Raw genomic sequence first — 71,785 nt, 5'->3', positions numbered from 1 at the left:
AGGCGGGGGAGCAGTAAGCAGAGGGAGAAGGAGAAGCAGGCTCCCAAGGAGCAGGGAGACCAACATGGGGCTCAATCCCAGGACCCCAGAATCATGACCCAAGCCGAAGGCAGACGCTCAACTTACTGAGCCACCCAGGCACCACGGCACCATTTTCCCAACAGCATTTGCTCACTTGGTCTCTCTGTCACATTTGGTAATTCTCACAATATTTCAAAAATTTTCATCATTATTATATTTGTTATGGTGATCTAAGATTAGTCTTTGTAACATCTTTGATGTTACTATGATGATTGTTTTGGAGTGGCCCAAACTGTGCCCATTTAAAATGGTGAACTTAATGGATAAATGTTGTGTGTGTCCTGACTGCTCCACTGATAAGCCGTGCCCCCCGACTCTTTGCCTCCCCTTGAGCCTCCCTATTCCCTGAGATACAAACAATATTGAGATTAGGCTACTCAATAGCCCTATGATAGTCTCTAAGTGTTCACCTGAAAGGAAGACTTGTTAGTCTCTCACTTTAAATCAAAGCTAGAAATGATTAAGCTTAGTGAGGAAGGCATGTTGAAAGCCAAGATAGGTCTCTTGCACCAAACAATTAGCCAAGTGGTAAATACAAAGGAAAAGCTGAAGGAAGTGAAAAGTGTTATTCTAGTGAACACAGGCATGATAAGGAAATGCAACAGCTTCATTGCTGATATGGAAAAAGTTTTAGTGATCTGGATAGAAGATCAAACCAGCCACAACATTCCCTTGAGCCAAAGCCTAATCCAGAGCAGGGTCCTAAATCTCCTCAATTCTAGGGAGGCTGAGAGAGGTGAGGAAACTGCAGAAGATGTCTGAAGCTAGCAGAGGTTGTTCATGGGGTTCAAGGAAAGAAGCTGTCTCCATAACATGAAAGTGCAAGGTGAAGCAGCAAGTGCTGATGTAGAAGCTGCAGCAAGCTATCCAGAAGATCTAGGTAAGATCATTAATAAAGGTGGCCACACTAAACATTTTCAGTGTAGACAGACAGCCTTCTATTGAAAGAAGATGCTATCTATGACTTTCATAGCTAGTGAGAAGTTAGGCCTGGCTTCAGAGCTTCAAAGAACTGGCTAATGTTAGCAGATAATGCCACTGGTGACTTTAAGCTGAAGCCAATATTCATTCACCATTCTGAAAATTCTAGGGCCCTTAAGAATTATGCTAAATGTACTCTGCTTATGCTCTATAAATGGAACAGCCTGCATGACAGCACGTCTGTTTACAACATGGTCTACTGAATATTTTAAGCCCACTGTTGAGTCCTACTGCTCAAAAGAAAAGATTTTCTTTCAAATATGACTGCTCATTGACAATATACCTGGTCACTCAAGAGCTCTGATGGAGATGTCCAATGAGATTCATGTTGTTTCATGGCTGCTAATATAACATCCATTCTGCAGCCTATGAATCAAAGAATAAGTCTACTTCAAGTCTCACTATTATTATTATTTTTAAATATATATATATTTATTTATTTGAGAGAGCAGGGGGAAGGGCTGAGGGAGATGAAAAGAGAGAATCTCAAGCAGACTCCCTGCTGAGCACAGAGCCTGATGTGGGACTTGATCCCAAGATCTTGAGATCATGACCTAAGCCAAATTCAAGATTCAGATGCTGAACCAACCGAGCCACCATGTGCCCCTCAAGTCTTATTGTTTAAGAAATGCGTTTTGTGAGGCTAACATAGCTATAGTTAACATAGATAGTGATTTCTCTGATGGATCTGGGCAAAGCAAATTGCAAACCTTCTGGAAGGGACTTATCATTTTAAGATTTAATTATTTTTTTTTTTAAGATTTAATTATTTTGAGAGAGGAAAAAAAAAGACGGAGAGAGAAAGAGACTGTGTGTGCATGTGAGTAGAGGGAGAGAAGAATCCTTAAGTAGACCCCTCACTGAGCCTAGAGTCTGATGTGGGGCTGGATCCCAGGACCCTGAGATCGTGACCTGAGCCAAAAGCAAGAGTTGGATGCTTGACTGACTGAGCCATCCAGGTGCCCCAGGGATTCACCATTTTGGATGCCATTAAGAACATTTATGATTCAGGGGTCCTGAGTGTTTTGGTTGGTTGAGCGTCTGACCTTTGGCTCGGGTCATGATCCCAAGGTACTGGGTTTGAGGCCCACATCAGGCTCCCTGCTCAGCAGAGAGCCTGCTTCTCCCTCTCCCTCTGCTGCACCCCTTTCCTCCTGTTGAAGATGTTGTGAAGATGGATGAAATGATAACAAAGGATTTAGAATATTACATAATCTTAGCTGAAAAAGCAGCAGCAGGGTTTGAGAAGATTGACTCTAATTTTGAAAGAAGTTCTACTATGAGTGAAATGCTATCAAACAGCATTGCACACTACAGAGAAATCATTTGTGAATGGAAGAGTCCAACAATGGGGGGTAGACTTCACAGTTTTATTATTTTAAGAAATTGCCACGGGGTACCTGGCTGGCACAGTTGGTAGGGCATGTGACTCTTGATCTGGGGTCTTAGGTTCAGGCCCCATGTTGGGCCTAGAGGAAAGAAAGAAAAAGAAAAAGAAAAAGAAAAAGAAAAAGAAAAGAAAAGAAAAGAAAAGAAAAGAAAAGAAAAGAAAAGAAAAGAAAAGAAAAGAAAAAAGAAAAGAAAAGAAAAGAGAGAAGAGAAAAGAAAGAAAAGAAAAGAAAAGAAAAGAAAAAAGAAAAGAAAAGAAAAGAAAAGAGAGAAGAGAAAAGAAAGAAAAGAAAAGAAAAGAAAAGAAAAAAAGGAAAAGAAAAGGAAAAGAAAAGAAAAGGAAGGAGGGAAGGAAAGAAGGAAGGAAAAGAAAAAAAGACGGTGCTTGGGTGGCTCAGTAGGTTAAGCCTTTGCCTTTGGCTCAGGTCCTGATCCCAGGGTCCTGGGATTGAGTCCTGTGTCAGGCTCCCTGCTTAACGGGGAGTCTGCTTCTCCCTCTCCACTACCCATCTCCCCTGCTTGTGTTCTCACTCTCAAAGAAATAAATTCTCTTAAAAAAAGAAAGAAATTTCCACAAACACTCCAGTCTTCAGCAACCACCACCCTGATCAAGTCATCAGTTATCAAAATCAAGGCAAGACCTTCTACCAGGAAAAAGATTACCCCTCGTTAAAAGCTCAGATGATGGTTAGTGTTTTTAAGCAATAAAGTATTTTTTTTGCAATAAAGTATTTCTTAATTAAGATATGTACATTGTTCTTTTAGCATAATGCTAGTATACACTTAATAGACTATGGTACAGTGTACACAAAACTTTTATATGCACTGGGAAGCCATAAAATTCATTTGACTTGCTTTGTTGTGATATATGTTTTATTGTGCTGATCTAGAAGTGAACCTGCAATATCGAGATATGTCTGTATTAGCTAGGCAATTTGTTTAAGCAGTGCTATTTGTTTTGAAGAAAAGTAATTCATTCTCAACATGAGGGATGAAACAGGTGGAGTTGTCAGATTTAGCAAAAAACAGAATGCCATTAAAATTGAATTTCAAATGAATACTTTTTATAATATTAATACATTCATGCAATATTTGAGACATACTGATACGAAAAAACTATTTTATCTGGAACCCTAACCAGGTGGCCAAAGTTCCACCTCATAGGTTGTCAGGAGGATTAAGTCAGATAAAGTGGCAAAGTACCTAATACAATATCAATAAATAAAAGTTCTTGCCTCTCTGTAGGCTGAGGAATATGATACTAATAATTTTCAATTATTCATGTGTAGATTGTCTCAGTCACCCAGCATACTTCTGGTTCATTTCTGTCTCCTCCAACCCCATCTATCTATCTCACCTACAGAAATGAAACATATTAAAAAATACTTATTATTGAGTGAAACACAATTATAAAAGGAAATCTGGACTGAACCAGCCCAATGCTGGGTTTGATCTTAGGACCCCAGGATTATGACCTGAGCCACCCAGGTGCCCCTCAGATTTCCTGATTTAAGATAATTATGTCAGTTGTAGTTGCATGCCAGTTGCAGTTCCTATTTATTTTCTGATGACAAGGCTTTTGGGTTTTTGTTTGAAGATTCATTATCAACATCCCTCACTAGAATGTTACATTTAGGTTTACATTTGATGAACCTACACTGGCACATCATTATCACTCAACACCCATAGTTCACATTAGGGTTTACCCCTGGTGTACATTATATGTGTCTGGACAAATATATAATGACTTGTATCTCCCATTACAGAATCATGCAGTGTAGTTTCACTGCCTTAAAAATCCTCTATGGTCCACCTACTCATCCGTTCCTTCCCCTCCAACGCACTTTTAATGAAATAATTTTCTAGATCTTCACCTTCAAGGTGATTCATACGAAAAATATATTTCCTTTTCACATGTCCCACAGTTTTTTGCTTGAATGGGACTCCCACGATTGGAGGCCACCAGCTTTGACAATGTTCCATGCTATTTTCAAAGATGATTAAGGGAAGTGTGGGGAAAGGTCACAATGCCCACCAATGCATTCTTAGCAGTAGATCTGGCCAGGCCAGTTGCAGGTCATACTAGAAAGAACATTTCAAAACCTTCACGTGTTTCCATTCATAAAACAGCTTTTCTTAAGAATGTGCCTGGTTTTCTCTTTTTTTCTTTCCCACTTTTCACTGCTTTCTCCTGCTTTGCAAAAGAAAAGCATATCTCTAACCCATCTTAAATTTTTACTGTGGTGCAATAGGCAAAAACGGAGAGTGCACAGCTCCTGAGGGACAGAGCTATGGCATTCATTATGGCACTGAAGGGAAATATTAAAGCAGACAATGCCTTATTTCATCCAGTGTTATTCAAAGTGTGATCAGCCATGGATGGACAATATCAGCATCTCCTGGGAGCTCAATAGATGAGCAAATTTTCAGCTCCACCCTAGACCTGTAGAGTCAGAACACCTGCAGGGTAGGACCAAGAAATCTGTATTAACAAGCCTTCCAAGGGAATCTTAATGTGATAGTTTTAGAATCATCAACAGGTAAGGAAATCCTATGCAAAGTTCCATAGCCCTTGTCTGTCTTAGAATTAAGAAGGAAGGGCCACCAGGGTGGCTCAGTTGGTTAAGTGTCTGCCTTCAGCTCAGGTCATGATGGGGGTCCTGAGGTGCAGCTCTGAGATCCAGCCCTGTGGCAGGCTCCCTGCTGAGTGGGAAGCATGCTTCTCCCTTTCTCTGCCCCTCCCTCTGCTCTCTCTCTCTCAAATAAAATCTTTTTTAAAAAAAGAACTAAGAAGGACAATGGTTGATACAGGGATATAAATTAAAATTTTTATTTGAAATAAAAAACTTAAAAACTTTTTCTGACAGAAAATATGAGTGGGCTTACTGGTTTGCCATTTAGTTTGTATTTCTACAAACTCAAGGAACTATGTCTCTATCCAAAGGTTTACACACACACAAATTTAAAAGGCCTGTGTGCATGGCTATGCAGTTGAGGGAGGGAATGGAGTCTGAAACCTGATTGTGCAGCTTCTTTGGGTAAGTAGAGCTGAAATATAGTCTGGAGTCCACTGGCCAGGCCCTGCTCTTCTGCTAAAAGGAGAGGGATCTTTTCTATGCACAAGAGCACCATCCCTAGAAAATCTGTCCATTCTGCTTTTTTTTCCCAGAGGGCTATCTTTTCCAAATGTGCACAAAGGCACTGGAAAGTCTAGCAATAGCCCTCAAAGCACATATTTAACATACTAGATTGCAGAAAATTAATCCCTAGAAGCTATTTAAACATTAAAAAATTTTATTTTGGGACGCTAGGGTGGCTCAGCAGTTTAGCGCCTGCCTTTGGCCCAGTGCATGATCCTGGGGTTTCAGGAATGAGTCCTGCATCAGGCTCCCTGCGTGGAGTCTGCTTCTCCCTTTGCCTGTGTCTCTGCCTTTTCTCTCTCTTTCTCTGTCTCTCATGAATAAATAAAATCTTAAAAAAAATTTAACTGTTAATTTAAAAATGTGTGAGGAGGGTATAGAGTTTTTCATAATTAATGAGTAATTGTGAGTAAACAAGTTAAAAAAAAAAAAAAGAAAGGAGAGGATCACTGCTTTTGCCTTTCTTTAGTATTGCTCTGGTGCCCACTTCCCACTGTATTACCGTAGGTTTGCAAGTCTCTTCCTTTCTCTGTGCTTCCTTTTTTTGGCTTTTACTTCTTCTTTCTTTTTAGATGACATACAATGTTGCATTAGTTTTAGGTGTACAACATAGTGATTCCACAAGTCTGTATGGCAGGCTATGCTCACCACGGTAAGTGTAGTTACCACCTGTCATCATACAACCTATTATAATATCATTAACTATATTCCCTACGCTGTGCCTTTCATCCCCGTGACTTATTCATTCCACACCTGGAAGCCTATACCTCCTACTCTCCTTCATCCATTTTTCCCATCCTTATACTCTCCTCCCTTTGGCAACCAAAAGCGGGATTTCTTTATTTATGGATCCATTCTGCCTTTCTTTGGTTTGTCTGTTTGTTCATTTGTGTGTTAGATTCCACATATAAGTGAAATCATTATGGTATTTGTCTTTCTCTGACTTATTTCACTTGGTATAATACCCTCTGGTTCCATCCATGTTGTCACAAATGGCAAGATTTTATTCTTTTCTATGGCTAATATTTCATTATATATATTATACACATATAATATATATGCCATCTTCATTTGCAAATATATTTTCCCATTCAACAGGCTGATGCAAAGGCTGATGTCAAAGAGATTACTGCCTATGTTGTCCTCCAAGAGTTTTCTGGCTGCAAGTCTTACATTTAGATCTTTAATCCATTGAGTTTATTTCTGTGTAAGGGGTAAGAAAGCATGGCCTTTACTGTTTACACATCATACTCTTATCTTGAGACCACTTCCTTTCATCTTCTTCCTGTCTTTTGCCTAAGTGTTCTCTTGAAGGCTTTGCCACTTCATTGCTAGGACCATGAGAACACTTCCAAGCCTTCCTAAATACACCAATCCCACACATTACTTGCCCCACCTCATTTATTCTTGTGCTAAATTTTCTTTTTTTTTAAGATTTTATTTATTTATTGAGACAGAGAGAGAGAGAGAGAGGCAGAGACACAGGCAGAGGGAGAAGCAGGCTCCAGGCAGGGAACCCGATGTGGGACTCGATGTGGGACTCGATGTGGGACTCGATCCCAGGTCTCCAGGATCACACCTCCGGCTGCAGGCGGCGCTAAACTGCTGCACCACCCACCCGGGCTGCCCCTAGTGCTAAATTTTTATTTCCAGGCCTTACAAATCGCAGTACTAGGGGAGGGTGCCACCTGGTGGCCAACGATTAAAGAGACCTGGCAACAACAGGGTGCTATTCACAACCTAGCAACAGGGCTTCATCAGGCGGATCCGCAAAAGCACCAAGTCGTGGGCGGCAAAGACAGCATGAAATCTCTCTTCTTTCGTAATAGCATTTTCTCTAACTGGAAATATCTTTCCAAAAATTTCTCCCCAAATTCTCTCACCTTTCAAAGTTTGGCATAAATGCCACTTTTTCCATGATCCCCTTTCTGAACTTCCAAGTTAGAGCATCTCACTCCTGTTAAAGTACTACAGACTGATTCCACATTTCACTTATAATTCTTATGGAGCTCCACATTGCATATTCCAAACTATTTCTCAAAAACTCAGATCCTGGGATCCCTGGGTGGCGCAGCGGTTTGGCGCCTGCCTTTGGCCCAGGGCGCGATCCTGGAGACCCAGGATCGAATCCCACATCAAGCTCCCGGTGCATGGAGCCTGCTTCTCCCTCCGCCTGTGTCTCTGCCTCTCTCTCTCTCTCTGTGGCTATCATAAATAAATTTAAAAAAAACAAAACAAAACAAAACAAAAAAAAAACTCAGATCCTTTGAGGTACATGCCATCAGGATACTGTAATCATCTGCTGATATCCTGAGTTACTTCTCTTTCCTTGGAAATTTTAAAACCTGATTCATTCTCTTGGTTACACCATTCCTATCATCATTCCTGGTGACTTTGTCATCCTTGGAAACAATGTGCTGGCCTCTCAGTTCCCTGTCCACTCATTTCCAGTCATCTTGTTTTCCAGCCTACCTCACTTACTCCCATGGTGACACCCCAGTCCAGGTCATTAATAATAAATGCATTCCTTCCAAAACCTCCATTTCTTGCATCTCACATTGACCATCGCCTCCTCTACAACAATTTCTTAATAGATACAGGATGTCTAAGCCATCAACCATAACAAGTTTTCAGTGCTGATCACTCTTCTATTTTTACTTCCCGCATCACCCAACTTAAATTATTTCATCACTCTACACACTCCTTTGCACAAACTTGCAATTCCTTGGCACTTCTTCCCCTCCTGTTATATTCTTTGGAAAATCCCAAACCTTGGTTTATTCCCAATCTATTTACTCTGCTTGTTTGCACTCACTAAGCAAACATAGATGGGAGAAAATCTACAACTGTGCTAACTGGTCTCACATTAAATTTGGATGAAAATCTCAAGTGGGCACTCAACACAGCTCTGCAAAGCTTTATTTTCCAAAATCAATTACCTCTCTATTCTCCAAAAAACCAATTTCACATCTTTTCCTTGCTCTTGCAATTTCTAAGATCTCCTCTTCCTTTTTCACTCTCAAATGATAATCTCGTTTCTAATTTCATTGAAAACCTAGAGAAGAGAAATTCCTCATCTTCTTACTGCATTACCAAATCTACTAGTTTGACTGAATTAGCATCTACACATTCAGCTTCCCTCCTGTTAAAATAGATGTGTGCCCTGTTCCCATCTGTTAAGGTCAGCCCCTCCACTAGAGAACTGGATCCCTTTCCTTCTTGTCTTACTTAAAATTTTTTTAAGATTTTTAATTTATTCATGAGAGAGAGAAAAAGAGAGTGAGTGCGTGTGCATGCACATGCAAGCGAGAGCACGAACAGGAGGAAGTGTCGAAGGGAGAGGGAGAAGCAGACCTCCACTGAGTATGGAGCCCAATGCAGGCTGATCCCAGGGCCCTGAGATCATGACCCGAGCTGAAGGCAGATGCGTAACTGACTGAGCCACCCAGACGCCCCTTACTCAGGAATTCTGATCTCACAGTATTTCTCTTGTATCACCAAATTTTCCCTTTCTACTATATCCATGCCATAATATTTCTTAATAAGACTTTTCCTTAAAGACAGAATTCAGAAAAGTGAAGACTTCAGGTATGGTAAGAGAGGAGAATCTTATACTACCTATAAGATTCTATTTCTTAAGCAGGGAGATTGGTGGTAAGATATTCATTTAAAAAATTCTCACCTTTTTTATGAAGATGATCCTGAAAGTGAAAAGGAAGCCCCTGACCTCCCAAAGCTAAAGCTAAAAACAAAGGTTTTAAAGGCCAAAAAATCAGTGCTAAAAGGTGTCCACATACTATGGCTTCCAAAGGCAGCCCAAAGATTCTCAGAAGAGCACCTCCAGGATAAACAAACTTGACTACTAAGCCATCATCAATTTCCCCTGACCATTGCCTCAGACATGAAGAAGAAAGAAGATGACGACATTTTTTTTTTTTAAGATTTTTATTGGGCAGCCCAGGTGTCTCAGTGGTTTAGCGCCACCTTCAGCCCAGGGTGTGATCCTGGAGATCTGGGATTGAGTCCCGTCTGGCTCCTTGCATGGAGCGTGCTTCCCCCTCTGCCTGTGTCTCTGCCTCTCTCTCTCTCTCTCTCTGTCTCTCATGAATAAATAAATAAAAACTTAAAAAAAATTTATTTATTTGAGAGAAAGAGAATGAGAGCACAAACGGAGAAGGGGTGGAGGGGGAGGGAGAAGCAAACTCTCCGATGAGCAGGGAGCCCAATGCAGGGCTCCATCCCAGTACCCTGAGATCAGGTCAGGATCATGACCTGAGCCAAAGGCAGAGTCACCCAGGCTCCCTGACAACATTCTTGTATTCATTGTGGATGACAAGACCAACAAGCACCAGATCAAACAGGCTCTGAGGAAGCTCTGTGACATTGACATATCCAAACCCTGATCAGACCTGATGGAGAGAAGATACATGTTCAACTGGCTCCTAAATATGATGCTTTGGATATTGCCAACAAAACTGGGATCATCTGAACTGAGTCCAACTGGCTAATTCTAATTTTTTTCCATAAAAAATATTTACTTACTTACTTACTTACTTACTTACTTAATTAATTAATTTATGATAGACAGAGAGAGAGAGAGAGAGAGAGAGAGAGAGAGAGGCAGAGACACAGGAGGAGGGAGAAGCAGGCTCCATGCCGGGAGCCTGATGCGGGACTCGATCCCAGTACTCCAGGATCACGCCCTGTGCCAAAGGCAGGCGCTAAACCGCTGAGCCACCCAGGGATCCTCTCCATAAAAAATTCTTAAAACACTGATTTTCCTTTATAAAAAAGACATAATTCTTCTTTCTCTGAGGAAGGAAGGAAGTCCCTCTCAAGATGAGCACCGCACATCTGGGCTCCCTTTAAAGTAAAATTTCTCCAATTCCTTATGTCACTCTCTATTAAACCTCCTCCAGTAGGCTTTTTATCCCTCCTGCTCTAATGGAACTACTTTGTCAAGGTCATCAACAAATTCCATCTTATCAAATCCAATAGCTAATTCTCTTTCTTAGTCAACCACTCAAAAGCCTCTGACAAAACTGATCACTCCCTCCTTGTTCAGAACAAAGTAAGTTTCTTCCTTGGCTTTTGATACACCAGCCTGTCCTGGTTTCTAGTTACTGCCTTTTCTCACCATTTCTTTTAAGATTTTTATTTATTTATTAATGAGAGACACACAGAGAGAGAGGCAGAGACATATGCAGAGGGAGAAGCAGACTCACTGTAAGGAGCCCAATGTGGGACTCGATCCTGGACCCCAGGATCACACTCTGAGCTGAAGGCAGATGCTCAACCACTGAGCCACCCAGGCGTCCCCCTCACCATTTCTAAATGCTGGACTGTCCTCAGTGTTCAATCCTCAAAACTCCCTGGCTTGTCACCTCTAGACCCATGGCTTTAAATACCATTTATATCCAATCTCAGTCTCCAGTTTGGACTTGGTCCCTAAGCTACAAAACCAAATGTCTCCACAAGGAGGATTAATGGGAATCTCAAACCCAGGAGTGCTTCAGGCTCCTGCTCACTCCTCCACTAACTTGTGCTTCCTCCAACTTTCCTACCTCAATTGGTTAACCTAAAAACAAAGGAACTGGGCAGCCCCGGTGGCGCAGCGGTTTAGCGCTGCCTGCAGCCCAGGGTGTGATCCTGGAGACCCTGGATTGAGTCCCACGTCGGGCTCTCTGTATGATGCCTGCTTCTCCCTCTGCCTGTGTCTCTGCCTCTCTCTCTCTCTCTATGAATGGATAAGTAAAAATCTTAAAAAAAAAGAAAGAAAATTATTAAAAAAAATAAAAACAAAGGAACTAGTATTGAGCTCAGTATTACATTCATACCCTCTGCCCAATTCATTAGCCAAGTCTTGCCTGCTGAACCTGAATGCATTTACTACCCATTATGACCACTGTTGCCCAAGTCAACATGATCTCTACCAATATGCCAATAACTGATATATCTGCTTCTATATTCACCCTCATACAGCCTATTCTCCAACCAACATGTTTAGTGACCTCTCAGAAACATAAATCTGCTCTTATTTCTTCCCTGGTCAAAACCCTTCCAGTAGCCTTATATCATATTTAAAAAACAAACAAAAAAAATCAAACATCTCACCATAGTCTGCTAGGCCTTCAGTGATCTGGCCCTGGGGTGCCTTCCCACTCTCATTTCTTACTCTTCTCCTTCATGTAACTATACTCTTTCCTTACTATTCTTATAATGGTCTGTGGGCCATTATAATACAGCCTACCATCTGCTCTCTGTTGTTTTTGCAATTTGTTTTCTTAACTTTTTTTTTAAGATTTTATTTATTTACTCATAAGACACACAGAGAGACATAGAGACACAGGCAGAGGGAGAAGCAGGCTCCTCGCAAGGAGCCCAACATGGGACTCCATCCCAGACCCCAGGATCACGCCCTGAACTGAAGGCAGACGCTCAACTGCTGAGACACCCAGGCGTCCATTTTCTTAACTTTTTGAGGTAATTATAGATTCACATCTAGTTGTAGGAAACAATACACAGATCCCATATACTCTTTACTCAGGTCCCCCTTAATGACAACATCTTACAACATAGTCCAATATTACAAACAGGGACTTGATACTGATAAATCTCACTCTATAGCCAGTAATCTTCTCCCCATCCCAACCAGTAGCAACCATTAATCTGTTCTTCATCTCTATATTTTTGTCATTTAAAAAATGTTGTGTAAATGGGACTTGTTTTGGTTTGGGCTGCTACAATAGAGTACTACAGACTGGGTGCCTCAAACAATAGTTTCTCAATTCTGAATGCTGGAAGTCCAAGATTAGGGTGCCAGCATGGTCGGGTTCTGGTGAAAGTCTTCTTCCTGGTTTACACATCGCCACCTTCTCATTGTATCCTCACATGGCAGGAAGAAAGTACACAAGATAGCTCTCTGGCTTCTTATAAAGGCACTAATCAGATTTGTGAAGCCTCCACCCTTATAACCTAATAGCCTTTTACACACCTCCAAGTACCATCACACTGGGGATTAGGTTTCAACATGAGTTGGGGGGAGGGGTGGTGTACAAACATTCAGTCCATAACAAGATCATATTATATGTAACCTTTTGAAATTGCCTTTTTTCACTCAGAAAAATTCCCTCAAGATCCATCCGTTATTCCTTTTCTTTTTTTTTTTTTTAAGTAATCTCTAGGTCCCACATGGGGCTCAAACTCATGACCCCATCAAGTGTTGCATGCTGTATAGACTGAGCCAGCCAGGTACCTCTTTTGCCCATTCTTTAAAAAACTGTTGAGGTTTTTTAGATAACAGTTTTAATGAGGTAAATCTCACATACTATACAATTCACCATTAAAGTATACAACTCAGTGGTTTCTAGTATATTCAGAATTGTGCAACCACCACCACATCAATTCTGGAACATTTCCATCAATCAAAAAGAAACTCCACACCTATTTGAAGTCAATTTCCCCTAAATTCCCCTACATTTTGCCTTCATAGATTCACCTATTCTAGACATTTCATATAAATGGAATTATATATAATGTGGACTTTTGCCACTGGCTGCAAATACTCAGTACAATGTTTTTCAAGGTCCATCCATATTGTAGCATCTATCAGCACTGTTTCCTTTTATTGTTAAATAATATTCTACTATATGGATATATCACATTTTATTTATCCAGTTATCAGTTGATGGACAACTGGATTGTTTCCACTATCATGAATAATGCTACAATGAGCACTCAAGTATGTATCTTTGTGTAAATATGTTTTCAATTATCTTAGGTATATATCTAGAACTAGCATTTCTGGATCATATGGTAATTCTACGTTTAATGTTTTGAGGAACTCCTAGCCCATTTTCCAAAGCAGCCATACCATTTTATTTATAAAGGGTTTCAATTTCTTCATATCATTGCCAACACTTTAAAAAAATATTTTATTTATTTATTCATGAGAGACAGAGAGAGAGAGAGGGAGAGACAGAGACACAGGCAGAGGGAGAAGCAGGCTCCATGCAGGTAGCCTGATGTGGTACTCGATCCTGGGACTCCAGGATCACACCCCGGGCTGAAGGCAGGTGCTAAACTGCTGAGCCACCCAGGGATCCCAGCCAACACTTTTCAGTGTCTGTATTTTCAATTATAGACAACCTGACAACTGTGAAATAATATCTTACTTTAGTTGTGATTTGCATTTCCCTAGAGGCTAATAATATTGAACATATTTTCTTCTTTTTTTTTAGATTTTATTTATTTATTCATGAGAGACACAGAGAGAGAGGCAGAGACACAGGCAGAGGGAGAGGCAGGCTCCATGCAGGGAGCCCCCACGGGACTCAATCCCGAGACTCCAGGATCATGCTCTGAGCCAAAGGCAGGCGCTAAACTCCTGAGCCACCCAGGGATCCCCATTGAACATATTTTCATGTACTTATTGGTCATTTGTTTATCCTCTGAGAAACTTTCACACATATCATTGGCCATTTATTAATTGGGTTGTCTTTTTACTATTGAGTTTTAATTAGTCTTTATATATTCTAGATACAAGTCCCTTATCATATATGTGATTTGCAAATATTATCTCCCATTCTGGATAGTTTGTCCTTTGAAGCACAAATGTTTAAACTTGATTATGTCCAATATATCTATTTTTTTAATTTGTTATTCATGATTTTGTTATCTTATATAAAAAACCATTGCCTAATGCAAGATCACAAAACTTACATATATGTTTTCTTCTAAAAATTTTATGGTTTTAGGGACACCTGATTGGTTCAGTCTGTTAGGTGGCCAACTCTTGATTTCGGCTCAGGTCATGACCTCAGGGTCCTGGGATCAAACCCTGTGTTGGGTTCTGCGCTTATTAGGGAGTCTGCTTGAGAATTCCTCTCTCACTCTCCTTCCACTCCTCCCTCACCTCTCCCTCTCTCAAATAAATACATTTTTAAAAAGCTTTATAGTTTTAGGTCTTACAATTAGGTCTGTGATCCATTTCCAGTTAATTTTTGTAAATGGTGTGAGGCAAGGATTTAATTTCACTATTTTGCTTATGGCTATCCAGTTGTCCCTGCACCATTTGTTGAAAAGGCTATTATTTCCTCACTGAATGGTGCAGGCAGGCATCCTTATTAAAAGTTGAACATTGGGCACCTCCAGTGGCTCAGCGGTTTGGCGCCACCTTCAGCCCATGGTGGGATCCTGGAGACCAGGGATGGAGTCCCATGTCAGGCTCCCTGCATGGAGCCTGCTTCTCCCTCTGACTGTGTCTCTGCCTTTCTCTATGTCTCTCATGCATAAATAAATATTTTAAAAAATAAAAAAAATAAAAGTTGAATATGGGCAAATGGGAGTTTATTTCAGGACTCTCAATTCTAGTTTATCGATCTATATGTCTAGCTTTATGCTAATACTACACTATTTTGATTACAGTTACTGTTGAGTTATGAGAGGGCTTTTTTGTCAATATGTGGTTTGAAAATATTTTCGCTGTAGCCTATCTCTTCACCATCTTCACTGGGTTTTTTGCAGAGCAAAAGCTTTTAGTTTTAGTGACACCCAATTTACCTTTTTTGTTTGTTTGTCTTATGCTTTTGATCTCAAGCCTCTTCCTATGTTTATATATAAAGTTTCATTTTAACACACCTATGCCCATTTATCAACATATGGTCCTTAACTAATTTATTTTTTAAAGGTTTACTTATTCATGAGAAACACAGAGAGAAGGCAGAGACATGGGCAGAGGGAGAAGCAGGCTTCTGATACAGGACTCCCAGTACCCTGGGATCATGATCTGAGCCAAAAGCAGATACTCAACTGCTGAGCCACCCAGGTACCCCTCTGTAGCTGCCTTAACACACGATAGCAGAGTGGAAAAGTTGTTAACAGAAACAGAAGGCCTACAAAGCCTAAAATATTTACTATCTGGTTCTTTACAGAAAACTTTGTGGATCTCCTGCTCTAATCTGCTAAGCTTTTCTACTCTAGGACCTTTACATCTGCTCTTCCCTCTATCTGAGACACTTTCTTCAGATCTTCTCATGGCGGGCTCCATAAGTCATTCAAGTTTCTGCTCAACGTCATGTTGGACAGAACCTCTCTGACCAAATTATTTAGGTCAGAATTTAGAATTTAGAATATTTAGAATATGCAACTCTACTCTCCCATGCCGACATCTATGCCTTTACCTTGCTTTATTTTTCTTCATAGAATGTATCACTTCCTTTGCCAGAATATAAGCTACATGAGGGTAGTCCTTGGCACCAACAGTACCTACCATAGATACTATTTGAAATATTTGAATGAATAAATGAATCATAGAGAACTATCATATTTTTAGGGAAAACAATCCTACTTACTCTGTAAATTATTAGGGGAGCAATACTTGAATAAAAGAAATAAGTATCTGATTCCTACCATCATTTATATAACTGATGTTTATGTGTCATTTTATCTCCATGGTATTCCCTAACATAGCAAGCTGAGAAGTTACATAGAGCTAGAGGGCAAGGAAGCTTGGATGTCTTTAGATTTAGTTTCTAATTCTATATTACTTCCTGATCTCTTTTTTTTTTTAAGATTTTATTTATTTATTTATGAGAGACACAGGGGGAGGGGGGAGAGAGAGAGAGAGAGAGAGAGAGAGAGAGATGCAGAGATACAGGCAGAGGGAGAAGCAGGCTCCATGCAGGGAGCCCAATATGGGACTCCATCCCGGGTCTGTAGGATCATGCCCTGGGCTGAAGGCGGCACTAAACCACTGAGCCACCTGGGCTGCCCTTCTGATCTCCTCTTGAACCTAAACTAAAATCCAATGGGTGAATAATAATGTAGGCTATCTTTTTCACACTGGGATTGATTTCTCGTGATTGCTTTTGAAATTCTGGACCTCTTGATCTGTCTACTAGAAGAACAATGTAAAACAAAAGAGGTCTTTGGTATAGACATTGATCACAGGTCAGCGCTAGCATACTTTAGTTGTGTGACCTTGAAAACTTATCTCAAGATCTTAAACTTTTTTTTTAAAGATTTTATTTATTGGGGATCCCTGGGTGGCGCAGCGGTTTGGCGCCTGCCTTTGGCCTTTCGCCTTTGGCGATCCTGGAGACCCGGGATCGAGTCCCATATCGGGCTCCCGGTGCATGGAGCCTGCTTCTCCCTCCGCCTGTGTCTCTGCCTCTCTCTCTCTCTGTGACTATCATGAATAAATAAAAATTAAAAAAATTAAAAAAAAAAGATTTTATTTATTTATTCATGAAAGACACACACACAGAGGCAGAGACATAGGCAGAGGGAGAAGCAGGCTCCCTGTGGGGAATCTGATGCAGGACTTAATCCCAGGACCCCAGGATCACCACCTGAGCCAAAGGCAGACACTCAACCACTGAGCCACCCAGGTGCCCCAAGGTCCTAAACTTTCAATTCAGATAATAACATCTGTCTCACAAATCAATGTATGTAAATAATCTTAAATTCCCAATTATTTAATATTTTCTATATGCCTAGCTCCTGACACAGAGCTCCTAAAAACCCTTGTAATTTCCTAAGTGATAAGAATACTAAGGAGCATCTTGTTCTAATATTTGTCTTTGACTCCATCCCATGGTTAGAAGCCTGGAATTTCAGCCCTATCCCCTCATCCTCTAGAGCAGGGAGAGGGGCTAGAAATGGAGAAATTGGTCATACCTCCATGAGGAAGCTCCATAAATTCCAATAGTAAGGATTTCACAGAGCTTTCAGGCTGGTGAATACCCCAGCTCCAGAGGAACAGAAGTTCCTGCACTTGGGAACTCCCCAGACTTTCCCTAAGTGTCTCTTCATCTGACAATTCATCTGTATCCTTTATCATGTTCTTTAATAAACTGGTAAACATAAGTGTTTTCCTGAGTTCTGTAAGCCATTCCAGCAAATTAGTCAAACCCAACGAGGGGTCATTAGAACCTCTCATCTATAACCAGTTGGTCAGAAGTACAGGTATAACCAGGGCTTGCAACTGGTGTCTGACATGTATGTGTTGGAGGGAGGTTCAGTCTAGTAGGACCTGGTACCTGTGGAATCTGATACTATCTCTAGAGAGACAGTAGCTGAATTGAATTAAATTGTATGACAACCAAGCGGTGTCACAGGTGAAGGAAAAACCTCCACACATTTGGTGAGCAGAACTGAAGTGTTTTGTGTGAGTAAGAAACAAGACCCAAAGGAGAGAATCACAGTAGGAAAGAATTGGATTTTTCCCCGCATAGCTGAATACCTTGCCAAGTGCTTAGAATATATGATCGAACTTAATTGTCACAATAATTGGCAAAGAGAGATGTCATGCAAAAAGCTATTATAGTGTGCCTAATAGACATGAAAGAGGACAAACTTTCACAGCTGTTTGTATCTGGCTATGTCAAAATGACCTTGTGAAAAGTAAAGTCACTGCTTTTAATGCCAGTAAGAATAGCAACAACCATCTGAAACCTTTATTTACCCTTTATTACCACCAAAGTCAGAAAACTTTGTTTTTTAAACTCTGTATTATTGGGATGTTTCATAAATATGTTTTTTTAATAATAAAACAACAGAGATATATGGTATCTTAATAATGATAAAGTTGGCATAATTAGACATCCACAAATAACAGAAGTAGACAATTCTGTGATTTTTAAAATGTAAAACAAAGTAAAGAGTCAAGTCTAATTATTAAATTAAATAAGTATGTAGCAGGGGGCTGGGTAGGGGTCTGAGATGGCAGAGGGCACAGTGGCTCCCACCGCTAGTCTTCCCTTAGTATGACTACTAAAAAGTTCAGGGAAAAATATCAGGCAGTCTGAGATGCCAGCCATTCAAAATACCAATGAATTCACAGTCTTATTTAAAGTCTTTCTAGATGTGATCATATGTGGTAAACCACTGACTTCAGGCAATATGCAATTTTAGCCACTAGATGATGTCTACCCTACCCCATTTCATTCCAAAGGGCCAAACATGACTTAATACCTTTTTGGAGAGTCTTACCACAATTCTTCACAAGCAATAGGACTCAGTTACACTCTGGAGCCTGCTCTATAAGAAGAGTTCTTACTATTCTGCATTCATATATTATTACTCTTTGCACCTACACAGCCACGCTTCTTTTCAAAGATGTTCTCCCGAAACCAGTTATGTATAATCTTACCAAGGCCTGTTTGTAATTACAAGCCTGAACATGGATATTTTACCATTTGTATTACTCTTGGTAATATTAAAGTGCAAAACACCACAAGTGGCAAATACTATTTAATTGTGAAGAGAGAGAATATGGGAATGTACCAAGTTTATTGGCTGTAATGGTCTCTCCCACCACCACTTCTACACGTCCTACACAATCAATACAACAAAAGTTTAGGAAGATGACAGGTATTATGATTATTAAACTTTCAATGCATGACAAAACAGTTTGACACCAATCTGACATAAATTCTTAATACTCACATCGTGTTTGTTGCTCTCCATCTCTCTGCTATACTAAGAATTGACTTTCCCTCCAATTCCTCGTCAAGGTACACTGTTTCCTGTAAATTGTAATTGGCTAGTTATTTATTTGCTCTATCTACTTAAACTCCTTGAGAGCTTAAGTATGACTTAGGCCACTGGCCATTGAGCATACCTATAAATACTTGTGGAAGTAGGTGAAACCTCACAGGATTCTAATGATGTCTTAGATTAACTCAATTCTGGGGTCTTCAACAAAGTTCTTTCCACTTGCTCAGTAACCATTGGGAAGAATTTTTATCAAGTTAAGGGTTCTGGGGAGAAAGAGCTGGATATGGCAAAAATGGAACCTCTCTATTTTGAGTCATTGCTCTGTCATCTACTAGTTGTTTCCCCATTAGCAAAATAAGCAGGGATTAAGTAATCTTGCTGTTACAAAATTCTGTAACTTCATGTGGCTTACTTTGCCATATAAAATTTAAAGTATTTGAAATAAGCCACTTTTGGCCTAAACCGCTTTGGGGAGCTACAGTGGAGCCAGAAATCATGATTCTGCTTAACCAGTTATCATGTTCTTGAGTCTGTTCCCCCCCCCTCTCCTGAGGTGGATGCATCGTTGTGGGGATCAACTGGGAGTTTTATGTTGAAGGACCAGTATTATTTCCTGAGTTTGTTAGGAGGCAGAGAATTAGGACAGACCGTTCCTCTATTCCACAGCCTCCTTGTTTACTTCTTTCCATTTCTCTCTTCAAATTTCTCACCCCAGCCTCATCGCTCTCCTTTCCTCTGTCTCTGCTACTCCTTTACTTCTAAGGCATCCTCATTGGGGGGGTATGGGGGGTGGGGGTGGGGGGTAGGAGGACAAATAAGAAACAAAAACAACCCATAACTCTTTAAACTCAAGTAAATATACCTTTCTTAAAAAGGGAGGTGCTACTTGGTTATTTATGGAATTAATTCAGATAAATTCTTCTTGAAAACAAACGGAAATTCTAAACTTAGTCTATATTAAACTGGGACAAAATAACAGTATTTTGCCGAGGGCACCTGGCCATATTTCCTTTCTCTTACAGTTCAGGAACAAAGGACTAAGTGAATGGGTGATCCATAATTTTCTAAGGAAATTTCAGTTTTCATCTTGCAAAAACCTACAAAGCTCATCTCATCTGCATAGCAGTTAAACTCCTGGTAGGCATCTTCCAAGCTCCCTCTGCCTGGACCATTCGTCTGGGCTTCCCTCCTTCCTTCAGGTCTCTGGTCAACAGACACCTCCTCCGGAAGGGACTTCTCGGATTCATCCCTTCTGCCTCACCCAGGTTAATACATCAGCCCTCCTCCCCATCTCTTATTGTGCATTTTTTTTTCATAAGATGTATCACCATCTGGCATTTTATTACGTATCCATGTGTTTTCTTGTCTGTCTCTGCGTTAGAATATAAGCTCCAGGAGGGCAGGGCCCTTGTCTACCCGGTACACGGTGGGATCCCCAGCATTCAGAGGAAGGGCTGAGGCAAAATAGCTGCTCAGGACATAACCAATATTCTCTCCAGTACTCTGAGGCGACTTGCTGGTGTGTCCCGAGCCGCAGGACCCGCTCTCCCTCGGCCCGGCCCAACTCTGGGTCCCCACCCACCTGGCCCCGGTCCCCGCTCGTGGGCTGGTCCTCCCACCTGCCGGCGCCTGGGGCAGCGCAGCGCGCCCACCACCCGGACCGGCAACTGCAGGTGGGCGCTGCGGCTCGGCTCGGGCGCCCAGCTCCGGGGCGGCCCAGGCTTCTCCGCTGATCCCAGGCCGCCGCGCCACCGCGCTCCGCCGGGCTCGCCGAGCGGCCGTTAGGACCCCCCGCTGCGGCGACAGGCCAAGGATTCTTTTTTGGACGGGTCCGTTGATGTGGTAGCAAAGCCAACTCGTTGATCCGGCCGCCTCCGAAAGGAAGACGCGCGCTCCCACCCGGGCGACGCCGGGGTCCCGCTCGCTAGGCCCGGCCCCCGCGGCCCCCGCGGCCCCCGCCCCACTTCTCACCTTCGCGCCGAATGACCAGCCCCGGCGGCCGCCGCACGACGCACGCGGCGTCTGCGGGCCGAGGCCGCTGGGAGCCCTTTACGAGGAAACAGTGCTGGGCCCCACCACCCTTACAGTTGCCGTTAGGAGGGTGTTGGCATTTCTGCTTTAAGAGATACCCGGCCCCCGGGCTGCCCCCTCGCCCCCTCGCCCCCTCGCCCCCCGAGCTGGTGCCCCCAGATAACCTCGCGGGGCGGGAGCCGAGCCGGCCGCGGGGGCGCGGAGGGGAAATTCCTGGTAGTTCCTTCGCCCGCTATAGCTGTTTCATGATGAAAAGCTCAACTGTCTTTCTTTCCACTTCCCAGAAACGTCTCTTCCGAGTTTCTTTCTTTCTCTTTCTTTGTTTCTTTCTTTTTCATTTATTTATTAGAGACAGAGAGGGAGCGGGGAGACAGAGGCAGAGGGAGAAGCAGGCTCCATGCAGGGAGCCCGACGCGGGACTCGATCCTGGGTCTCCAGGATCACGCCCTGGGCTGAAGGTGGCGCTAAACCGCTGAGCCCCCCGGGCTGTCCCTCTTCCGAGTTTCCACCACAAGTCGTCCCTTGCTGCCGTGCTGGTGCTCTCCAGGGGAGGGGAGGACGCAAAAGTGTTTTGGAGAGATTGTTCTCCCTCCAACCTGTCTTGGAATTAATTGGAGCTCCGTCATGCACGATGGCTTGGCCTTTAGTAAAGAGGTGGGTTTTTTGTTTTGTTTTGCTTAAGATCTACACTGAACTTCTAAAAAGACATTGCCCCGTGAAGAATAAACACATGGAAAGGTGTGCAGTTGAGTTGGTTGGTCATCAGGGAACTCCAAATTAAAACTACAGGACCGGGACACCTGGGTAGCTCAGGGGTTGAGGGTTGACCCCCTGATCCCGGGGTCCTGGGATCCAGTCCCCCCGCCCCCCGCCATAGGGCTCCCCACAAGGAGCCTGCTTCCCCGCCCGCCTATGTCTCTGCCTCTCTCTGTGTGTCTCTCATGAATAAATAAATAAAATCCTTAAAAAATAAGTACAGGAGGTTCAACTGTATGCCCACCAGAATGGTTAAAATGAAGGAGGAGGAAAAAGGAAAGAAAGAAGGTTCGCGGGGGCACCTGGGTGGCTCGGTGGTTGAGCCGCTGCCTTTGGCTGGAATGGTGATCCCGGGGTTCTGGGGACAAGTCCCACGTCGGGCTCCCTGCATGGAGCCTGCTTCTCCCTCTGTCTGTGTCTCTGCCTCCCTCTCTGTGTCTCTCATGAATAAATAAATAAAATATCTAAAAAAAACAAAAACAAAAACGAAAGAAGGAATGCCAAACATGGGAGGAGATATGAGGCATCCAGAATGCTCCTACACTGTTAATGAGGGTATACGTTGTTAAAGTGGCGCAATCACTTGGGGAAACTATTTAGCTATATATATATATATATATATATATATAGTATATATATACATTGTATATGTATACAATATGTATATTATATATTGTGTATATATATGTATATACATATATATATTTAAACTTAGCAATGTTTATTAGAATACAGGTCTACCCAATGATTCCATTCCAAGGTATTTCTACAGAAATGCATTTATATGATCACCAAAAAATAAGTACGAGAATGTTGATCTCAGCAGTATTCATATTAGCTCCAAAACTGGAAATAATCCAAATGTCCATTGAGAGAAGAATGGGTAAATACATGGTAGTATATTCACTCAATGAAATAGTATACAGCAAGGAGAGCAAATGTACTACGGTGACACGCAAGGATATGGATTAATCTCACAAACTGTAGTGAAAGAAACCAGGGTGCAAAAGAGAATGTATTGAAAGATTCTATAGGTCAAAAAAACAAAACATTGTAAAGGTCAAAAACAGCAAAACTAATCTGTGGTGTCATAAATCTAGATTGTGATTACACTTTGGGGATTGTGACTAGAAGGGACAACAGGGCTTCTGTGGTATGTCTGTCACTTGGGTGGGTGCTGTTAACTTTATAAAAACAACCATCCAGGGACGCTTGAGTGGCTCAGTGTTGAGCATCTGCCTTCAGCTCAGGTCGTGATCCCAAAGTCCAGGGATTGAGTCCCACATCGGGCTCCCTGCAGGGAGCCTGCTTCTCCTTTTGCCTGTGTCTCTGCCTCTCTGTGTCTCTCATGAATAAATAAATAAAATCTTAAAAAAGAACAAAAAAGCCTGACTCCCCCCACCCCCTGTAATGAGTTTGCTGCTAGAACACAGGTGTCATGAAAACCGTCACTAAACGTAAACCAAAATGCAAAAGGAAAACACATCAACATAGTCATCATTGGACATGTAGATTCAAGTAAGTTTACCCCTACTGGTCATCTGATCTACAAATGTGGTGGGATCCATAAAAGAACTATTGAAAAATTTGAGAAGGATAATGCTGAGATGGGAAAGGGCTCCTTCAAATATGCCTGGGTCTTGGATAAACTGAAAGCTGAGCATGAATGTGGTATCACCATTGATATCTCCCTGTGGAAATTAGAGACCAGCAAGTATTATGTGACCATCACTGATGCCCCAGGACACAGAGACTTTATCGAAAACATGATTACAGGAACATCTTAGGCTGACTGTGCTGTCCTGATTGTTGCTGCTGTTGGTAGTGAATTTGAGGCAGGTATCTCCAAGAATGGGCAGACCCGTGAGCATGCCCTTCTGGCTTACACACTGGGTGTAAAACAACTAATTGTTGGTGTTAAAATGGATTCCACTGAGCCACCCTGCAGCCAGAAAAGATACGGGGAAATCATTAAGGAAGTTAGCACCTACATTAAGAAAATTGGAAAAAAAAAAAAAAAGAAAGAAAATTGGCTACAACTCTGAGACAGTAGCATTTGTGCCAATTTCTGATTAGAATAGTGACAACATGCTGGAGCCAAGTGCTAACATGCCTTGGTTCAAGGGATGAAAAGTCCCCTGTAAAGATGGGAATGTCAGTGGAACACACTGCTTGAAGCTCTGGATTGCATTCTGCCACCAACTCGTCCAACTGATAAGCCCTTGCATCTGCCTCTCCAGGACGTCTACAAAATTGGTGGTATTGGTACTGTCCCTGTGGACGAGTGGAGACTGGTGTTCTTAAGCCTGGCATGGTGGTCACCTTTGCTACAGTCAATGTTACAACTGAAGGAAAGTCTGTTGAAATACACCATGAAGCTTTGAGTGAGGATCTTCCTGGGGACAATGTGGGCTTCAATGTCAAGAACATATCTGTTGGGATCCCTGGGTGGCTCAGTGATTTAGTGCCTGCCTTCTGCCCAGGGCGTGATCCTGGAGACCTGGGATTGAGTCCCGCATCGGGCTCCCTGCATGGAGCCTGCTTCTCCCTCTGCCTGTGTCTCTGCCTCTCTCTCTCTGTCTCTTATGAATAAATAAATAAAACCTTAAAGAACATATCTGTCAAAGATGTTCGTCATGGTTTGGTGACAGCAAAAATGACCCACCAATGGAAGCAGCTGGCTTCATGGCTCAGGTGATCATCCTGAATCATCCAGGCTGAATCAGTGCTGGATATGCACCTGTGCTGGATTGTCACACAGCTCACATTGCTTGCAAGTTTGCTGAGCTGAAGGAAAAGATAGATCGTCGTGAAGATAGATCGTCGTTCTGGAAGAAAGCTTGAAGATGGTCCCAAGTTCTTGAAATCTGGTGATGCTGCCATTGTTGATGTGGTTCCTGGCAAGCCTATGTGTGTTGAGAGCTTCTCTGACTATCCTTCTCTGGACCATTTTGCTGTTCATAACATGAGACAGACAGTTGCTGTGGGTGTCAGCAAAGCAGTGGACAAGAAGGCAGCTGGAGCTGGCAAGGTCACCAAGTCTGCCCAGAAAACTCAGAAGGCTGAGCATCAGCCCCGATACCTGTCACCCCAGTCTTTTTTTTAAAAAAACAGATAATCCACATTTTATTTATTTTTTTAATTTATTTGAGACAGAGAGAGAGAGAGAGACAGGCAGAGGGAGAAGCAGGCTCCATGCAGGGAGCCTGACGTGGGACTTGATACCGGGTCTCTAGGATCACGTCCTGGGCTGAAGGCGGCGCAAAACCGCTGAGCCACCCGGGCTGCTGCCCCATCCCAGTTTTAATCAGTGGTGAAAGAACGGTCTCAGAGCTGTTTGTCAATTGACCATTTAAGTTTAATAGTAAAAGACTGGTTAATGATAACCAGTTGTAAAAACTTCACAAGGAAAGGAGAATGTTTTGTGGACCATTTGTTTTGTGTGTGTGTGTGTGTGTGTGTGTGTGTGTGTGTGTGAATCTTAAGTTATTAGTTTTTAAAAACTTTTTAATGGAAACAACCAAAAATCTGTCACAGAATTTTGAGACCCATTAAAACAAAAGTTCAATGAGAAAAAAAAAAAAGAACAAAAAAGCCTGACGTAATACTTTGTCCAACTTCTCTGTTCAATTTAACCTGTATCCCGTTTATAATCACTATCTATAAGGCACTAGTAGTCACTGTGAAGTCCTGGAAAGATGTCTCTACCTTCTAGGAGTTCATAATTTAGGCAATGGTCAGGACACCTGGGTGGCTCAGTGGTTGAGCACCTGCCTTCGGCTTAGGTTGTGATCCCGGGATCGGGGATTGAGTCCCGCACAGGGCTCCCCTCGAGGACTCTTCTTCTCCCTCTGCCTGTGTCTATGCCTGTCTCCCTCTCTCAGTTTGTAACTCTCATGAATAAATAAATTAAAAAAATAATCTAGGCAATGGCACAAACATAAAAGTCATTGCTTGGGAATAGTCTTTGATACTATGCTAATTGTTAGGGGACTCAAAATAATCACTCTGGAAGAAAGTTGGGGAAAAGGATATGCATCTAGGCAGAGTTTCTGAGTTAGAAGGGATTTTTAAGATCCTTAGCATTTCTAGGAACAGGCGCTAGGGTGATCAACTGTCTCAGTTATCCCAGGACTAAGGGATTTCCTAGGATAGTCCTGGGCAACCTAGGATGAGTAATTACTCTAACGGGGGCTGAGTCTGATGCATCTTTGTTTTGTTTTGTTTTATTTATTTATTATTATTATTTTTTTTGAGAAGAGGGGATATGAGGAAGAGAGACAGAATCCTCAAGCAAACTCCCCACTGAGCTTGGAGCCCCACTTGGGGCTCATTTTCATGACCCTGAGATCATGACCTGAATCAAAGATGGATGCTTAACTGAACCACCCAAGTGCCACCTGATTCATCTATGAACCTGAAGTTTCTTTTCTCTTTTTCTTTTTTTAAGATTTTATTTATTTATTCATGATAGAGAGAGAGATAGAGAGAGAGGCAGAGACACAGGCAGAAGGAGAAGCAGGCTCCATGCCGGGAGCCCGACGGGGGGCTTGATCCCGGGTCTCCAGGATTGCGCTCTGGGCCAAAGGCAGGCGCTAAACAGCTGAGCCACCCAGGGACACCCCCCCCCCTTTTTATTTAAAGATTTTATTTATTCATTAATGAGAGACACACACACACAGAGGCAGAGACACAGGCAGAGGGAGAAGCAGGCCCCATGTAGGGAGCCCGACGTGGGACTCGATCCCGGGACTCCAGGAGCACGCCCTGGGCTGAAGGCGGCGCTAAACCGCTGGGCCGCTCGGGTTGCCCGGTTTTGTTATTTTTGAAGTGAAATTTATCCAATTCTTAAATTCTGAGAGTATAACCTTCCCATCTTTTTGGACTAAAAATTTTAATTAACTCTCCTATGAAATGATGATTATGGTAGATGATAATTGGTAATGTCTTTATGTGACTATATAAAAACTTCTCTGTTCCCCATTATATCCCTATCGGTTTGTAAAAATAAAAAAAATCCAAAAGAGGATTCTTTTTTTTTTTTTTAAGAGGATTATTTTGTATTTTTGTTTTGTCTTTTTTTAATTAATTTATTTATTTATGATAGTCACAGAGAGAGAGAGAGAGAGAGAGAGGGCAGAGACACAGGCAGAGGGAGAAGCAGGCTCCATGCACCGGGAGCCCGATGTGGGATTCGATCCCGGGTCTCCAGGATCGTGCCCTGGGCCAAAGGCAGGCGCTAAACCGCTGCGCCACCCAGGGATCCCTAAGAGGATTATTTTGGATCAGAATACTCTCATTCTACTTATTCCCAAGGACATTTAATTTTATTTTTTATTATTTTTAAAAAAGATTATTTGAGAGAGAAGAGAGTGTGCACACATATGAGCAGGGAGAAGGGCAGAGGGAAAAACAGACTCCTTGATGAGCATAGACCCTGATGCAGGGCTTGGTCCCAGGACCCGAAGAGCATGACCTGAGCTGAAGTCAAATGCTTAACTGAGTCACCCAGGTGCCCCATTTTATTATTTTTAAAGACTTTATTTTTAAGTAATCCATTGTGGGGCTCGAACTCACAACCTAGTGATCAAGAGTCACTGTTCCACTGACTGAGCCAGCCAGGTGGCAACCAAGGAAGGACATTTTATTTTTATTATTATTATTTTTTTAATAATAAATTTATTTTTTATTGGTGTTCAATTTGCCAACATACAGAATAACACTCAATGCTCATTCCGTCAAGTGCCCCCCTCAGTGCCCGTCACCCATTCACCCCCACCCCCTGCCCTCCTCCCCTTCCACCACCCCTAGTTCGTTTCCCAGAATTAGGAGTCTTTACGTTCTGTCTCTCTTTCTGATATTTCCTACCCATTTCTTCTTCCTTCCCTTCTATTCTGGAAGGACATTTTAAAAATGGAGATATATCTAAACTTTTTAAAATTAAATTTAATTTTTAAAAAGATTTTATTTATTCATGAGAGACAGAGAGAGAAAGAGAGGCAGAGACACAGGCAGAGGGAGAAGCAGGCTCCATGCAGGGAGCCTGATGTGGGACTTGATCACCAGACCCCAGGATCACGACCTGAGCTGAAGGCAAATGCTCAACTGCTGAGCCATCCAGGCATCCCTATCTAAACTTGTGATAGATATGACTGACCTTCATTCACCTCCTTTCTTTTTATTTTTTAATTAATTAATTATTTTTTTTATTTTTTTAAAGATTTTATTTATTTATTCATGAAAGACACAGGGTGAGAAAGAGAGAGGTAGAGACACAGGCAGAGGGAGAAGCAGGCTCCATGCTGACATGGGACTCGATCCCAGGACTCCAGGGATCATGCCCTGGACCAAAGGCAGGTGCTAAACTGCTGAGCCACCCAGGGATCCCTGTCTCCTTTCTTTTTAAAAAGATTTTCTTGAGAGAGAGAGAGAGAGAGAAAGAGAGGACATGCATAAAAAGGGGTCAGAGTATGGGGGGTTGGCAGAGGGAGAGGGAGAGGGAGAAGGAGCCTGAGCAGGGAGCCTGATACAGGGCTTGGTGCCAGGACTCCAGGATCATGACATGAGTCAGAGGCAGCTGCTTAACCGACTGAGCCACCCAGGAGCCCCGTCTCCTTTTTATACAGTTCCCTATACTGGAACTACCAAAAACCTGGAAAACCAAAACCTCAATTTCCTAGGCTTTCTTACAGCTAGGATTCGAGTTTTAAGTTTTGATCTATCAATGATTTGCACATCCCAGAGACTTGAAAAGTGGAAGTGAGGCAGGGGCCACCTCCTGGCTGCTTTGATAGTTGCTGGTGGCCAGCACGGCCATGGGATGTCGGGTTTTCCTGCAGCAGTGTTCTAGCAACCATTTACAAGCTTCATGGCCACTCAAGGCTGCTGAGGCATGTTAGCAATAGTAGCATCCTGATGCCTGGATCTGAATGAAGGCACTATGTCTTGAACTCCACAGTTTCAGCAACAATCTTGATTCCTCCCCTTTCTGGAGCTTCCCTGGTGGGTAAGTTTAGTAGTCTTTTTTTTTTTTTTTTAATATTTCATTTATTCATAAGAGACCTAGAGAGAGAGAGGCAGAGACATAAGCAGAGGGAGAAGCAGGCTTCCTGTGGGAGGCCCGAAGCACAGACCCAATCCCAGGACCTCGGGGATCACGACCCAACCCAAAGGCAGACACACTCAACCACTGAGTCACCCAGGTGCCCCTAGTAGTCTTGTTTTTGAAGCCATTTCTGGGATGTAGCAGAGACCCTGCTTTTGCTAAGCCCGTCCAACAAGGTGGTAGATATCCATTCCCTGTATTAAGGCCTTTTCTGGCTTATATCGGCTTAAGTGGTTTCTGTTTACTGTAGCCAACCCTGACAGATACCTGACTGAGCACTAGTAAGTCCCTTCTACACTTCTACCAGCCCCTCTGATACCTCTGCCTTCCCTTTTCCTCTTCTTTCCATAAATTCCAAGCACAGCATAATCTGGTGCTTTCATACTTGGTCTTTTGAGGCCTTGTAACTGTTCGCTGGGCCTCAAGAAGAAAGAAACAAGATTACTGTGTTTCTCAAGACAGAGGGTTGGGGAGGCAGGGAGCAGCTAGGCTCCAGGAGGTTGAAGATTTTCCTTAGGCCTAAGATTCTATCTGACTCATTGTCTTATGTTCTCACCAATCAAGATGCCACTGGTTTATCTTTACATGCTAGAGGGCTTGGATCTTTGATTAGGAACAATGCCAGTTTTTTTCTTCCTTAGACTCACTGCTAGGCTCTATTTTCCCTCAGAGACAATTTATACTTTGATTTGTGGGACATCATGAAAAGGAAAGTGCAGTGCTCAAACTGCATGAATGATTAACCCTAAAATAGTTTTGAATATTTCCACATAATTCATATAATATTAACTAGGAAAAAAATGCACACTTACCTGATAAATACAATTCTTGAAAATTTTCTTAATGTCTCCCCTACCCCCTTTCATATAAGCAACATATACCTTATTATGCTAGAATTTTTTGTAGCTAAATATAATTTTCCTATGGTACTTTTATTATTGCAAATATAACTGCCCCCTGTTCCTCCCCTTCTTTCTTTCTTTCTTTTTTTTTTTTTTAATTCATGGGAGACACACAGAGAGAGGCAGAGACACAGGCAGAGAGAGAAGCAGGCAGAGAGAGAAGCAGGCTCCATGCAGAAAGCCGGATTGCGGGACTCCAGGACCACGCCCTGGGCCGAAGGCAGGGGCCAAACCGCCGGGCCACCCAGGGATCCCTCCTCCCCTTATTTCTAAGCTATTTTCATAATTATACTGAAAAGCCAGTATGATACACTTGCTCATAAACTATTTGGCCTAAAAGATTCTAGAAAATTATAAGTATGGAATCGTTCTGGATAATAGAAGGTACTTGAATCTTGACCAACAATCCATGTGGTGTCCTGCAGTGGGAATAGTTAATAACACTTTTGGGAAGTTTGTGCACTGCTTTCCTCAATTCCAGAGCAGTTTTTAGATCATGGTAAAGCACTGGTGAAATCTTGCTATAATCTTGTAGGCCAGCAAGTGATTCCATAATTTCTCGTATAGATGTTTATCTCTTAATATTCTCAAATAATAAGCTCGTCCTACCCTTGACTCTTAGATTATAGGTTAAACAACGTATTTTCCACTCATTGGGTGTAGAGGTCATCTTTTTACTAATCCCATCTATCTTTTCAATTTTTCTAGGAATGTAGGTTAGGGGGAAATCTGCTTCCTAATTTTAAAGGCCTCAAGGTGTTAAGGGGAAAATGGTGGTGTTTCACAGGTAGGTCGGGGAAACAGATCTCATTTTATGGCTGGATTAACCCAGGTGGTAAGTGTGAAACATTTTTCCAGGATCATAAAATTGACATAGGTTCTTTATTTTAAAAATATTTATTTAGATATACTTTATTATTTTTTAAAAATATTTTATTTATTTATTTGAGAGAGAGAAAGAGAGCAGGTGGGGGAGGGAGGAGTATTGGGAGAGGGAGAAGCAGGGTCCCCCGAGCAGGGAGCTCCCCGACCCACAAGGCTGGCTCCCAGGACTCCAGATTATGACCTGAGCCAAAAGCCGAATGAAGGGTTCAGCCACCCTGGTGCCTCTATTTTGATACAGATGCTTTGTAAAAACATATTCTAAAGGTCTGGCATCTTTAGAATTTGTCCATTATACTATATAAACGTCTCGTTCTTGTTTGGTTCAGATCACCCACCATGTATCCGACAGTAGGAAGCACCAGAGATACAGTGATGAACAAAACATATTCCCTACCCACGGTCTCTGTATATGATTAATGCTCTTCCTTTAGACAAATCGTTTCCGTTCTCTACACCTCCGCCCACTCTTGAATTATTTTACGAATGGTTTCTTTAGGAACCCACCTGTTTGGATACTGATCCAGGGTCCATCCTTGGCTGTCTCTCTTAGAGCCTCAGTTTCCCTACGCTTCCCTAGAAGAGACCAGGGTAAACCCCGTGTTTTCCCTTTCCTCCGTCTCATTCTTTTACGTAACTTAAGCGAACGGGAAGCCGGGGACCAAAGGCTCATAGGAACGCAATGAGCGTGTGTATTCCAGAAAGCCCGGGTACGCGCCGACTTGGTCGGGTAAACAGGAAATCATTGATCCTAGGCAGGAAATGACCTTGTTGAGGGTGACCAAGGTGCCGCGGATTTCCCTCTTTCCTCCAGTTCCCTTCGAAACTCATTTCCGGGTTTTAATCAATTTGGTCCTTCAGTACAATAACAGAGTCCAGCTGGCTCTTCCCAGTCCCACCCTAGCCCTCGTTCCGCCGAGATCGGCCAATAGGCCCTTTCCCTTAGTGGGCATTTTTACGGCTCGTTTTACCTCACCGCAAACCTCAGCCAATCAGCAGTTGCGGTAGGAGGTACCAAAATAACCTTCACTTCCTCCGCCCAATAGCCACTCCCCTCGCTTGCGTCATCCTGATGGATGACTCATGTAGCCAATCAACAAGCCTCCTTGGGCCCAGCCTACCTTAAACCCAATCAATTAAAACGAAGAGGGGCAATTGGGGCGGAGAATGGAAAACTCGCCCCCTCTTTTGGAAATGGTTTGAAGAGGTGCGTCCGGATTTAGTGAACTTACAGTTTTCGACCAACAGTCGGGGCACACCGTAGATCGCCAACGCCCCAGCCGTGATCTCTCCGACCCCACCCCAACATGGGCCCCACCCCACACGCATCCCTCCCCCTCCCCCGCCTCCAATTTCAGATGGGCACGCCCCCATTCTGAATCGTCGCGAAAAGGACCAAACCCAACAGCAGATGCTTTACACGTTCCTCTCGCGCGGGGAGCGTAGGGGAAGGACAGACCCTTGCGGCCCCAAGCGCGGATCTTTCCATTCAGTGCGTCTCTCCCCCTTCCCCACGTTCCCGGGTCGGAGCTGACACGGGAGTGGGAGGAGCTGAGTGCCTGCTCCGCGCAGGGAGCGGCTACGGCTTCTTAAGGTGGAACGGAGCTGCTGGGAGGCTGGGCCTCACAACTGGGAGGTGACGTCCTCCCGCCTTCCAACCTCCTTTCGCAGTTTACCTCTACTCCGCTAACCTTAGTTCTAGTCTTGGTTTTAGAACAGACAGGTTAGGGAGAGGATATAAAGTTAGCGTAGAAAACTTAAGATAATAAAGTTATGGAAAGGAAATACGTACCATGGAGAGAATTTTTCCATCATGATCTGATCTCCTCTGTTGTCTTCTATTATCCCTAGATTACCCTTTAAAGTACCAGCTAGAATTTCTACTGATGTGCAGAGAGCTCAAATTTGGTCTAATAAATATTTCCAAATGAATCGTTTGTATGCTCGTTTATTCCCCACCCACTAAATCTGACTGCAGCCATGAAGGGAAGCAAGAATCCTGTGCTTAGTGGTTGTCGGTTATTTCCCAAACCTTTTACCAGCAGATCCCCCCCGGAAAACTGGAAGAGTGTAGGTGGTAGATTGCACAGACTTGCAGTCTTGGCTCTAGTTAAGTCTTCTCATTAGTAAAATGGGGAATAATAATACCTACTTCCTAGGTTTAGTGTCAGTACTAAGAGACATAGTGTAAATTAAAATATTGTAATCTGAAAAGTGTAAGCAAACATAGGATAATACAGTTATTATAAATACAAAGTGTATCATAATAGTAAACACATAATCCTTACTATGTTCTAGCATTTTTTTAAACAGTGTGTTTTAAAAACTTTTTTTTTTTTTTTTTTAAAGCTCTACCCTCAACGTGGGGCTTTAGTTCAGGATCCCAAGATCGAGTCACATGCTCTATGAGCCCAGTGAGCCAGCCAGGAGTCCCTTAAAAAACTATTTTGTAAAATTTCAAACACATATAAATGTAGAGAGAATAGTTTATTTATTTATTTATTTATTGTTTTATTTATTTATTCATGAGAGACACAGATTGAGGCAGAGACACAGAGGGAGAAGCAGGCTCCATGCAGGGAGGTCTCCAGGATCACGCCCTGGGCTGAAGGCAGGCACCAAACTGTTGAGCCACCCAGGCTGCCCATGTATATTTTTTAATTGAAGTTCGATTTGCCAACATATAGTGTAACACCCAGTGCTCATCCCATCAAGTGCCCCCCTCAGTGCCCCTCACCCAGTCACCCCCACCCCCCACCCCCTCCCCTTCCACTACCCCTTGTTTGTTTCCCAGAGTTAGGAGTCTCTCTATTTATTTATTTTTAAAAGATTTTGCTTTAAAGCATCTCTACACCCAAGATGGGGCTCGAACTCACCACCCTGAAATCAAGAGTCGTATGTTCTACTGATTCAGCCAGCCAGGTGCCGGGAGACTAGTATTTCAAAAACAAAACAAAACATATTGTAATAAGCAACACTTAGTCAATCTTTTATCATCTATACCTCTCTCCCCATCCCTTGCTTACTTTGAAGGAAATTTCAGGCAATTCATGATTAAATACTGCAGTATGCATTTTTAAAAGATAAAGATACTTAAATAATAACAATAATAACTATTAACACATCTAACAATAATTCTTTGATATCAGCAGAGTTAAGATTGAAACTGTACCAACTGCTTCATAATATTTTTTCCAGTTGCTTTGTTCAAATCAGGACCCCCCCCACACACCCCTGCTGCAATGTGCAATGTCTATATATTGTGTTTGATGGCTATATCTCTTAATCCATATACATTGCATTTGTTTGGTGTGATTTTTAAGCCTCTTTCAAGCTGCAAGTTCTTCTCCGTGCACTTATCTAGATGCATTCCATGCATAAAGTCATGTAGTCTTTCCACAACACTGTTAAGTAGGTACTATTATCATCCCCATTTTACTGATGAGGAAACACAACAGTTAAGTAATTTAAGTTCTCACAGTTATTGAGCACCACAGCTGGGATTTGGATACACAAATCTTATCCACTGAGTTTCATACAATACAGAAGTCTTTAATAAATGCTTCCAGAACAGTATCGTGGCATATTATCATCAACTTTATATATATACACACACACACACACACACACACTATATACATACATACATATAATACATACACACACACATATATGTAGTTTTTTTGTGAGCTCTATACCCAATATGGGGCTCAAACTCGTGACCTCAAGATCAAGAGCAGCATGCTCTAATGACTAAGCCAGACAGGTGCACCTCAGTGACTATATTTTTATTCTGCTCCATCTCACCCTCCTTAATGCAAAGTACACGGAGGATGAATGCAAGTGCTTCCCCCATTTTAGAGCAAAAACAAAACAAACACAGGCTTATTTATCAGTTTGTTTTAGTTTAAAAATTACATAAGCAAAACCCATATGAACACTAATTATAGATATAGTAGAAAGTGAGGTAAATAATCTTCAAGCTCACATCTTTGATGTGTATACTCAAATATGTACATATACCTAAGTATATATTCAAAAAGCAACTATAGATTGTATTATACAAACTTTTAAACATGATTTTCTTACTAGAATATATTCAGATAAATGAAAAAATGGTTATTTAAAATAATGCAGGCCCACTGAAAAACATCTAACTGGTAAGAAGACACAAAAAGAAAATTATCTATTATACCATTATATGTACCATTTAATGGTTACCCTATTATGGTTATTTAAGCAAATTTTCTCATTTTCTACAGTTATAAATAATGCAACAAATATCTTGCATATATCAAATAATTTCATGAGCTTTCAATTTTTCTAAATTTCTAGGAAAAGAGAGTCTAATTCTTCCCAAGCTTTCCCATTTTTAGTATTACCTCTCTACCCGTGTTCCCCAAATTTGACAATACATAGAAAATGTCGAAAATGATTGACAAATGAAACATAACAGAATATCTAACACTTGGCAAGAAGCATTTGATAACAAATTATCTGTGTATGGGAGAACAAGTTAATGTTAAAAAGGGAAATACAGCTTTAAATCTGGATATAGTAAGGGTTGGGAGAAAGAAAAGGCCCAATTGGGTTTTACTTCCTTTAAGTTTAAGAATTTTTCTTCCTTATATATATATATATATATCACAACCAACCAATTGACCTTTCTGCTTTCTATTTATGTAGAGGAAATGTTATCTAATTTCTGTTTTGAGTATAGTTGACACACAATGCTACATCAGTTTCAGGTATACAACCTAGTGATTGGACACATGTATCCATTATGCTATATTCAATCACAAATGTCACTACCATCTGTCCCCATACATCTCTATTACAATAAGTTTAAGGGTGGTTTTTGATTCTGACAGTTCAGGGCAATGAAATAGAAGTTAAGAGTTGGGTCTTTGCAGTTATTTGGATTTGTTAGTTTCAGTCCTGACTTTACTACTTGCTAATCATGTGAATTTAGACACAGTCATAATCTCTAAATCAGTTTTCTCATCTGTAAAATAGGTATTATAATAGTAGTACCTTATGGGATCACTGGAAGAATTTAATATGATAATACAGGCAGAGTTCTTAGCTCAATGCCTGGGCACACTGTAATTATAAAGTAACTTTACATATGTATAACCTAAACTATCATACATTTAGCCAGAAGATAAAAGACTTTACCATCTTGATGTGTAATGTAGTCATCAAGCTGTAATCTTGAATATTTAGTCTTTTTTGGAGGAATTTGAATATTTCGTGGATGACATTTTTGCCTTCATATTATATTATATGATGGAAAGTAGAATGAGAACAGTTTAATAGGTCAGAGGATGAACTATATAAGAATTTCCAGAGGAATCATGTGACTGGAGGAGGAAAAGTAGAGGTGGGCTCCCTGGTGGCCTTTTCAGTCTCTGGGTGGGGGGTTTTCTGGAAAGGGCAGAGAAGAACATGCTATACTGGGTGACATTCAGGATAAGATGGGTTACAAGCCCGTCAGTGAGAAACCATGTTTTGCAACCTCTGTGTACCGTGCAGTTTAAAAAGCACGTTCACATCAGTCATCTCATGAGGTCTCTGCACCAGCCCTCGTGGGTACTCAGGGCGAGTCTCGAGGTCCCCTCTGCGCTAAGATTCCACAGACCAGGGGCCTTGCTCAAGTTTATAGAGAGTTTGGTCTGCAGTTTTCTCCGTTGCATGCTCCTTTATCTCTTTACACGCCCAGGCGTTTGCTGAACTCCAGGATGATGTCAGGGTAACCGGTTAACCCCGACCCAACGCCATCACCCTCGACACACCGTCTCCGGGGACCGGGAAGCCCATCAGAGGCGTTCCGGGGAGAGCGCCTCGGGTCTGTAGCGCGTAGAACACGCCACAGGGCGCGCGTTCAACTGCGGCTGACAGTGTCGGGCGTGCCCTGGAGGCGGGGGGCGGGGGTACACTGTCCGGATCCAGAGCGCAGGGGCTGCCGTCCCGCGCCGCCCGGGAGCGCTCGGGGTCCAGCGGCCGCGCGGCTGCAGCGGCCCGAGCGGCGGCGCGTCCCCGGGCTGCGGGCCCCGCGGCTCTCCCGGCGCCGCCGGCTCCTCCTTAACCCGCGCCGGGAGGCGGCGGCGGCGGCCGCGGCGGCGGCCGGGCGGGCGGGGGAGGGGGAGGGGCGCGAAGCGCGGCGCGGAGGCCGGGGAGGAGCCGGGGCCTGCAGCGGAGCCGAGCCGAGCCCGAGCCCGAGCCGAGCCCCGACACCGTCCGTCCGCCTTCTGGCTGCCCGGGAGCCCGGACCGGCCGGAGCCCGAGGGGTGGCAGCGCCGGGGCCTCGCGCGCCGAACGGAGCGGACCGGACGGGACGGGACTAGAGGAGGCGCTGCCGCCACGGTAGCCGGGGACCCGAGTCGGGAGCCGCGGCCTCCCGGACCCTGCTACCCAGGCCAGCTCGGGGAGAGCGGGGAGTCGGAGAACCCCACCCTCGGGGCGCCCCCGGAGCCGAGGCGGGAGCGGGGGCGAGCAGCCTCTCCCCGCGCAGGAGGGGGGACCCTTTCCACTCGGGCGAGGGACCGAAGAGACCCCTGTCGAGGAGAGTCTCGCCTCCCCTAGGGGCGAGGAACACCCCCTCCCGGCCGGGGACTGACCTCCCGAAGTAGACGGGGGATCCTACCCGAGGAAGGGCCGAGCGAGACCGCCCAGCGCGCCTCCACCCCTCCAAACGCACACGCGCCGCAGTTCAGGACTTTTGAGGCTCAGAGAAAGGAGGAAATGCCTATGGAGTAGGCGCCCTCCATCCGATCCAGTACTCACAGGGGAGACGAGTCCTGACGTCCAGGAGCGGGGGACGCTCGAGGGAAAAGAAGAGGAGTCGGCTTTCGGCCTCTCAGGAGAGGGGAAGAACTCTCCTCTCAACTTCCTTGCACCTAGACAGTGGAACAGGGCAGAGCCCCTCCGCTCAGATCTCCGGCGGACAGAAAGAGCCCTCCACTCCCGAAAGATCCAGTTTGGGGGGGAGGGGGACTCCCCCAAGGGGGAGGAGACAACTCCTGGTTGGGAGAGGCTCCTCCCCTCCTCCCCAGGGTAACTGGCAGGGTGTGGGGGGTGTGCCACCTTCCCCAGGTAGGACCTCCTTCTCCTCCACCTCCTCCTCCCCCTCCTCCTCCTCCTCCTCCTCCCCCTCCTCCTCCTCCTCCCTCCGCTCCTCATCCTCAGGGGACCCGGTTCCCCACCCCAGTTTGGGATGTTCAGCCAAGTACAGGAAGAGCCACTGAGGATGAGACCCTTCATCTGCCTTTGAAGAGGGGAGTCCCTCCAACCCCAAACTCCAGTACCAGGTGGTTCCCTCCTTTTACTGGGGGAACCTTGGAGACAGGTTAGTGCTTTCTTTCACCTTCTCTGTCCTCTTTAGGTACCAGTGGGTGTAGGAGGGGCTGACATGGTGGCTCTTGGGTTTCATCACTGGGGAAGGAAAAAAGAGACTCTTCTGGGGAATGGGTTCTGAAGAAGCTCCTGGATTCAAACTTCTATCTTGTTGCAGCGGCTCTGAGAAATGGGTTTCCTAGTGTTCGGTGGCTAGATGGATGGGATTCATTTGAGGTCCCTAGGGACGCGTATGTTTCCATGCTGAGGTCAGAGGAATATCAGCAAACACCTGCATTTTCAGAACTCCATCCATACTGTGTAATAATGATGGATACTTCCCAACCAGGATCCCATACTGCCCCCCATTCTTGGGCTTTTTTACTTCACTAAAGTCATCGTGGCATTTCATGGCCTAGACTTGGCTAGGGCTTCCACTGATATTAGCTGTTCTTACCTTGTAAGACTCCGTCAGCTTAATGTCTACCAGAGCTGTTCTCTCCAACCCACTGTGATTACCATCTCCTGGACAAGAAAGTCAGTCTGTCCCCACTCACCCTTCCTCAGACGCCAGGAGACCTTCTCTTGCGGCATACTCATTCCGGATGGAAGCATGCCTCTATCAATAAAATCCAGAGGGAAAATGGAAATCCTAAATGTCCCAAGGCAGGAAGAAAGGGTGTAGGGGAACACCAACTCCTGGGTTGAAATTCTTCCATAATGCTGGCCCTGTACGCCTGTCCTTGTGCCCTACATAGCTCCTGTCCACAGCTCCCGTCCTCACCGCCATTTCATCAGGAAAAAGCAGATCCTGGCTAGGAAGAGAGGGGTGTTGCTGCTCAGTCTCCTTCCAGTCTTTCGTCTAAAAAAGTTGATCACCAGGGAGATTTGACCTGTGATGAATTTTCGTTCAGAAACCACCTAATAGTTTCATCTTTTCCCTTCCCATTTCTTGTTCAGTTGTGTGTCCCTGGAATCTTTTATTTAAGTTTCTTTCATGAGATATGAGCAGGAATCACCAAAGACCAGCATTGTCAGAAAAGGCAGGAAAAAGGTGCCAGGACCTCCTTCTAGCTGACACCGGGCTACGTGTTTAGCAGTGTGTCTTGCAGCCTGGGATCACTAGCTGGGCGCCCGCTTCCCTGCTTTACCTTTAGTACATCTCTCATTTTCTATGTGCACCTATAGCAAAACCAAGTGCAACACTTCATCCTAAGTGGGTTTTTATGTTTCTTCTTTCTGCATCTGGGCCATAATGGGCTGCCTAAGTCCCTACATACAGCCACTTGGTCCTGGAAACCACCTTACGTGGTGGTATATGAGACAGCGTTATCATCTAGGTTTGTATAGCTGTGCTGTGCATTCTCTACATGGTGTGCCTATGTTTCCTAATTCAGGTGAATGTGGCTCTGTTTTGAGTGGGTACGTGTGTGGAGATAGTCATGTGTTTTTCAGACCAAGCCTCCAATTACCCAGAATCCTATGTTTCTGGTAGGCCTCTAGAAGCCGGTGCCTCTGTTCAAGGACCTGGAGAGGGTGCTGGTAAGGCTCCCTGCTTGGAGGAGAGGGCTTGGCCTGCCGTGGCCAGCGGGAACCCTCGCGAATGGTTGGGCGAAAGTCATTTCATATGGCAGGGCATCTTAGTGTCATGCTGGGGTCAGTTCTTCTAGAGCCAGCAGGAGAGTTTAATTTCTGATATCTCTGGTCTCAAAAGCATGAGGATCCTTGGCTCTTAACTTGAGAACTCCCTCCCCTGCTTTGTGAAAAGAGCCGACTCTGGTATAATAGCAACCTATTTCTCCCAAAGTGCTTTCCCAGATGCTGGAATGCAACTTGTTGAGTGGCTCAGAGTGAACTGTATCACAACAGCTCCAGGTGTACCACCACCACACAGTGTAACTGGCCCTGAATTAGGGACGGAGTTTCCCTAATTCTCCTTGCCTCTGCGGTATCTGTTGGAAGCAGATGGCTGTTGGGTTGGATTAACTATGATTTAGAGGGTGCTGTTTTCCAGATCATGTCTTATGACTAGACTTGGTCCCTGCTGAAAAATAAGAGGTGATATCCCCTCGTTCCTTCATATTTGGACTTTACTTGGTCCTGGCATTGGTTAGTAGTGGGGTGATACTATCTCCAAAGTAAAAGTTTTAGATTCTGGCATCCTGAAAGCTATTACAAACTCAGCGCAGGTTTGGTAATGTGAATCATTGCAGGTTTGCTGCTTCCATTCTTACCTCTATGGTCTGCTTTCTATTTTCTAATATTCTCTTTTTTCCCCCATTCAAAATAATAATAATAGTTACACTTACATAACACTTACTAAATGCCTTAAAATATTAATTTGAGGCAATCCTCACAACAACCCTATGCAGGTACAGTTATCATCTCTATTTTATAGATGAAGAAACAACACAGAGAGGTTAAGTAACTTGCCCAAGCTTGCACAGCCAGGACATAATGGAACCAGGATTGAAACCCAGGCAGCCTGACTGGTAATTGGTGATGTGGTAAACTTAACCACTGCTCTATTAGTTTTGGCATTCTGTCCAGAGCAGGAAGTTATCATTCCGGAGTACCTGACCTTGGCACCATCCAGAGAACAATTCCTGGCCTTTTGGATAAAGTGGGAAGAAAACTTTACCTATTATTTTGGATCTTACACATCTCATCTAGGGTCACTAATCCACTCCAACAGAATGTCTTTCTCTTTTTCTCCACCTTTCTCCCAGTACTGTAGTCTTAATTAGACGTCTTGTGGATGTGATGGAGCCTGCCCTTTGGCTGCCTTTCCCAGGTTCTATGGGTATTTCCTTTCAGTCTTCCAGCGCGCAGAGAAGAATGTAGCCTGACTTAGGTTCTGCCCAAGCCCAGTGGCATGGGGCCCACCTGGAGAGAGAGGTCTGGGTAACTAGGTTGGTTGGACTGAGAAATGGAAGTATCTCTTGTTTGCCTTTCTAATAATAGCCCTGCACATTAGCCTCGTGCCATTATTTTGGGGAGCATGGAATGTGAAGCAGCCACGAGCTCATTAAGCTTCATTCACTTCCCTCCAAGGATGAAGCTTTGGCAGTGTTTATGACTTCATCCCTTTTATTGGAGGGGGAAACTGAGGCATCAGGACTTCAGGGAGCACCAGATGGTTAGGGACATTGAGTGAGTCAGTGTCAACGTTGGGAATAGAACTGAGGGACCTCATCTCTGAGGTTCTGTGCACTGGGCTGCCCTTCAAGAATGGGGAAGTGATGGGGGTGAGGAAGTGGGATGGGTAAAGGGAGCATGGTGCCAAAAGATCAGAAGGACCTTTTGCTGCAAGCTTCTTACAAGAATCTGGTCATATTAGGATATATATATATTATATATATATATAATATATATATATATAATATATATTATTAGGATATATATGTTAGGATATATATATCCTAATATATTTGGATATATATTATATTATTATATATAATATATATTATGTATATATTAGGATATTTAAATATATGTGTTTAAAGGTTATCTTTATTCATGAGAGAGAAACAGAGAGAGAGAGGAAGAGACATAGGTAGAAGGAGAAGCTGGGTTCCTGCAAGAAGCCTAATGTGGGACTCGATCCCAGGACCCCGGGATCATGACCTGAGCCGCAGGCAGACACTCAACCACTGAGCCACCCAGGCATCCCAGATTAGGATATATTTTGAGTGCCAGGCAGTATCTGGAGGGCTGACTGAGAGAATGCTGGAGAAAGGTTAAATTTAACCTCTCCTAATCTGGTGCTGGTGTAAGGCTAGGGAAGATCAGAGAACAATCAGCAAAGGCTGAGCGCTTCCCTTTCCACAGTTCAGAGTGATTGGCATGTGCCAAATGGGTTCTGTAAAATGCTTGAAATGTATTATCATGTCCCTGTCCAGTGTTGAGAGACTTTCAAATGAAGGGTCTGCGGAAGGCTTCTGTGTTCTTAAGATGAGGTTTCCTAGGGATTCCTAGCAGGAGATACTAGGAAATTCTTTACAGACCTCCCCTTTTGGGGAGGACCCAGGAGAACTCTGGTCACTTGCTTATTGTCACATTACTGTTCGGATGTGATTACCCACCTGCAGGACCAATGATTGCCCCAAGCGCCCTGCTTTACCCTGGATGCTGTGGTGTTTTGACTTAGTAATGTGCTAGGAGGTCTGAACCTTCCTAGAATGATTAAATGTCCCCATTAGTGTCCAAGAGTTTCCATGATTTTAAGGCAAAATGGTGGTGGTGGGCTGGAAAGGATGGTGGTGGGGAAAGAAGCTAAGGATGAAGGAGAAATCCCTTCATGATGCTATTTATAAACAGCTTTTTTTTTCACCCCATTCTCCTGTCAGGCAGTTCTTCGGTTTCATTTGGGTCTCATGCTGTTCAGGCCCCTGAGGCACTGAGGTGTTTCCTTCAGCTTTGTGGAGTGGGTGTGTTGCTGGTGAGGAGCCCAGCGCAGGGTGCATGTGCCTACATGCAAAGATTGTGTGGGTGGGGACCTTGGGGGACAGGGACATGAGTGAGAATGCTGATCCTTAGGAGAGAGGGTCAGTCTCAAGGGGAGGAGAGTCACTGCCACGGGAGATGGAGTGAGCTGACAGCCTGTGAGATGTGTTGGAGTCAGAACACAGGGGGAGACAGTCATACCTGGGCTTGAGCTTCTGACTCTGGAGTGTGTAGATTCGTGTGGGGTCCTAACACTTGTGCATATCATCCAGGTGCGGATTTAGACATTACAGACATGATGTGTTTCTGTACAGGGCCAGCTACCCCTGGCTCCTCCTGAGAAAAGCCCTGGTGGGACTGTCAACAGGGACACGGGAAAGAAATACTGGCCGGCCTCTCCGGGCCGTGCAGGCACAAACCTGTCAAGCAGGGAGTGCTCAGGGGGGGTGGCTGGCATGGGCACTCGGGGAGCGCCAGTTGGCTACCAAGCACTTCCTGCCAGCCTTCCGAGACCCTGCAATAGCAGAAAGCAGCACCCGGTGTGCAAGATTTCACTCTAGCTGCACCGCTCTGCCAGCAAGAGCGCCCAGGCTGTGTGGGTGGCGGCAGGGTGTGCAAACATCAGGCGTGGGCGGTTTGGCAGCACCAGGAGTCTGCATGGAGGTGCAGCAAGCCTGCGTGCCTGGCTGGGAAGGAAGGAGAGAGGAGGGGGGCGGGAGAAGGGGAGCCAGCTCTTAGCCCCAGAGTGGCTATTTTTAGCCAGGCTATCTGATTGTTACCGGTGTGCACACAGCTGGGTGTCTCCCCCAGCTCAGTGAAGCCCAGCAGGCTCAGAGGTGGGAGGTCCTTGCCCATGACTTCTTCCTGGTGTTGGTGTCTGTGGGCGGGAGCATGCCAGGGGTAGCTTTAAAGGTGTGGGCAGCTGTGCTCAGGATGTGTTACATCTGTGTGTGACTTTGTGCTTTGCTGGTAATGTACATTGTATACCTAACTGATCTCTGGGTATGGGGGCCACTGTGTATGTGTGTGTCTTGCATCTGTCCTTTGCTGATTGTCATATATAATTCCTGCTTGGGATAAATCTCATATGCCTCATGTGCACATATATGGGATTAAAAAGGGTGAGTGCTCAAATCTACCTAATACGAAACATCTTTAAAAGTGTTGGTGTGTGCTTCGTTGGTGTATACTTGTGTTTACTCTGTTTTTCTTTACATGTTCACTTGTGCTATCTGTGGATCTCGTATGTAAATAAAACAAGCATCACATAATTGGAGAGTAGACTTTGGCTGATTTTATATGGTCTATTAAGTTTTCAGAAAAATATGATACAGTTTAAGATATTGTGTTGTAGGGGTTTAAATAAGGAGAATTGAGGGAATAGCACAACTGGGTGGGTTGTTTGACTTCTCTTTTAGTCCTAAATGAAGGGAGAGTCCTGTTGGCTATGTTCTACATTAAGATACAGGGTAAGTACCAGTCTGTCATCTGGTAGATGATTGATGGTATATTGCTTGGGAGCTTTGGGGACCCTTGGTTGAGGACTGTCCTGTGACAGTCTCCCATGGGAATTATAGAGGGAAGAAACTCTACTTCCCTTAAAGAACTAAGATTTGAATATTACTTGGTGCTACTAACCAGATAAAACACTCATCTATTCTATTTTCCTCTCCTCTTTGTTCTCTCCTCTGCAGAACCCAGAAGTACCATGGCTTCTGACCTAGAGAGTAGCCTCACCTCCATAGACTGGCTCCCCCAGCTGACCCTTCGAGCTACCATTGAGAAGCTTGGGAGTGCCTCCCAGGCTGGGCCTCCAGGTGGCAGCCGCAAGTGTCCCCCAGGCTCACCCACAGATCCAAATGCCACCCTGAGTAAAGACGACGCAGCAGTGCACCAGGATGGCAAGCCACGATACAGCTATGCCACCCTCATCACCTATGCCATCAATTCCTCTCCCGCCAAAAAGATGACCCTCAGTGAGATTTACCGCTGGATCTGTGATAACTTCCCCTATTACAAGAATGCTGGCATTGGTTGGAAGGTGGGATGGCTTCTATAACTTGCGACAATCTTTTTCTCTACTTTTGTTTCTTCCTATAACCTGGTCCAGTCCACTCTGACCTGTTTCAGAGATGTGTGAACTTAAAATCTTATATATCTCCCATCCCCTACTCTTTTTCAGAGTTGAACAACTTTCATAAGGTATATCAGGGAAACTCCAGTGATATCGAGCCACTAAGTGTAGTTATGAGGATGGCAGGATGCTGTTGCTCATCATACCCTCTTACCTTCTGAGTCCTCAAAAAGGAGATTCATTCATTTCACAAATACTTATTGCCACTCTACTATGTTCAAGTCACTGTGCAAGGCATGGCATTGCTTCTTCCTACCTAGAGGTAGGAGTCTCATCAGATTTCCAAAGCTTTGTTGCACATAGTCCTCATCTTTTGAAATTTGTATACTACTACTACTACTACTACTACTACTGATGATGATTAGGTCTTTCACCAACAGCCTATTCACCAAGCAAGTAGTAACAGCATAAGTTGTTTGGCTGGCAATAGAGGAAGAAGAAAACTCCTCTTCCAAGCAAAGAAAGACTGATGTTCTTCATCTTTTGGAACAGTAACTCATTTGCCAGTTGTTGAGTAGGAATGGGGATTTAATGTAGTTCTTTTGCTCTGTAAATCTCTAGTTGACATACAAACCAGATAATGATCTGGAGTCTATTGAAAGCATTCAGCTTTTCCTTCATGAGTGTGTCCCTGCTAGCTACCACAACCCCCAGCCTCACTCAACACACATATGCAACATTCTTTCTTTCCTCCAAATGCAGCATTCTGTGGGCTGTGGAGAAAACAAAAGTGAACTTGTGCCTTTGTTTTGTTCTTAATTTATATTTTGTTTTTATTTATATAAACAGTTTTAAAGTATTATTCTTTTACTGGAGGCAGAATGAATTAAGAAACTGGGCAGATGTGATTTTGAGGTGTTTATATACCTGTTGTCAGTTGGGTGGAAAGATTGAAAAACTATATAACCAGAAAGATTGTGTAGTTTTATATATATATATACCAGAAGCACCTGGTACTTAAATAGGCATTACCTCCCATTGATTAAATTTCTGCATTTTCTGATCTCCTTGCTCTCACTATCTGCTAGGTAAGTTCCTCCATCAGTATAGTTAAGAGGTCCTAAGTTTGTCAGATACCGGAACTTTATTATGTATGTTACATCCTTTTGTGTCTGTCCCTCTGTGTCCTACTGGAAAACTTTCTGCTTTACACAATGCTCAAAGCTAACTTGCTTCTCTGCTTCCCTAGAATTCGATTCGGCACAACCTTTCTCTCAACAAGTGTTTCCGGAAGGTACCCAGACCTCGGGATGACCCTGGGAAGGTGAGACGCTCCTGTAAGCATCGAAAGGAGGAGCAGGAAGGAGAGTAGTTGACAGCCTAGAGTCCTGTGGCTGTTTTAATTACCCAGAAGAGGAAATAAGTTAATTAGAGAAGCAGCTTTATTTTTTTTCTTAAAGGAAGAGTGTGGCTATCATGTTTGTGAGCCCCCACGAGCACGGGTGACTAAGAAAAAAGATTGTGAAATCTTTTTTTTAAATAGAATTATTTATGGTAAAGTTAACTTTAATGCCCCCTTTCTTATGTGTGGCACTCTTTCTAGATGTGAAAGGTAGACTTAATAATCTTTGTAGGAACTTTTCTATACAAAAAAGCCCATCACTTTTATCTTCAAAAGGAAAAAGATAAATCAATGTCTTCATTTGATCAATGTGGATGCTGGAGTTCAGGAGAGCATTGCCTTAGATCACACAGAAGGGGAGGGTTGTGTCTGGGCATTTCCAGCTCTTTGAACTAAATACTATCATTTTACTCCTCCAGAACAATCGAGGCCTGTGTTCGGATCACATACCTCTGACTTATTCATTGAGCTTTTAGGACAAATGTACTCCTCAAAAATAGCCAGTACCCTCAGGATTCTCTGTGATTCTCCAGTTACTTTTCTTAATATAACTTATTTTTGTGTGTGTGTGTGTGTGGAAATTCTCCCAAATATCTACTTTCCAAAGGTGGAAATTTCCATGTATACTGATTTTGTTTTCTCTGGGGATGGGTTCTCTTTCCAGGGCTCATATTGGACAATCGACACCTGCCCTGACATCTCCCGAAAGAGAAGACATCCTCCAGATGATGATGTAAGTCTGTACCTCATGGGGAGATGCCATTGCTGAGACAGCTGATCCTTCTACATCCTTTTTTGTCTATTCAGTCCTTTCCTATGTTTGGGGCAAAGGATGAATACCAGCAGAGTTGAAACCATCAATCTCGGGAGGATGTTTAGCTTCTGCTTCTAGATTTCTATTCTTTTATAACCCTCAGCTATCCCAAGACTCACCAGAACAGGAGGCAAGCAAAAGCCCACGGGGAGGTGTACCAGGGAGTGGAGAAGCCTCACTGCCTTCTGAGGGGAATCCTCAGATGTCACTTCAGAGCCCCACATCTATCACCAGCTACAGCCAGGTAATAAGTAGAGGTTTCAGGGTACATGGGGATAGATGGGTAGGTGAGTGGGTGGCTGAACAGATTCCTATATTTGCCAGTTCAAAATGATGTATTGAGTATCTGTGACGTATAAGGCAAAGAAATTGGGAAAGAAGGGGAAAGCAGAAGAGGGAGACAGAGAGAGAGAGAGGATATGTAACAGAACTTTGGGAAAGATAAGGGGGAAGAAAAGTGGTGAGAAGAGAAGAGGAACCAAAAAGGTTATGAGAAAGGAAGATGGACAGAGCCTAGGAAAAAGGCTTGAGTTACATCATGATAGGAATAAAGGAGATAGGAAGGGATAGGGTATTTATTCATTGAAAAGTTAGGAGAGGCTAAAGACAAGCCAGAGAGCTTGGTGACCATTAAGGGGATGTTTGGGTCCTTATTTTAATACATGGATCAAGTCTTTCTTACTCCTTTCTGCAGGGCACAGGATCTGTGGATGGTGGAGCGGTAGGAGCAGGGGCTCCAGGCCGAGAAAGTGCTGAGGGTCCCCCTCCCCTCTATAACACCAACCACGACTTCAAATTCTCCTACTCAGAGATCAATTTTCAGGATCTAAGCTGGTCCTTTCGCAACCTCTACAAATCCATGCTGGAGAAATCCTCTTCCTCCTCTCAGCATGGTGAGCCTGCAGTTGGGATGAGGCCATGAACGTCCTTATACTCCTGAATGGGTGATAACATTCTCTTCTCTCCCTCTGTCTTATTTTTCATACAAGGAGAGGTTGATCACTGATCAGGGGAACCATCTCAGAAACCAAAAATGTTTGGAGTCACACTCTTCTGGCTTAGCTCTGAAGGACAGCTGTTTCAAGAGGCAGGCTGGGTTATTAGCTTCAGAAAGTGAGTTGGAGGGATTCCTCTTCTAAAACTAAGGGCAGTGACTTTATGGCTGCAAGCAGGTCATTTAGAGGATGGCCACCAGGGGACAGCAGTGGTTTCCTTTCCCTCAGAATCTGTTTCATTGTGAGACAAATTAATTCTTTAGTATATTTATATTTATACTGATTTTTAAAAAAGATTTTATTTATTTATTTGAGAGAGAGATGAAGAGAGAGAGAGAGAGAAATAGTGAAGGAGAACAGGAAGCAGGGAGAAGAAGGAGAAGCAGGCAAGCCTGATGTAGGGCTTGAACCCAGGACCCCAGGATCATGACCTGAGCTGGAGGCTGATGCCCAACTGGCTAAGCCACCCAGGCGCCCCTATTTATGTTGATTTTTTTTAAAAGATTATTTATTTGAGAGAGAGAGAGAGAGAGAGAGAGAGAGAGAGAGAGAGGTGTGCAGAGAGGGAGGGACAGAATTAGTCTTTAAAAAGACTCTGTGCCAAGTGTGGAGCCCAACTCCGGGCCTGCTCACACCACCTGAGCTCGTGAGATCATGACCTGAGCCGAAATCAAGAGTCAGACCCTCAACCAACTAACTCACCCAGGCACCCCATGTGGGATTTTTATTAGGAAAAATCTCAAACAGATGCAAAAATAGAGAAAACAGTATAATAAACTCTTAGATTTCCAGCTTTTAAAATGGCCCAATTTTAACAGGTACCAATATTTTTTCAGCTCATTTACCACCCAGCTTTTTTTTTTTTTTTTTTTTTTAATTGGAGTAATTTAAGGCAATTCCTAGACATGTCATCTCACCTATGGATACTATTTCAGTGTGCAGTCTTAATGATGAAGACTTGGTTATCCACTGCCATTATTACTCTTAATAGAGTTGATAATACTTCCTTAATATGTCTTCCTTTATGTCTTGTCCATACTCAAATTTCCCAAATTACCATGTAAGAGTAATCTAAAGTTCTTATTGGGAAGTCTCCTTGAGAGATCATCTGGTCCAGCCCTCTGTGATTCTTGTTTGTTTCTGGTTTTAAAGAAATCAGAGGTAGGGGTCAAGACTTCAGGTCAGGCATCAGAGCTTCTTGTTCCTACAGTCACCTTGTACAGGCCACAGGAGATGAATGAGATGATTGAAAATGGTTGGAAGCCACCTTTCGGAAATGTATATTAATTGCCGTGGATTTCTTCTTTTATTTATTTACTTATTAATTATTTTTGTAAAGATTTTTATTTATTCGTGATAGACACAGAGGGAGAAGCAGGTCCTTCGCGGGGAGCCTGATGTGGGACTCAATCTCAGGACCCCGGTATCACACCCTGAGCCAAAGGCAGATGCTCCACCACTGAGCCACCCAGGCATCCCAGATTTCTTTTTTTAGATCCTGGGGGATTTAGATCTAGCGTTATGGTCTAAGATTATAGCCTTTGCTTGAGGAATGAGTGCAGGCCAGATGATTGGTTGATCAGGAGTGGGGAGTAGGGAGGACCTCATAAACAAAGTGAAAAATTAGGTTGAATGAGGACTGCCAAGTATTAACTCAAGTTTAATTGTGGCTGAAAGCCCCTACCTGGTCTCAGTTTCTAGTTCTCCCCTGCCCAACATGTGTGAGAACTTCATCTATCCTTGCTCTACACTTTATCCAACTCCATTTGTTGGTAGTGAATCCAAGAAGAGTGTAGACACAGTAAAGAAGAAGAGAGAGCAGGTGCCCAATGGCTTTATTTTATTTGTAATTTACTTTCTAAACTTCACCTGATATCTGACTTATTTTGACACTTTGATGCCAGCCCTACCCCCAGATCCCTGAGGAATAGCATAAAAAGGTGCAGGCTGACCTTTTTGCTAACATTTTAGCAGTTGCCGCACTATCAAGGCACTCCATCTGTTATTAGAGGTGGGAGAATGGTGGGTGGCAGAGGAAGCCAAGAGGACCGTTGCCTTCCTAGAATAGCCTTACCCTTGGAAGTCTGGGGTTTCTGCCCAAGACCTCCCATCTCAATCGTGGAAATCTTGTTTAGTGAAAAATGCATCGGGGTGCCTGGGCAGCTCAGTCTGTTGAGAGTCTAACTCTTGATTTAGGTTCAGGTCATGATCTCAGGGTCTTGGGATTGAGCTCTGAGCTCAGTGGAGAATCTGCTTGAGATTCTCTCTCTCCCCCTGCCCCTCCCCCTGTTCACATATGCTCTCTCTTTCTCAAATAAGTAAATGAATCTTTGGGGAAAAAAAAAAAAAGAAAAATGCATTGCCCAATTCACTTGGCTATCTCCTCCTACCCTGTAGGCTTCTCGTCTCTCCTGGGGGACATGCCACCCTCTAACAACTACTACATGTACCAGCAGCCGCCGCCGCCACCTCAGCAGCAGCAGCAGCAGCAACCACCACAGCCACCACCCCAACAGTCACAGCCGCAGCCACAGCAGGCACCAGCCCAGGGCCCCTCAGCTGTAGGGGGTGCTCCTCCATTGCACACCCCAAGCCCAGATGGTTGTACCCCACCAGGTGGGAAGCCGGCGGGGGCTGAAGGCTACGGGCCTCCCTCTGTGATGACCATGCATCCACCCCCACTGCAGCACGGAGGCTACCACCCACATCAGCACCATCCCCACCCCCACCCTGCCCAGCAGCCACCGCCGCCACCACAGCAACAGGCACAAGGCCAGGCTCCTATGAACAGTACTGGCTTTGGTGAGTGAGGAGGGTGCAGGGAGATCCAAGAGGAGGGCCAACTGCCCCCCTTCTTCTGACTATGGCCTGGAGGTGCAGTTGGTTAGGAAGCTGACAGTGGGTCTCTAGCCTCGATCCCCCAGCACAGCATCTCTGAGTGAACAGATGTTGCTACTTAGAGCTCCATGTTACAGACTTCTTTGACCACCTGTGATTGCTTTACATATTCTCCTGCCTGTGAGCTAGGTTGCCTATCCCCTAAGCATCCGATAGCTTTACTATTTCTTGATCTCCAGGGAGAGAGATTTTAAGATTATCTTGGTAACATAATTGATAACCTTGCATAGTCAGAGTGCTTATTATCCATTCTCCTCTCCTCTTTACAGCCTTTCCTCCTGACTGGTGCTCCAATATCGACTCCTTAAAGGAAAGCTTTAAGATGGTGAATCGGCTCAACTGGTCCAGCATTGAGCAGTCACAGTTCTCAGGTGAGTAATGAGAGGAACCTCTTCCAGAGGGAAGAGGAGCATGTTGTGAGTTGAAAGCCTAGTAGAAACCAGCAAAGCAGAAGGGAGTGGTTAAATGAAGTGTGGGGATGGAGGATTCCATTGTTTCCCCTCCATATTTCCCAACGTGGATGATGCCAATGTTATTTTCAAATTTCATAATTTAGCCTTAATGCACTAAAAATATGACCATGTTTTATCTTGGCTAGTTCTGTCCTTAGAGAGGGAAGGCTCTCAGGAATTCAGAAACCTGGACCACTATTTTGTAGTTTTGTCACCATTTACTGGCTAATTCATTTGCTCACTTTGAAATTTTGTTTTCTTTACTGGTGGAGATGGAAATTATAATAAGAATTTAGTAAGGAACAAATAGAAGAAGAGTTTGAAAATGTAGAGCTCTAAGAGATGTCATTTGTTTTTGGCAATGAACCTAGTCAGTGGCATTGATTCATGATGTGGTTGGGAATCAGTGAGATAGGGGTAAATACCGTAGGGGCCTCAGGACCTCTGCAAAGGGTAGCATTTCTTGCTTCTCTGTTTGCAGAACTGATGGAGAGTCTACGGCAGGCAGAGCAGAAGAACTGGAGCCTCGATCAGCATCACATTGCCAATCTGTGTGACTCTCTCAACCACTTCCTCACTCAGACTGGTCATGTGCCCCCACAAGGGGGCTCCCACCGGCCACCAGCCCCTGCCCGTATTGCTGACTCCTGTGCCCTTACCAGTGGCAAACAAGAGCCAGCCATGAACCAAGGTAGTGAACAAAGCAAGTTGCCAAGGAGGTGGAGACTATGACAAAAAGAGAGGGGGAGGTAAAGGACAGAAGAGAGTTGAGAAAAATCATCTGATGAGCAGTGACCCAAACTGAACAGTGGGACTAGTTTGTCTACTACATTGACTGAAGGTTTAGTGTATTAGTAAAGTCCCGTACTGAAAAACTGTATGATTCTCTTTTTACACCTTAATTTGGGAGATCAGAATTACTTAAGAAAAGGGAGGAGAAAGTGCCCATTCCAAGTTTGTGTCTCGGCTACCCCAACCTGGATCATATCAGGTGGTGTCGTGATTCTCTGTGGTTACATGATCTTCAAGCCAGTGAAACGAGATTCAAGGATCGTGTTTCTATCTCTGTTTCTATATTTGTCATCCTTTGAATAGCCTTGATATTTTATAGTTCCAGGGACAATTAGGGTCCCTTCTTACCCTAAGCTGTGAGGACCAACAGCTCCTGCAGAAAGCCTTTGTGCTTGCTGGAGCAACCAAACAGAGCAAGGAAGGGAGCAGATATGAAGGGGAAACAGAGTACTTCTTTCCCCCTCTATAGTGGGCCCACTTCATTGAATAGAATGAAGCTTACTCAAGTAACTCCTATCTTGCTTTGGCAGTGAACTCTTATGTGCACCCACAAGCCCCCCACCTCTACCCTGGCCCATCACCAATGTACCCCATCCCCACCCAGGACTCAGCAGCATACAATCGCCCAGGTAAGAGCTGGGAAGCTTGTTTCTCCAACAACCCAACCCTCTCTGCCCTGATGAGCTGTTTTGCTTTCCTCTGGCTCTGAGCCTGCATTCTCTTCCCTTTTGCTTGCCCCTGCTGGGAGTAGGTAAGCCTTCATGATCCCTAAGGCTGGAGGGTGGGCCCATTTGTGAGGGAGGCATATGTCATGGGAGACCAAAGAAGATTGCTTTACTTTAAGCAAAACTTGTGCCTATGATCATAAAAGGAAGTAAAAGCAGGGGATGCCTGGGTGGTTCAGAGAGTTGAGGTCTACCTTCAGCTCAGGTCATGATCTCGGGGTCCTGAGTTTGAGCCCCAAGTCAGGCTCCCTGCTCGGTGGGGAGCCTACTTCTTCCTCTCTCTCTGCCCCTCTCCCAGCTCGTGCTCTCTCTCTCTCTCTCTCTCTCATTTGGATAAATAAAATCTTGAAAAAAAAAAAAAAAAAAAAGGAAGTAAAAGCATGCATGCAGACCCAAGATATAGAACATTTATGTCCAGCTTTGGAATCTAGATGGAAGACATGCTCAGGCAGATACAATGAACATGTCATCCAGACATACCTGCTTTGTGCCCATGTCTGCTTTCCTGTCAGCTGACTCCTCGTATCAGGGATCTGGGATTGAACTACCTCTGATGGGGGGTAGGGAGGGTTGGAAGGAAACCCTAACTTGCCATAAAGAGTATAAATTGAGCAGATCGTTCCCTTTTAAATACATTTTGGAAAATCACTATTATTATCCTGCCTAACCACAAGTGTTTTCAATTTTTCGGGTGACATCAGACTCTCGGCTCATGCATTGCTTATACATTAATGTTTACAAATTCCTGTACTGTGACTTTATATAATAGTACATTCTATATGGGTTTTTTTCATTATTACATGATCTTCATAAGTATAATTCTTACTGGTTGCATAGTATTAAATTGCCATGTGACCTATGTTTGCTCTGGTTTATTTCCACCACTGAAGTGGTGGCTAGCAGCAAAAATAACTCTGGGCTGATAAGGACTATAGTTTCACCAGCCCTTCCTCATGGGGCTGAGCATTGCCAAATAAGGGCACCAGCCCCTTATTTGGGGCTGAGCATTGCCAATCTAGATGGATAGAATAACTCTCCTTTTAATTTCTTTTTCTCTTCCCAACAGCACACCACATGGTCCCTCGGCCACCAGTTCCACCTCCTGGCGCCAATGAGGAGATCCCTGATGACTTCGACTGGGACTTGATCACTTAGGGCATCATGGAAAGTGTCCATGAGCCCAGGGCTGGGTGGCGAAGTCTGGCAGTGGGGCAAGAGCAGTCCCAGCCCATCCCTTCCTCCTTGCTGTATATAGTTATATATCCTCTTTTTTTCTTGCTCTGTCAGAGAAGCCACCGCAAGATGCTGCCGAAGATAACCCCCTCTTTCCTGCCTCCTTCTTCCTCTTCCTTCTTGTGTTTTTCCTAATTCTTTTATTATTATTCTTATTATGGTATTATTATTATTATTATTATTGTTATTATTATTATTGGTTATATGCTATCCCCAGTCTCCTGTCCCTCCCCCACAGACCGTGTTCACCCCTTGCTAATTTAAAATCTGGCTGGAAGGTGAGGCCTTGATGGCCACAGAGAAAGGTTTCAAACCTTGATTGACCTTTCTCTTTGAGAAGCTCAATGCTGATCTCACCTTTTGGACCTAAATTGTTTTCTGTTCCTGTCAGTTTAGTCCAGTACTAGAGAAGCCACATTCTCAAGTAAAAGGGATCTAAAACACTGCTTCATAGCCATGAATTTGCAGGTTCTACTCAATGGTGCTAATTTTGTCCTCTGAGCTCTTTTTTGTCCCTTTAGATCTTCAATCCTTACCTCTGCCAATCCTCACTCCCATCTAGGGTAAGAGTGATGGTGGTGGTGCAGGAGGGTGATAATAAAATCCTAGTGGAATAAGAAGTCTGGGTTGGGTGGAGTCAAGTGCTGTAGAGGGGTGATGGAATATAAAACGGTCAGTTTCTATATGTTACTGGAAACTTCCATTGGCTTATTCCTACCCCTTAGTCTATTGGAGATAGATTGGTCTTAGCCAGAACTCTGCTTCTGTGGTAGGATTGAGGACAACTATACAGCAGAGGTTCAGCTTTTAGGAGATAGTTTCAATTTAACCCTTTTGAATGTTTAAACATAATTTTCTCTGGAAATTAAATGTGGCTCATATTTGCACTTACAAATTATCCTTCAATCCCCTTTTCTCATTTGGCAAATAGTATTTTGTCTTCCTTCAGTTGTTTGCTCAGCTCTTCCTCCCCTTTTATTTTCTTCTCCCATTTTCTAGAACTCTCAAGAAAGAAAAGCAAGCCATTAACACTCTTAGTTTCATCATATCCTAGGGCAAGATGGGAACCTCTTTCCCACTGATCGTAGCAGAACCAAACCTATGGTGTCGATGGTAAGAAGGTGAGGAGAGAGAGAGAAGGAGTTGGTATACACATGGGCAGGGAGTATTTCAGTTATTTAGCTGTGTAGGCAAATGCTTCTCTTGAAATCCAGATCATTGGGGCTGAAGCTTTTGCCATTAGGCTTCTGAGGGGTAAAGGAAATTGGTAGAGGGTAGTAAATAATTTAGAGAGGAGAGTTTATGAGGGCCAAGGGAGACCCCTTCCCAGAAAAAGATAAGGAACAAACTTCTCTCCTTTAATGAGGAGTGGCCATGAGTTACTGCTGCAAAGCACTTAGTGTATGTTTAATGTTAACTGTTGAATATTAGCTGCAAGAGGGAAGAGCAATTTTACTTCTGTTTTTATTTCACTGAATGTTTGCTTTCTGAAAGCTACAGAATGACATGTAAGGAATGGACAAGGCCACTATCTCTGTTATTTCTGCTTTTTGTTTATATTCTTTTATTTACCCATGACTTCCAGGAGATCTGGCTTTCCATTCTTCTGCTTTTCCCCTCACCCACCCCTTCCTTTCTTTTTAAGGGGGTTATATGCAAGAGTTTGTTGAAGAAGGCTGAAGCAGAGGGGCAGGAAAGGGCGGTTAACTAAAGAGCACTTTATTTCTGTGAAGTTCTTTGTAAGATATGAGGGTGTGAGTGGCTTGAATCCCCCGCTGTTGGGCTGTCAGTGGGGTTGAAGTATCACATGATATTTCCCATTGAGGAAAGGAGAATCTCTCTTAGAGGGTGGCAAAATGCCTTTGCCCTGTGTCTGTTCTAGGCATCTCTTCTTTATTCCTTCTAGTCAAGGTGCCTCCTAGACACAACTTCCCATCTGTCTTCCCCAAGACTCTCTTTACAGAGGATCACTTCTCTTTTCTCAATCCCTGTTCTACTCAGATCTGCACAGGATTTGCAAGGGTAGACAAAATTGTACATGTAAATGTCCCTTGTTTACGATTTCAACTGTGTCTTCTGAAAACTAGTCTCATTAGGACTCTGGTGGGCTGCCAGAGTAATTGAAGTTTGGGGCTAGGGCTGGAGATGGGCTATCAGGCCTCCTGGGATCTTAGCTTCCTTCCATTTCAACTCAGCCTGGCTAAATGGCACAGGACAAAGCTGACTCTCTTTGGGCCTCCGTTTTCCCTCCCCTCCATGAAATGGAAACAATACTCCTTTTTCTTGTTGGTCCAGCATGGCTGGGCTCGAAGTATAGTCGTTGTTGTATTGGGTGATGTGTGCAAAACTGCAGGACCTCACTGCCTATAAGAGGACATAAGGGAGAAATGGGAGGAGAGGGACAGGAAGAGCAATTATTTGGTATAGATATACTCATCCTTGCTTTCCTCTCTTCAACCCCCATGTTTCTGGTTTGGTGAGTCCCTTGTACCACCCATAATGCTTTGCATTGGTGCAGGCTGGCAAGGGGGTGTGTGATCTCACAAGTTGTTGTTGTTGTGTTTTGCATGCTTTCTTAATAAAAAAAGAAAAGGAAGAAGAATGTTTACATGGTTTTATCTTACTGGTGCTGGTCTCAAATTTCTTTTTGCCAGGGTAGGAAGGGAGAAGAGTGGAATCATATGTTTTCAACTGGCCTTGGACCCCTTCCCTACCTCCTACCCCCACATTCAATTAGTTGATCTTGAAATTTTTTTTTAAGGTTTTATTTATTTATCCATGAGAGATGCAGGGTGAGAGGCAGAGACAGAGGGAGAAGCAGGCTCCCCATAGGGAGCCCCATGTGGGACTTAATCTTGCGACTGGGATCACATGCTGAGCCAAAGGCAGACGCTCAACCACTGAGCCGTCCCTTGAAATTGTTTTGTAAGATTGATGGGAAAGGAGAATTAAAAGACATGCTTTTAACATTGATTTTTCTTTCAAATGCTATTAAATGTGGTGAAATATTGTTGGGAGAGACAGTCACTGCTTGTAGCTTGGTGTGTGGACTAAGCCACTTTGCTTGTGTTCTGGGATATTTCAAAGTTTAGAGATACAATTTCAGGAGGAGTTAGGTCTCTGTCTGGGATTTCCTGTGAATACTCACAGGTACTTACCAGAATTTTTCATAAGAAAAGAGGGAATTCCAATTGTAGGATTTTTTTCAGAATACATTTCCCAGGAATGGAACTCTCAAAAGGAATCTAGGAATGGAACTATTGAATCTTTACAACTATGCCATTCACCCAAATATCCTGTACACTAAATACAGGAGTCTGCAACTTACACCCAGGGTCTTGTGAGATATGTTGGGACTTTCAGGAGTCTAGCTAGTTGCTATTATAGCAAGCTTCCAGCTACCCACTATGAGATTTATTTGCTGTATATTTAGAGATTACAATATATTCCAAATGTCAAACAATTAAGAGGATCCACGAATCTCAGTCTTGCAAGGAACCACAAGAGATAAAGCATTTATTCATATCAAATATATAAGCAGGTTACATTGGAAGGTGGCATTGCAATCTTACATCATGTCAGACATTATTACCTCACAATTGAAGACTTCCCAGTTATTTGCAATTTTTCTGCATAGTACTTTATAAATTATTTGTAATCTAGATCCTCACCTCAATCACTGAACAAATAGTGCCTTGCAAGTCTAAAACATCTCATTTTTTTTTTTTTAGATTAAATAATTATATTCCACTTTTGGTGATAATTCCACTTTGGTGATAATAATATATTCCACTTTGGCTTATTTGTGGTACAAAAAAACTTGAAATTTTAGAAGTTTGGGCAGCCTGGGTGGCTTAGTGGTTTAGTGCCGCCTTCAGCCCAGGTTGTGATCCTGGAGACCCATGATCGAGTCCCACGTCAGGCTCCCTGCATGGAGCCTGCTTCTCCCTCTGCCTGTGTCTCTGTCTCTGTCTCTCTCTCTCTCTCGCTCTGTGTTTCCCATGAGTGAATAAAATAAGATCTTAAAAAATTTTTTAGAAGTTTAACACAGTAAAGTTTATATACACAGACAAATGAGAAGGTGATAGAGTTAAATAATACTTTTCTAAAAATGAAAGAAGGATTGAAGGAAAGCCATATGTATCGTTGGAATGGATCCACAGATAGAAGAAAATGTTTGGTCTTGAACAAATTGAAGTATGATGATTAACGAACATTTGGATGATGGATAAGCAAAAAATATGAATGTGGATAAAATTCATCTTTCAAGACAAGAAGTAATTTTATGTATATAAAAACTAGCTGCATAAGCACATGACATCATGGTAAATATCAGAAGAAATGTCTAAAATTGTTGCAAGTGTTATTTCTGTGAGATGGGAGTGGGAGGAGGGTTTGGTTGGGCAGAAGGGCAGCTAACCTTATATTTCATCATAAGCTTTGAGTTCTCTTCAAACTATGCTCATGTATTACTTTGGGAAAGATAAACTTTAAAAACCCAAAGATATACCTGGTGAATGATAAACACCTGTAGCCATGCTTTACAAAGTTTGTTGATATTCCTGGAGGGCCCTCAGTCATTATGCAGTGAATTCAAGGATTGCTGCTCCATCCTCCACCCTCCTTCTCTTTTCATTTGAAAATGAATTTCTTAGGAAATATTAGTTTCAAGCAAGAGGAGGGGAGCAATTTGAACCTTATAATATCAGAGATTATTAGATGCAAAAAATCTAATATGGAAGAAGATCTAGAGGCAAGTGAGGAATAAAGGAACTTAAGAAAAGGAATGGAAGAGAGATGGTTCTATCAATAGGCAGATTGAGGAAACAAATAGAAAACTCTCCAAAATACCGCTTACATCCAATTTTATGAGGAAATTTTCAGATGCCTTAGCAGCCTGTCTTCACACAGTAGATGCTTATTTAGTTGTAATAATAGAAACTTGGAATTCCCAAGTCTTGTATCCAGGAATATTGCACATAGCAAGCATCTGACATTGTACTCTGTTCCAGACTCAGTCTCATAACTGCTTATTTTCATGGACTTTCTCTTTTTTGCACCTTCTTTTCATTTAAAAACATTGCCACCACCACAACAAAGCCATGAAGAAATGGTAATCTTTCACTCAGGTGAGACTAGGTGAAACAGATTTAAGTTGAATCTGGGAGGGGATTTAGACAATTACAAACAAAAAATTTCATGATGGAAAAATCATTTTAAAACAGACTAGATTCTTATTGATCTCACTGGCTTAGTTTGGGATAGAAATAAGCGAATTTTTACAATGATTCTAAAATTTAGCATTCATTAGAAACAGGAGAGTTTGTTAAAGCACTTGCTGGACCCCATCTCCAGAGATTCTGATTCATCAAGTTTCTAGGTGATTCTAACAAGTTAGTGGATGATGCTGATGCTACTAGTCTGGGATCATACTTTGAGAACCTATGGATTGATTCTTTGATGGTTTCTGAAATCCCCAGCTTATGATATCTCTTATTGTTTTAGATACATGTTAACCTGGGTGAATACCTAAGAACTTCTGCTTGGGTCAACTCCTCCATATTTTCACACAGTTGTACTGATACTATTTCTTTCTGGAAAGACTTTGCTTTGGGGACAGCTGGTAGAGTGTGTGAGGTCTTCACTGAAAGCTGCCTCCAGAATGCCCTTCAAGGACTGTTTTGCTTTCTTCCTGAAATCTTTTCCCAGAAGGGCATAGAGGAAGGGATTAAAGCAACTATTGGCAGATGCTAGAGCGATGGACACAGGGTCCCAAGACAGTAAAGCTTCTCCAAAGGCAGTTCCTGGGTCAACAAACAATGATAGGACTCCAACAATGTGGTAGGGAGCCCAGCAGATACAGAAGACAATCACCACAGCCACCGCCACTCGCAAGGCTTTGACTCGAGTCTTGGTGAAGCGGCCCCGTCGCATTCGGAAGATAATGAGGCCATAACAGGTCACCATGAGAATAAAGGGCAGAAGGAAACCCACCACTAGTCTAGTGATGGTTATTGCCATCAGTATTGTTAGTCCTTGATTGTCATATGAAAATTGGCCTAAATAATCATCCTGGAAATCTTGGAATAACTCATATGAGTATAAGGAATTGTTGGAAGTACCAGAGATAAGCTTTAAATCAGTAGAGAGAAAAGCATCAGTGTTATCTAGTGGGTTAGTTATGTGATCTTCAATGAGAAAGCCACTGGGGATTGTAGATGAGACCTCATCAGTAGGTTTAAATAAATTATAATATGGATGTTGACTAGATAGTTTAGTTGAATCCATAAGGAGTGACTCTCGAGAAGGTCTTTGAAATGTTTGAGAAGGGAGGATAGTGGTGGCTGTCCAAGGAAGATCATTTATTTGCAAAGAGAAAGACTCTAACCTATCATCCATTTCTCCAGGCAGCTGAACAATGGAGTTGTCAAGAGACCCATTATCCAGGAGATCAATGGTGAAGTCTGAATAATCAAATGAGCTGTAGAGATAAAAATTGTAGCCACATCTGTCATGGTTGTTTTCAGTGAATGTTTCTCGGTACATGAACACAGGTATGCACATTGCAAAAGCTACCACCCATATACATCCACAGATAGTGGAGGCTGTCCCCACATTGCGGTGATTCTGACACCAGATTGGTTTGAGGACCAGAAGACAACGATCCAGGCTAATGGCAGTCAGCAGGAAGACGCTGGCAAACATGTTGAGGATGATGATGGAGGGGATGAGCTTGCAGAGGAGCCAGCCATAGGGCCAGTGTCCTTGGAGAACAAGGTGAGTCAGGGAGAAGGGCAAGGAGAGGCAGCAGAGGAAGTCCGCCAGGGTGAGATGAAGAAACCAGACTGTGTTCACTGTCCGCTGCATCTTTAGGCCAGTCACCCATAGCACTAGCCCGTTGCCTGGCAATCCCAATAAGAAAGTGAGGCTGAGAATGACCATGGAGAGAATGGCTTGGGGTTCATACCACTGATGTGAGGGTAGGTCCGTTGAATTGTTATCAGCAGAGAAAGCCTCCATTGCTAAACTTCTATAAAAATATAAACAAAATTAAAAAATATATATAAACAAAAATTTTTTAAATTAAAAATTAAAAAATATTAAAACTATCATTTTCTTTTAAAGCATGGCCTTAGAATTATAACCCTCTCACATAATGATGTAGAACCACAAAAGTCCTCACACTGTTGTAGTTTGTATTCTTTGGCTTCACACTGGACCACAAAAACATTCTGTGATCATTAAAATCTACCATATCAATATAAATGTGTATCAAGGGGCACCTGGGTGACTCGGGATTGAGCGTCTGCCTTTGGCTCCAGTGTGATCCCAGAGTCTTGGGATCAAGTCCTGCATTGGGCTCCCCTTGGGGAGCTTGCTTCTCCCTCTGTCTATGTCTCTGCCTCTCTCTCTGTGTCTCTCATGAATAAATAGAATCTTTAAAAAATTTGTATTGAAATCATAATTTCATTCGGAAGTCCCTATTAATGTCCATTTCTTGTCTTTTTGCACTTCCAATTTCTCATTCTGCACTGGTTCCTTTCCTCATTCTGTGGTCTCTATTGAAAACAAATCAGCTAAATGGACGAACAATAACTTTTAGACCAGAGGTTCCCAACATTAGATCCATGAAAGGGCTTTGTGAAGCACCATCACCACCTCAAGAGGCATGTAGGATTTTAAGCTTACATATTCTCATTTCTATGAGGACAGAAGATCTATCCATTCCCTCTATTAGATTTTCAAAGGACTCACTACCACAAAAAAAGGTAGATTCAGTTATATCTTTGGATACAACCTCATCTTTTCCTTTTGCTTTCAAATTTTTCAAGCACTGTTCACTCTCTCTGCACTGATTCCCTTATCGCCTGTCATTTCTTTCTTGTATTTAAAATGTTATTCACATTTTAAAATATATGCATATTTTTCTTAATCAAAATTTAACAAGATTAGATTATTCTGTGCATATTTAAAAATTCTTTAAATATGGTAAAATACACATAACACAAAATTTATCATTGTAACTATTTTTTATTTTAAAAAATTTTTTAAAGACTTTATTCATTTGACAGAGAGAGAGAGAACATACGTAGGCAGAGCAGCAGGCAGAGGTAGAGGGAGAAGCAGAGTCCCCACTGAGCAGAGCTGGACTCCATCCAAGGACCCCAGGATCATGACCTGAGTAGAAGGCAGGTGCTTAATCGACTGAGCCACCCAGTCGCCCCTGTAACCATCTTTTAAGTATAAAGTTCAGCAGTGTTAAGTATATTCATATTATCATGCAATTAATCTCCACAACTTTTTCACCTTGTAAAACTGAAACTCTAATTCTATTAGACAACAGCTCCCCACTTCCTTCTCTCCCCAGTTCCTGCAAACCACCATGCTACTTTCTGTTACCATGTATCTGGCTACTTTAGACAACTCATATAAATGGAATCATACAGCATCTGTCTTCTGGTGTCTGGCTTGTCTCACTCAGCATAATGTTCTCAAGGCTCATCCATGTTGTAGCAGATGTCAGAATTTCTTTCCTTTTTAAGGTTAAATAATATTTCATTGTATGTAAACACCACATCTTGTTTATCCATTCATTTCCAGATGGACATCTGAATTGCTTTCACCTTTTAGCTCTTGTGAATCATGCTGCTCTGACCTCGCACGCATCTTGTTTTACAAACCGCTTTCCCTTTTCAGTGAGTCTCTACATTATGCAGTAAGATTGTACTTTAAGGAATACTCAGTCTTTATCTAGTTTTTTTTTCCTCCCAACTGTCCCCAAAGTATTTTCTATCTCTGATTTGTCCACAGTTACAGCTAATCTAGGATCACACTTTGTATTGGGATGTTATGTTTCTTAAGTCGCTCTCTCTCTTTTTTTAAAGCATAGTTTCTCTTTTTTTTAGCTACTTTCAGGGTCTGCTTTTTTACCCCTTGTTAATCATAATTTTTTTAATCCTTTGTAATTTGTCTTCTGCCCCATCCCTGGGCTAGAATTATCTCTAAATGACAAATTCAAACGTCTTTTTTTTTTTTTTTTTTTGTCTTCACCCACCACATCATTCTCTTGGCCTCGGTGACATTACCCTACCAATTCTGAAGACTCATGTAAATGTACCCTACCTTATAGCTTTCTTGAACAACTCACTATTCTGGCTAATGTTATTTACTTCTGTCTGGAATTTTGTCCTTCAACTTCACCTCCCCTCTCCTGCATCCTTAATCTCTACTTGTTGAAATTCTAGCCATTTTTCAGAACAAGCTCAAATATTATTCTTCCTCGAAACCTCCTTTTAGAGTCTCAATCAGAAATTAGTTCTTAAGCCTCTTGAATTTGTGTGTGTATACGCTGAACTTCTTTTATATTCTCTGTGCAATGATGCATTTTATCTTGTATTATAATTATTATCATGGTTGTCTTATCTTTTTTTCTGGCCCTAAATTTCATGATGGTAAAAATGAGTCTTGTACTTAAGTGCTTGCTTTACAGAAGTTAGCACAATGCCTTGTATGACATAAAGATCAAAGATTACTTCAGGGGATGGATGTTCGTTTTAGGAGTTTACTTTTTTTCTTTTTCAGCTAAATTTAAAATTCTTATTCTTATCCATTTCATCCATTAAAGATGTTGTCTCTTCTAACTTCCCTTTTGTTTTCCAGTTTCTGGTTCTTACTGGCTCTAATAGCATTTTATGTTTCCTTTCATAGAGTCCCAAAATATTTTTGTGACTTGGAATTAGTTCTGCTGAGCTAATCAAATGTTGTCATGTGTCTTCCGTGATTAACAGAAGTCAAAATAACTGAGTCAACAAAATAATAAAAAAGAAGAAGTGGTTCTCATTCCCCTCTCTATAGCCTTACTCAAATATTCAAGTCCTATCAGGATTCTTTCTTTCCTTGTTGCGCATGCCCGTTATTCTGATCCACTGTCCTACAAAAATACACATATTCATGTGGAGATCCATAAAATGCTGATAGAAGGATAGAATCAGAGAATGCTAAGACTGAAAGGAAACATAGTAATCATCCTTTCTTGTCTCTAGTTTTATTGGCAGTTTTTGACATGGAAACTCAGCAGATTAGGGGACTTTCACATATTAGGAGGTTCTAAGATCTTAAATCCAGTGTCTGTCATGCCAATACCACAGAACTACTACAAAGAACCACAGAACTAAAAAGGCTTTGGTATTGTTAACAAAGGGAAAGTTACAAAGAACTGAACAAACTGAAGTAACAGAGATTAAAAAGAGGGGTGCCCGGGTGGCTCCGTTGGTTAAGCGACTACTCTTGATTTTGGCTCAGGTCATGATCTCAGGGTCATGGGATCAAGCCTCAAGTTGAACTCTGCTCCGCACAAAGTCTGCTGCAGATTGTCTCCCTCACCCTGTGCCCTTCTCGCCCCTTGCACTCTCTCCCTCTAAAATAAATAAATAAATGTTTAAAAAAGACTGAAAAGAGCAAAATTCCAATGCAAATAGAGTCATTGATATGAGCTATATTTTAAATATCACATATTATCTGTCTTGAAATCAAAGGATGTTTGAATCAATCTTAAAAGTCAGATGAACAAGATCACTTTTTACACTTTTCCAAGTGTTTTGGTTGCATGATACCTCTACATTTAAGATTGGTAGAATTTTTTCTCTTTCGTTTTTTCCCCCTCTTTTTTAGTTTTTAACACTAAATTGGCCAAAAGTAATTAAAAGGATAAAGAAAATCCTGAAATCAAAATTCAAGAAGATAAGAAAAGAAAGTAGATTCCAGAATCAAATACTAACAATAGGGTGACAGAATCAGTAACAATAAAGAATAAGCAAAAGAATAAAAGAAAAAAAAAGGAAATGGAATGAGGAAAAAAATATAAAACAGCAACTGATTTGAAAAACAAAACGATCGCAGAAAGCTGGAATCAAAGTCCAGAAAGAGAAACATAGCCAATTTAGAGTGGAAAAAAAAAAAAAGTCATGAAAAATCACTCTTAGTTCTAGAGTGAATATATTAGAACAAAGATAAAGAGAGTGTGGGATATTTAGAAGAAAACTGAATGTGGGGATAAAACAAAAGAAATGAAATTTAGAGAAGGAATGGGGGGAAGAGAAGATAGACTCTCAAACCATTATCAGTAATAAGCAAAAGGAGCACAAGTTATCAAGTGGATCTAGGCTTTCTTACCAAAAACCTGAGACAGTAGCTGAAGGCCTCAGCACTGATCTGGAGGTCCCCACAAATCCTGTGTGGTCCTCACACTTACCCACAATCAAGTTATGAAGTATGTTTAGGAAATTGGCTGAGCTATTCCTCTTCCCTCTCTTCGTTTTGATCATGTTAGATGCAACTCACACTTTTGACTACTTATCTGACTTCACAGGATGAGTTTCGAAGTGAGTCACTTCTGAATGTCTCAGATAAGAAAAGTAAAAAAGCGGAAGTGGGAGGACATTATTCTTGGATGCTTTCTGCAGAACACAGAATATGGCTAAAGAGAAAATACTTCTATACTGGCGCATCTCGCTTTATAGGTTTTTGCTTGTGTTCTAGAAATGCACACAAATGACGCTATGGTATGTGAGGGTGGAGGTGCTGAGTGGTTGAGATGTATGACCTGCACCACCTCATGTAGTGAATCTCAAATAGCATCTCTTAAATGCTTACTATGTGTAAAGAAACATGCCATACCAAAATCAGATTAATTAAGCTATGTTCTAATATTGAGAGATTCACAGTCTAGGAGGGATATGTACCCATATCCCATCCCCTCCAAAATCTATAATACAGCTCAGACTTTAGTGGCAGAAGTACTAATAGAAGTGAAATAGTAAAACATAACAGGGAAGGAAGGGTACATTTGGCTTGGGGCAATCTAGGAAAGTCTGAAGTAAGATCTGGACAGATCCTTAAAGACTTATTTGAGAGAAACAGACACACAGAGAGAGCTTGAGCAGGGGGAGGGGCAGAGAAAGAGAAACAGAATCCCCAGCAAACTCTGAGCTGATCTTGGAGCCCCCTCCTTGGACCTTGATATCATGATTCTGAGATCATGACCTGAGCCAAAACCAAGAGTTGGATACTTAACTGACTGAGCCACCCAGGCACCTTGGGCTGGTCTTTAAAGACTTCTATAGACAGAAAAAGCTGACATGCGGTTTAGAGTGTTTGTGTGGAGCAAAATGAGAGGCAGGTGGGTGGGAGGATGCTTCAGGTACTGGGTTTGGGGAGAATAGTCAATTAGATTGTTTCATCAGGAAGGAGTACAGAAGATTGGAAAGGGGCCTTGAGCAGTGATTCCTGCTTAAAGTATACATCTCAAAGGATTCTCACTCACACTATTATTTTACACATATGTATATGAAATAATATTCACTCGGGTCAAATGTGTTTGAACAGTGTTGTCTGTGGTAAAGGCTTCTGTCCATATAAATCAATTATTGTCCAAACAATATCTGCTCCTCCTCTTGTTTTCTTGCAGAAAAATCACTGTGAAATATTTTTAAGTCAGAGAGATCCAAGAAAAATGCCAGGAGTTGAGACTGACTGACTGATTGATTGATGCCCATTGTTATTGAATGACAGGAGCAGTACATACCACAAAAAAGGTTAATTGAAATAATACAAAAGTATACAGGGTAAAAGAATGAAAGTTTTTATTTCCAATCCCACTGCCTGGAAGTTTCTATTTTTAATAAGTTAGCATTCATTCTTTGTAAATTTGTTCTAAGTATGACACATACCTTTTAAAAAGGTAGTTTCAAACAAAACTGGAATTGTAATTTATATGTGATTTTATGATCTACTTTTCTGCTTAACAAAATATGTCAGAACAGGGGATCCTTGGGTGGCTCAGAGGTTTAGTGCCTGCCTTCCGCCGAGGGCGTGGTCCTGGAGTCCCAGGATGGAGTCCCGCATTGGGCTCCCTGCATGGAGCCTGCTTCTCCCTCTGCCTGTGTCTCTGCCTCTTTCTCTCTCTCTGTGTCTCTCATGAATAAATAAATAAAATCTTAAAAAAAACCCCAATATGTCAGAACATATTTCCATGTTAGTATATATAATTCTTTTTTCTTAAGATTTTATTTACTTATTCATGAGAGACACACACACACAGAGATGCATAGACACAGGCAGAGGGAGAAGCAGGCTCCATGCAGGGAGTGCGACGTGGTACTCGATCCCGGGTCTCCAGGATCACACTCCCGGCTGCAGGCGGTGCTAAACCGCTGCGCCAGCAGGGCTGCCCAGTGTATATAATTCTATTAAGTATATTCTCTTTTTTTACCTAGTATTTTGAAACATTGAATAATGAAAATATTCAGAAAGCACAAATACTAAGCATACAATAGATAGTATTGTCATAAATGTGCATATATACACATTATATATATACATATATACATAAAATAATTCATTCCCATGTTAAAAAGATTTTTAAATATAGAAGGATTAAGATGAAAATGAAAATTTCCAAAACACCTCCTATTTTTGCTCCCTGGAGGTAATCTTCATAAGTATAAACGCAATTTCATTACACATGTTGTCTTATGCTTTTCCTATTTATCTTTTCATATCAGGACATAGTAGTCTACATCATACTCTTTACATTGCTCCATATTATCCTATTTGATAAATTATTCCTTTGTTGATAGTCTGTTTTTATCAACTTTTTTGAAAAAGCTTATTTATTTGTTTTATATAGAGAGAGCTTAAACATGAGCAAGGCGAGAGGCAAAGGGGGAGGGAAAGGGAAAGAGAATCTCAAGCAGATTCACCCCTGAGTCTGAGTCTGAGTGATTGAGTCACCTGGGTGCCCTGTTTTTATCAAGTTTTAAAGCTGTTACAAACAATGCTCCAATGAGTACTCTTGTATTTTACACATCTATGAATATTTCTGTAGAATAGGTTCCTAGAGTTATAATTGCTATAACTAAGAATATGTGCATTTACATTTTTGAAAAATATATAATTTCCTACTAAAGAGATTCCATCAATTTATATTTTCAGTAACAGTGGTGAGAGCATCTTTTCTACTTGCAAAAGGTCAGGTCTTTTTCATTAAGTTTAGTATCATAAACATGTACTCTGCTTCTACTATAGACAGTATGTTTTGCACTGTAGGAGATACAGAAGTAATGAGATGTACATCATTTATGGCATATTAAGGGCTGCTGGGAAGTTCCCAATGTGCCCTGCAAACATAGAAGAGAGAAGGCTAATTCTTACTGAAGCAAACAGATTCACTGAACAGGTGACACTTGAGCTGGGCCTTAAAGATGGATAAAAATTTTATAGGCCTTAAGTAGTGCAGAAAAAGTAGCAGTTTATCTGTCTCTCTGTCCTACTAGGCCATGACTTTGTTTCCTGTGTCCAGTGCCTGCTACATTCTTGATATAATACACATTTAGGGCATGGATGAATGGATGGATGGATGGAAATGTTGAAAAAGATGTTGACTTTTCAATATAACTCAAAGAGGGGAATCCCTGGGTGCCTCAGCGGTTTAGCGCCTGCCTTCTGCCCAGGGTGTGGTTCTGGAGTCCCCGGATCAAGTCCCATGTTGAGCTCCCTGCATGGAGCCTGCTTCTTCCTCTGCCTGTGTCTCTGCCTCTCTCTCTCTCTTTGCGTCTTTCATGAATCAACGAATAAATAAAATTAAAAAAAAAACAATATAACTCAAAGAATTAAGAGTCTTCAAAGTTGTCTCTCAAAAAAAGAAAAAAAGAAAAGAAAAAATCAAGTTGTTTCTCAAGTGGATTCAGTTTTACTGATTCCTGTCTTTCTAAAGATTGTTAAGCAATTAAAACCAGAGAACTTCCATTTGTAATCCTTAGATTTCAGATCAGGAAGGAAATTATTGAAAACATCTCAAAAGTAGTACTCTTGTTTCTGGATGACTTCCGTCCCTTCTTATAAAGTACTAGTTGTTTTGTGGTACGATGTTGAAAATTTGGGGAGATTTAGGTGGTTATCTTCTGTATTGTTCCTTTTTAAAGAATATTTTATTTATTTGAGAGATTGAGAGAGAAAGCACGAGCTGGAGAAGGGGCAAAGAGATGGGGAGAAGTAGACTCCACGCTGAGTGTGGAACCCAACACGGGGCTCCATGCAGACTTGATTCCAAGACCCTGAGACCATGGCCTGAGCTGAAATAAAGACGTGGATGCTTAACCAACTAAACCACTCAGCCACCCCACATTTTGATCCTTTGGAATATCTAATTATAAATGTCTAAGCAGAGATTAGATGCCCTAGAATGAAATTTTGAATACATTTTACAAAGTCATTCATATTACACTTGTTATGAGCTACTGGTTAATTCTACATTTTCATCAATGGCAATTTTTATTGACCTGGCCAAATTTAAAACTTTGGAATCATAGAATCGCTAGCCTGTTTTGTCTGAGAGAATTAAATATAAATGAACAACAAAGTTTCTGTCCTTAAGGACTCTGATGAAAACCGAGTTTGGATCCCAGCTCTGCCATTTCATTGTGGGACTGTATAGAAATTATTTAAACTCTGTGTTTTCATTTCCTCCACTGCAAAACGGGGATTATGTCTGATTTTATCTATTGAATTTAAGCCCATTCCCATCCTTCCTTATTATCTCTCTATTGGAAGCCTGGGTACCACATTTCCTAGGCCTTCTCTCTAGTGGAATCTCAGTAGGCTCTGCCAGAGGGGCATGTTCATGTACTATTAGACAGTGAAAGTTGAAGGGAATCATTGCATTTGATTCAGGAACTTCATTTGTTCACAACAATTGCAAATCTGTTCATTTGTTTATTTAACTTATTGAATTTATTAAATAATCTCTAAGCCCAACATGGGGCTCGAACTCATAACCAGGAGATCAAGAGCTGCATGTACCACTGACTCAGCCAGCCAGGCACCCAGGATTGCAAATCTATTTTATTTTATTTTATTTTTTATTTATTTTTTGAGAGAGAGAGAGTGCACAGGTGTATACCATGTGTGAGTGAGGGTAGGGGGGCAGAAGGAGAGGGAGAGAGAGAATCTTAAGCAGCCTCCATACCCAGCATGGAGCCTGTCACGGGTTCCATCTCACAACCCTGTGATCATGACCTGAGCCGAAATCAAGTTGGCCACTTCACTGACTGAGCCACCAGGTGCTTTGCAAATCTTATTTTATTTTATTTTATTTTTTAAGATTTTATTTATTTATTTATTCATGAGAGATGAGAGAGAGGTAGAGACACAGGCAGAGGGAGAAGCAAGCTCCATGAAGGGACCCTGATACGGGACTTGATCCCAGGACCCTGGGATCATGCCCTAAGCCGAAGGCAGACACTCAACCACTGAGCCACTCAGGTGTCCCTGCAAATCTATTTTAAAAGTAAAAGAACAAAAATGGTAAAATAGACTAAACATTAAAACAATATATATGAAACTACATTATACACACACATACCCAAAAGGAGAGTGATTGAAAGAGGAGTCCTTGAGCTCCTGGCTCCTGTAGTAGCAGAACAATCTGGTGACTTGCAGTGGAGATGGGATGTGTGGCCATGGCAGCTGCTGGCCTCTGTGGGCTGGAGCTGGATTACTGGTTCTAGCAGCAGCTTCAGGCCATGAGTTTTGGATGCCCATTATGCAGCAGCAAAAGCCTGCAGCCTCAAAGACAAGTGCATTCTTGCCCATTCTGGGTGACACCCTTCTCCGGTTCTTTGAAAGCAGTTTCCTGAGGTTATAGCATCTCCTCTCCTTTTACTCCGCTAGTCCTTCCAACATTTTTATAGCCAAATCCTTATATTAAATACCCCATATGACATACCTATAATGGTTTCTATTTTCCTGACTGGGCAATAACTGATTTTGGGGAATATTCATTGTACTCTGTAGGATTGTTAGGAGTAAATGAATACATACAAAGCACTTGGAAGAGTGCTAGCACAGAAGCACTCAATACATGTTAGCAATTTATTTTTTAATGTTAGCAATTATTATGCCAAAAATTTATGTAGCATCCAGTTGCTTATTTTATCACAACCACTCTCCCATCTTGGACATCTAACAAGTAATTTATGGAGTGTGCTTTTTTTTTGGTTTGTTATAAAGCTATTATTTACTTATTTATTTATTTCAGAGGGAGAGAAAAAGGGAGTGAGATTGAGTGAGAGTGCAAGAGCAGGGAGAAGCAGACTCCCCATTGAGCAGGGAGCTTGATTCAGAGCTCAATCCCAGGACGCTGGGATCATGACCTGAGGCAAAGGCAGACGCTTAGCCCACTGAGCCATCCAGTCGCCCCAGAATGTTCTTTTCCTATTGTTAAGTCGTGTCCTTTCTGTCAAATCAAATCCTAACCTGTGGCCCACAAGGATGTAGATTAGATGTACTCTCTTCTTCTTTCAGTTTAAGTGTCTAATTACACACATAGTTATAGTAGAACCAAGTAGGAATATAAATTGAAGATAAAGTCCACACAGAGATGAAAGCAATTCAGTTGAAAAGTAAGTAAAATGAAGCAAAAAAAACCCTGTTAATTTCATCAAAATAACAAGTATCTGATGCACATATGCCTGAATCTTGAAAGAAATCAGTCAAATTTGGCAAGATATATCCATCATTCAGATCTGATTGGTTTAAAGAAAATTAAATGTTTCTTCTATTTATTGGTTATTATTTTTCTATTACAATATATACTAAGATAGCCAAGGGAGGGAGATTGAAGGGGAAGGAAACTGCATGCAGTCACATTTTCCACAAACACTCTTCGAGGCTTTAGTTCTGTGAAACTGAAAGCGGTCAAGAGGACAAGCCTCTGGTTTGTGCTTATCTAATCTGATGAGAAGCCATAAGAATGTTTTTTGGTGGGGACAGGATTCAGGACTATTGAGGGACAG

General features: G+C 42.6%; 2 protein-coding genes across 4 annotated transcripts; one reads left to right on the top strand and one right to left on the bottom strand.

The window, feature by feature from the left end:
- Positions 1 to 37,984: 37,984 nt before the first annotated feature.
- FOXJ2 (forkhead box J2) lies at positions 37,985 to 56,532 on the top strand. 2 transcript variants are annotated; one of them, XM_041736110.1, is made up of 11 exons: positions 37,985 to 38,115; positions 44,243 to 44,589; positions 45,872 to 45,946; positions 46,689 to 46,757; positions 46,942 to 47,082; positions 47,533 to 47,731; positions 50,231 to 50,635; positions 51,001 to 51,102; positions 51,665 to 51,874; positions 52,506 to 52,604; positions 53,767 to 56,532. In XM_041736110.1, exons 2-11 carry the CDS (start codon positions 44,257 to 44,259, stop codon positions 53,853 to 53,855), a joined length of 1,722 nt encoding a protein of 573 aa, XP_041592044.1. In that variant the 5' UTR covers positions 37,985 to 38,115; positions 44,243 to 44,256; the 3' UTR covers positions 53,856 to 56,532. The 2 variants fall into 2 exon arrangements, with proteins under 2 accessions (XP_041592044.1, XP_041592045.1); XM_041736111.1 differs by lacking the exon at positions 37,985 to 38,115 and adding an exon at positions 44,731 to 44,944 and having other exon boundaries at positions 44,448 to 44,589.
- A 900-nt stretch (positions 56,533 to 57,432) lies between these two features.
- On the bottom strand, positions 57,433 to 65,298 carry C3AR1 (complement C3a receptor 1). 2 transcript variants are annotated; one of them, XM_041736113.1, is made up of 2 exons: positions 65,185 to 65,298; positions 57,433 to 60,963 (listed from the first exon to the last, which is right to left on the bottom strand). In XM_041736113.1, exon 2 carries the CDS (start codon positions 60,951 to 60,953, stop codon positions 59,499 to 59,501), a length of 1,455 nt encoding a protein of 484 aa, XP_041592047.1. In that variant the 5' UTR covers positions 60,954 to 60,963; positions 65,185 to 65,298; the 3' UTR covers positions 57,433 to 59,498. The 2 variants fall into 2 exon arrangements, with proteins under 2 accessions (XP_041592047.1, XP_041592048.1); XM_041736114.1 differs by having other exon boundaries at positions 65,106 to 65,219.
- Positions 65,299 to 71,785: the final 6,487 nt, after the last annotated feature.

The sequence above is a fragment of the Vulpes lagopus genome, chromosome 21 (assembly GCF_018345385.1).
Source record: "Vulpes lagopus strain Blue_001 chromosome 21, ASM1834538v1, whole genome shotgun sequence".
Taxonomy (NCBI): Eukaryota; Metazoa; Chordata; class Mammalia; order Carnivora; family Canidae; genus Vulpes; species Vulpes lagopus.
This window is presented reverse-complemented; position numbering and strand designations above follow the sequence as displayed.

Excerpts from the sequence above, each read along its gene's own strand:
- C3AR1 (XM_041736113.1), bottom strand. The coding sequence starts at position 60,953 with ATGGAGGCTTTCTCTGCTGATAACAATTCAACGGACCTACCCTCACAT.
- FOXJ2 (XM_041736110.1), top strand. The coding sequence starts at position 44,257 with ATGGCTTCTGACCTAGAGAGTAGCCTCACCTCCATAGACTGGCTCCCC. Across the intron at positions 45,947-46,688 it reads CTCGGGATGACCCTGGGAAG|GGCTCATATTGGACAATCGA; the intron begins GTGAGACGCTCC and ends TTCTCTTTCCAG. Across the intron at positions 51,875-52,505 it reads AGAGCCAGCCATGAACCAAG|TGAACTCTTATGTGCACCCA; the intron begins GTAGTGAACAAA and ends TTGCTTTGGCAG.